Genomic DNA, 72,089 nt, shown 5'->3' on the forward strand with positions numbered 1-72,089 from the left:
TTTAACATGGTTAATTACAGCATTTCCACCATCAGGAGCTCCAGATTAGTTAGAGTAAGTAATGCAGAGAAGAATAATAACAAAGTTAGGAGATTTTGTTAACAAGCTGTTTTATGTTGTGCTTTTATTTTGTAGCTAGGAGAGCTAAACTTTCTGTTCTGATAAAAGCTGCTTTTATTTTGAAAGAAAATAAGGAGTTTAAGGAGAACTCTAGTTTGTTGTGACATTAGCTTAACCATAAGAAAAAGTGACGTGCAATGGATCTAAAAAAAATGAAAAAAGCTGAAAGGAATAGTAAAAAGTGAAATGTTTTACATCACAGGATGCAGATGACTTGACCACTGAGCTATCTATGCTTTCCTAAGTGAAATGGGACATTAAGGAGCAGCAAAAGCCTAATTTACAGCAGTATTGAAAGAAAGATGGAAAGGTGAAAAGTATCCAGCTCCTACAGTGTGCCTATAGGGACAAAACGTGATTAATGCAATTAAAAAACTTGAATTTGATCATTTTGGACCTTATCAAAGCATACAATTCTTCTTGTACATATGTATGTTTATTTAAAGACCAGTCAAAAGAGTCAGAAAAGATGTTTTCCTGGGATATTTAAAAATTTGGGAAATTTTGCCCTTTTGTGAATTAGAGCCCCCTTAAATCTTCTGCATGTCCCTAGTCAGTTTGTTGACTTGGACTTTTATATCACACTCAGACATGTTAATTTAACTGAAATCGTGCTACATTTAGATAATATGGTTGAGATCAGATTCATCCTGCATGTCTACACCTACAGCTGACCTAAACTGGACAGGGCATTCTGCATGTGAAACACAGTTCCTGAGCCAGGCTTAATCCCAGTGGAAAAGCATAAATACACAGAAGAACTCAAGGAAGCAAACAAGACAAATGTGTTGACATCCTAAGACAGGTTGTGAGACAAAATGTACGGAGGTGCCAATCAAACACCAGATTGTCAGCACCTGGGGTACCAGAAGCTCAACAGCAACAGCAGAATAAGCTGTTCGCCACTGGAATGGAAGATTTGGCATATCTTTCAGTCTTTCACATCCTCAGCTCTGCTGCTCATCCCACAAATGCAAATGGGAACCTGTTTAAGAGGTAAATTAAAAGGCTTTTCAGCGGTATAAGATTAATGGCCAAGAAGCATTGTTACAACAGAGAAACAATCCACCAAACTAAAATTTCCTTACTTTTTGTGCTAGGTTTGCATTTGAAATGAATATTTCAGAGTCATATATTAATTGTAAAAAGCCCAAATAAATAAAGAAAAAAATATTTAATATATCGTATTAAAACAGTTTTAATCAATGTGATAACATTACCAAATTACATATTTTGCACTTATTAAACTACAACAGAAGATGGTATTTAACAGGACAAATCCTAAAACAACCAGTTAGTTTACAAGAGGGATGGAATCAACATGCTGTGTGTTTGTCTGTCTGTGAAGGGAGCACACATAACACTGATTTTAATGTCTCTGTGTTTGTTTTAGAATTGATTTTAAGATTCTTTTATTGGTTTTTAAAGCTCTTGCCGCCTCTTATCTATCTGATTTGCTTTTACCTTATGAGCCCCCAGGTCTTCATAGCACTGTTAATAGTACCCAAAGTCAGAACTAAAATATACTGTGAGGCATCTTTTATCACTACTACCCCCATCTGTGGAAGACCTGAGGGCCACGCCTAATCTGAATGAGACCGACCTTTTCAGTCTGGCTCTGTTTTAGTACTTTAGGTTTTATCTGAGTCCATCTTAATTTCTGAAAATCTTGTAGTATTTTATCCTCTTATTTAATTAAACTTTACAGAGTTCTCCTCAAGTATTTTATTTTCTTAATTTAGCATGTTTCACTGAGTTACCTTTTAGTGTTTTATTCTTGTTTCAGCACATTTTTATTCTTTTTTATTTCATTTTTATTAATTTTCATTAATTTGATATTTAATTCTGAACTTTAACCTAATCTCCAATGATTCCTCATTATAAACCTTTAATAAGGTGTTTCCTCAGTACATACTCAGTATGTAAGTTCCTGTTCATATAGTGTTTTTTATTTATGATGTATTTTGCAAACACTGAGTATGGATTGGGGGGTTGGGTGGAGGGGTGGAGGTGTACAGGGTTGGGTGGGGTGGGTTAGGGTCATATTTCCTTTTATTTACTTGTCTGTTTGTAAAGCACTTTGTGCTACATTGTTTTGTATGAAAAGTGCTATATAAATAAAGTTTGATTGACTGATTGATTGACTGAAAGTGTGCGAGTCACAGCAAGCATACAGTGTTTGATTATTAATTGCTCACGGGTCGCGTTATTTCTCCAATAATACATCAATTAATCAAATACTCATAGCCTTCCTGGGAGTGATGCCTCAGAAACACAGAGACATGTGTCCCTCTGGAGAGGTTAGAGCCATGACAGGATGAGACCTTCATCCCCACAGATAGTCTGTGTGTGCTTCTGTCAGCATGTGAGGCAAAGGGGGCAGAATGAGCAGAGTAAAAAGTTCCTTAACTGATCTTGGATCATGTTATTTATCCAGTACACCAATAAAAATTAATCAGGTAAAGGTTATGTGATGGAAACGATTGATTATTATCATTATGAGAGGAATAAAATAACACTTGTGCAAGTGTTTCTGAAGCTCCTTCAAGTCTGTCTGTGGGTTTTAACACATATTCCTCTGGCTACGGTGGCTGATTTGATCCAAAAAAAACCAATGAAAACGGTCCAGGACCCACCTTTTCAAGCAGTCTTGGTTGTTGTTTGGTTTGCACCAGAGTTCAGTGGTTGAACCCTAAAACTAAGGCCTCTAATTTGATTCTATTTTAGTTTGTTTTGTAAGCACACAATACAGTTTTATTTATTTATTTATTTATTTTGGTAAAGCTTTGTTTTTATCTGGCTCAGTTAATTAAAAAAAATGCACATTTTTAGTCTGTTAGTTTTCGGTAACTATTATAGCGTTGCTGTAAATGAAAATGTACTGAATGCCTGAGCTATACACCACCAAGTCATAAAGTAAATAAATCTGGACACGCTTTGGCATTCAAGTCAACCATAAGAACCTAACAAAGCTTGAAATAAAAAGATGAGCCAAGTTTTCACTGTACAAGAAAACTTTAGTCTAACAGCGTGACCACAAATAGATTCAGAGACAGATGCTCTGCTCCACACCAGAGCCCATGACCTTCTTCTTTTTCAGTCTTTGATCCATCACGTCTGTCCCGTGATAAGAGCTCTGTTCTTTACTCAGCTGTCTAGCAGCTCTCTCCGTCTGCGGTGTCTCTGTGAGAGCACCTTGTCTGGATTTCAGAGTTAAAGTGCAGTTGGTGTTCTGTTAACAGCATATAGGGTTCAGGAAGAAACATCCTTGATGTGTCGATGAACTCGTTACATTAAATATTTGCTCAAAGGGCAACACTGAGTGATTAATAACTTACTTCTGTTTAGTTTACATGTCTGCTGCTACAGGAATATGAAACCTTAGACTTTCTTTTCCAGGTTTCAATTAGCATCTACAGTCACCATTAACTATTTCAAAGGACTGAATCAATACCTTCCCAGAAAGCATCGAAAAGAGCTTGAGATAAAGTCATCAGCTCCGTTTTCAGTTCTCTGCCCTTGGTTACGGTGAAAACTGGTGAACTTAAATTCTACAGAGCATGACACGATCATAATCACACGACAATTAAAAGATTAGGGACCATCATATCAATTAACACAATTTCATTAAAGTTGAATTACCAGTTGAAATGGTTGCAATACAACCAAAAAAAAAACATCAGCATTTGTATAACGTGACGTAATGCTCCTTTTCCCCCAAAGATAAACTGCAGAACCTCTGAATGTCCTCCTTCTTTCCTGAGTGCATACAGCATTGAGGAACAGAAACAAAACTTTGCATTTTAAAGTTAGTTTAACCTTGCTGTGACACCTATTGCAAATGCTTTGAAATGGTTGAGAAAGATCGTTTCCGCATGGGGGAATCTGCAATTAGGCGGCACATCTGCACCAGTGGCAGCACTCCGGCATCCCCCTCCCCTTAAAAACTCCAAAATCTGGCAAGCACAGGGGCTTGGTGTTGGTTGTCGGCCAACACAAACATTTCCCCTGCTGCATAACTGAGAATAATGTTGTGAGATGAATTTCAACTGCTCAATTAGATGTGAATATTTCAAGACATGGGAGCAGGAGAGGCTCGAGATACAAGTCACGGAACAGGACGAGCAAAGCGAAGAGACGAAGAAGAGCAAACAAGAGGGGATGATGAAAGAAAAGGAGGAGAGATAGTGACAGCCGTGAGAGTGAAATTTACAAGCAGATCATCAATTAAGCACTCCAATCACAATGGATCAAGCCATTAAATGGGCATTTCACTGACCGACAGGGACCGCAGATCATGATCTCGTATTGATGGAGTGCTGAACATGATGCAGTCCCAAAGTCAGAGAAGTTTATCATTTAATTCAGCACATCCGGGCAGAAACAAAACAAACGTCTGCCTCCACTCACTCCCCCTCAACTTACATATGTCTCATTAAATGCAATTCAGTTATTTCAAGCTGTAAGACTAATGCCTCATGCTCTCTGCCTGGCATGTTTACCTTGCTCTCGTTTTTCTTGTGCTGAATAAGCACAGAAAGTGACCATTAAATATATTGCTGATGGGGAGACAAGGGGAGGGGAACATCAATATGAAAGTGACCTGGAGTTACTGCCGAGTGCTTTGCATGGTAGGCTTCCCCTGTTTGACGTCATGAGGAGGTTAGATAAAGAATATGGGATGAATTAACACATGCAGGTTCAAGACACTAAACATGGGATTTATGTTGTTTTTATGTTTTCTAAGACAAAATGCTGACCGATCGAACATAAAAAAACTATAACCACACCTGAGAATACATTTACCTGCACAACAAAAACCCTCACACCCACAACTTTGTCTGCTCTCACTTAAAAATTATCTGATTGGATTATGGAGGTCAAAGGTCAAGACTATTTGGCCAACTGCCAATCCCATCCCAACCCTCCTGAGTTCATCTGCATTTGGCACAGGGTCTTGCCAACGATACCCAAAAAATTGCGCTGAAGAGAGTTGGACACAAAGGAATCCAGCTGGTGCCTCCAGGCATCAGTCAACATCCAGGCCTCACCAGTGTACAGTAACCCCTAAATTCCACCACGTACGTGTTTGGTTCATCTCTAATCTGTCATGGCAATGGAGCAGATAAGGTTCAGTTTTAGTCATTGAGAGTGCTTCCACCAGCTCTGCTGCAGTACGTCACTGCGGTTCAGAGGCCTTCCCAGCGGATACGCAGGACTTCTATTTTTTTCACCAGTTTCACCAAAACCACATTTAAATATCTAGCTAAATTTCAGGATAAAATACTCTGTGTTGATGCCAGACAAATGCCAGATCGTATCTCACTTTAGTATACCAACAAAACTCAACTCAACTTTATTTATAAAGCACTTTAAAACAACCACAGCTGAAAAAAAGTGCTGTACATAAATAGACAAAACAACGCAAGGATAAAACAATTAAAACAATGAATAGGTATAAACACTAAAACGCTGGTAAAAACATCATAATGGGGTCAAGCTGAGCATGGAGTCAACAGGTCAGAGGGACAAAAGGGAAGTTTTTTATAAATAGGTTACTTAACCATGGTAGAAGCACAAATATTCAAATGAAAAGACAAGAAAAAAGCAGTCAAAGTCAAAGTCTGCAGTTGATCTCAGCCTCACAGTCAGCAGATAGATGGATTACACTGCCAAGCTAGGTAAACTGCTCTTAGACTTCCTCGCTCTCACAACTCACAGAGACAGATTTGATGGCAGCATCCAATAACCTGACACACTAGATGGATTTGTTTCACACATCCATCTGGTAAACCTCCCATAGACAGCGTTTGGGAAAGGGCAGAGCCTTTGAAAAAAACTCAGGGGGACTCTATGAACGTTCTGGCTGTCACATCTTTACGGGCCAATCAGAGCAACAAAACACGTGACGCAGCCGCCAGCGAGCTGCACCCCTACCGAGGGAGTAAACGCCATAGAGAACTGCATAATGAGAACCATGGTGACTGTAGACATGTCAGTACACGACTTTTCTCTTTTTTGAAAAGAAGACAAATCACTGCTGTTCTTTGTTCTCCTTTAAACAAAGAAATGTCGTCAAGTTCTGATAAAACTGGTGCTTTAGTAGCATCCACGCTAATCTCTTCCACCATAATTATACAGGCGTCTTGTTGCTGTTGGCTTACATAACAACTCCGCTGCACCTGAAAGTACTGCCCCTCGATGCTGACTGGTTCTGTCACTTTCTAACCGGGCCAAAACTGTTCAGATGGGAGCTTTGCAAGATGGATTCACCAGTGAGAAACACACAAATAGGCGAATACATCTGCTTTGCAAGGTTAAGCATCCAAGGCATCCCCAAATGTCTGGATCTTTGTTTTTTGTTTTTTTTTCCCAGGAGACATGCGTTTCATCCTCCTCACTTAGCAAGTTCAGAGTCCCCACAAGGACATCTACAGTCTCTGAAAGGATCACAGCATCATCAGAAAAGTCCAGATCCATGATCTTTTTGGCTTCTTGCTTGTTGATCATGAATTGCTTTGCAGCTTCAGTTGTTTTTTATTGTATAAACTGTCTGAAAATATGTGTCATGTTGATTGTAGTATGTTGTAAGATAAACTCAGTGGTTAAGGAGGTTGTTTGACTGAAGGCTATGTTATAAGGGATGGAATATGAAGTTAAAGCTCTGGTTTACACATTTTCTTTAACTTTTCCCTCTTTCCATTTGCAATTTTTTATCAGCCTACTTTTTTGTTCATTCACTATTTTTGTGAGGTAGAAATTTTAAATGCTGTTCCTTTTTAAACAGCCTGTACGTAATGAGAAAACAGTAACACAAAAGGATCATAGGTGACTGCATACTCCATAAACTCCTCCTTTCAGCACATCTGAAATTAGTCCTAAAGTTCCCCCAGAGGGCCTATTAGGTGATAAATCCCTGCCACTGACCATGTCCTGCCCTCCGCTCCACTCACGACTGACGTCCCAAACTCTTTGAAGATACTCGCCACAACAACAGCAGCAACACTTCCTCTCCTCTAGACGAATAGGCTCGGCCCCTGTACGGAAACCAAAAACAACACAAGAAAGTTTAGTAAGGAGGAAAGGTGACCCTTGATATCCACAACAAGCCAGATGTTTGCATCCCATGCTAACATGTGGAGAAGTGTGCTCGCCGTGGGCCTGCATTAATGAAGGCAGAGATCCATCAGAGGGGTGAACAGGCCGGGGGATGCTGCACACACACACTCAAGCTCACCCGGTCACATGTGCTAACAATAAGTTAGCCTCACAGCCACTCTGGTTGGACAAACAGATGAGGCTGGACTTCCCCATTTCAGCAACAAAAACTGTTAAGAAGAACGATACTATAATGTAGCTGTTGTGTTGCGCAGGTTTTATACACTGGTAAAACAAATACTGTTATACACTTGAAAAGGTAATGCAACACTTCACTTTAATCCTATAACAACATTTTTATGCCACTGTTTCTCTGTGAACATTTTATCTGTGTATTATGTTTTTACATTCTGTTGTTAGACTTCTATTGTGAATGATTGTAAAATAAATGCACTCTCTTATTCCAATAGAGAAACACAACAAAACAACATTAAAGTAAGCTCTTTCACAATAAAATGTTCTGAACAACAGAAGAAAGATTTTAAAGCGTTGTATAATTGTACAGTAGTATTAAACTTGATATAGTTAAGAGACTACAATGCATTTCATAGTTGCTGTGTGGCAGCGCTCTCTGTCAAGATCCACTTCAACTTCAATGGGTTCTTCAAGGTTAATATTTAACTTACTTTTGTATCTATAAAAAGGGCTGGCTTTAAAATCATAATGGTTTTATTATGGACATTAATTATGCTAGTTTAAAATTCATTATGCTTTTTGACCATAAATTGTGCCATTTTAGCAGAGAAAGTGTTCCACTTTAGCCAAAAGGAGGATTCTGTCTCACGCCAGTCTCCTATTTTATGTTTCAGTATACCATTAATGTACTTTACTGCTCTCTGTATTGTCCGAACTAAGAACTAAGAATCAAAAGTTGTACAAAAGTATTCAACTGCCTGACCATTACACCAACAGGGACTGTTATATACTTGTATTCAAATTTACTCTAATAGGGAGTCTTCTTGTGGGAATTTGTGTCCATTCATTCTGTAAAGCATTATGATGCATGTAAAATAAGTGACTGCATAAATATTCAACCCCTTACAGTCAGTATTTAGTAGATGCACCTTTGCCTTCAATCATAGCACTGAGTCTGTGTGGACAGGTCTCAATCAGGTTTGCACATCTAGACACAGCAATTTAACTCTAGTCTTCTTTGCAAAACTGCTCAAGCCATTTTCAAGTCCAGGCACAAATTCTTTATTGGACTGAGGTCTGGGCTTGTCCTTCAACCATTTCTGTGTAGCTTTGCTGTATGCTTCAGGTCATTGTCTTGCCGGCACCTAAATCTTCTCAAGAGTTGTAGTTCTCTTGCAGACTGAATAAGATTGTCCTCCAGGATTTTCCTATATTTTGCTGCATTCATTTTACCCTCCACCTTCACAAGCTGTCTAGGGCTGGCTGCCAAAAAGCATCCCCACAGCATGATGCTGCCACCACTGTGCTTCACAGTGGGGATGGTGTGTTTGTGGTGTGCAGTGTTTGGTGTCCACAAAACACAAAGAACTTTCTCCTACTTGACCACAGAGTCTCCCACATGCCTTTTGGTAAACTCTAGTCACCAGTCTCTTTGTTGCAATGTACATTTGTGAGGGTAGGTCTGTGTGTAGGCAGATTTACATGTGCCATAATTATTCAATTTCTTGATGATGGATTTAACTGAACTCTGGGGGTTGTTCAGTGCACTGGAAATTTTTCATATCCATCCCTCGACTTAGACTTTTCAATAGGCTTTTCTGTGAGTTTCTTCTTTTGTCTTCATGGTATAATGTTAGCCAGGAATACCAATTAACCAGTGGCTGGATCTTCCAGATACAGATTTCTTTATACAACAATCACTTGAGACACATGTACTGCATTCAGGTGATTCCCATTTCACTAATTGTGAGACTAGTAGCACCAATTGGCTGAATCTCTACTGAATTAGAGAGTCACTGATTTTACCTTACTTTTGATTGTCATTACTTTTTTAGAAATTTGTTTCACTTTGGCATTAAGGAGTTTTTTCTGCAATATTTTTGTCAAAAAGCCAGATTATATTGACCACGATTGATTTATAAAATCAATAAAAGGGTAAAACTTCCAAGAGGCTGAATCCTTTTTTATAGGCACTGTATGTTAAGTTACAACAGATACTGTATATATAAACTTGTCTGACAAAGAAAGTCTCCCGCTGTGAGGTGCAGGTGTGAACAGGGAAACAGTGTTGGGAAAAGCTTACATAAACTTAGAAATAAAACTCTCTCATCTATTTGTTTATCCCTCTGATTCTCCGCGCTCCATGCTGGCCTTGTTTATAAAATATCTTAAGGTTTTAAACAGGAAGTTAAACAAACCGACGTGTTAAGACGGGGATTAGCGAGCTGCTCTGGTATTGCATCGGCTATAAGACGTTGTGTGTTTGGCTGGATGTTGTGATTAGCAGTGCATTTCACAGACACTTAAGCGTAATTAGGGATCAGAACATACGTTTTAGTGTGACTCACATCTCTGACATGGCTGCATAACGTTCCTATGCAGCCATACAGGCGTGATCAGGAGAGTGTGCAGAATATATGTCACGATGGTATTCGCAAGCATTTTGAAATAGAAGAGACAAACTGTAAAATAAGAGGGGAAGGGGGGGGGGGGGTGTAAAGAGTGCATGGAATGCTCTTACTTGAACTGTAAATGAACTCTGTACACCTCAATCCCCACCTAAAAAAAAAGCTGTTATTTGCGCTGACATACAGGCAGGAATGGTTACCTTCCCTGATTTCCAAATAAATGTCTCCATATCTTGACATTTTGGTGAAATATGATACATTCAAGGTTTTTTATGTGCTCCAAGTTTTTGTTTTTTTTTTTTAATTCAAAAACAGGATAAGGAACACAAATATCCCTCAAGACAAAAAGATAATGGGACATCCTTCACAGTTACGTATTTTTCTTCCTTCCTCTTCTAACTTGGTCTCAAAAAATTTCCAAACTTTGACCATCTAACCTCATTCTAACACCTCTGACCACATCACTGGCTGTCTGCTCTGCCCCAAGCTGTCATCTGTGACACACACGTCCCAACTGTGACTGAGCCGAGCTAATGATAACCACAGTTGCACGTTTAGAACGGTATTTAAGCAGCCTAATGCTCTGTTTGTTTTCCTACGTGCTCTCCCAGTGGTGCTCTCAATCCAGCCTGAGTGTGCTGAGTGCTGTGATTGGTGTGTTTTTGTGCGTGTGTGTGACACTCCCTCTCCTATAAGCTGGGCAGGTCTTTTCTCTGCATCTGTCACTCACTTCCCCACTCACTCGCTCTTTTTTCTTCCTCTTTTTTACTTCCCCACTTAATGTCTTGCTTGTTTCCTCCTCCTCCTTTCTTCTTCTCCTTGGTCTCTCCTCCCACAGGGGCTGTGTGCATTCCTGCCAGGAGGGGCGGAGGTGTCTGTGATCCGGGGCTCGATAAGGACCAGGCCTCCTCTCCCCTCCCTTCGTGTTCACCCTCACCCCCTCCCTGGGAAAATGGGTGCACCCTCCTCTCCTGGCAGGGCACCGGCTCCCCCTTTGAGTGCGCTGCCAGCCATGGCAGCAGAGACTTAACATGATTTGTTTGTCTGCTGCTGCTGCGTGTTTGCACCAAACCCCCCTAGCGCCAACCCCCATTTACTGCTGCCGGAGATCCAGAGGAGAGGTCTGGTTAGTGGGTACAGATCTGGAGTCAGGAGGCGGGTAAGGGGGGAGTGGATAGAAGGTTAAAGGGGTGTTAAAGAGGGTGAGGCAGGGGGGAGAAATCAGGGTGAAACTGAGTTTAGAGGCTGGAAAGATCTAAAGTTTTTAAAAATTGCCATTCTTAGGTCAATCAGAGGCACGCACGTTTATTAAACTACTCATCCAGTTGCTCATTTTACATTAACATAGACCGATTTTCTTCCTTTTTGGTACATTTTTGCTGTAATTGGCCCGTTTCCTGGTGCAGCGGTGAACAGCAGGCATAGCAGCGGCTCGGCCCGGTCGGCCCATTGATCTTTCATCAGCCCATAGAGTTAAAGTCGAAGGCATGAGAGGGGGAGAGGCTGGAGAGAGGCGGCCCGCTCTTTTTTATGGCAGCCCGCTGGAGCCTGCCGAGGATTGTTCCCTGCTTCCTCAGATTGTTTTTCATTTAGCCAGGGTGCAGCGCTGTGCCGCTCTGAGGAGGTGAGGTGAAGTGTCGCAGACATTTAGAGGAGCACGTAACAGCCACAGTCTGGGTAGGTGGATACAATGGTACAGCAGGGTTTATTCACTGATAACATTTTAGTTTTGGTGTGTGAAGGTGTGTATGTGTTTGGTTCTTATTTAAGTGTATTTCTTCAGTATAGTTCTCTGTTCTCCTAAAGCACACACTGTTAAATGTGCTTTTAAATGAACTTTTATTATTTTAACATATTATTTATGTTAAGATAACATGGATTTATCAGTTCACAGTCTCAACTACAACAAAAAAACACCACTAAAAAACTTTTAGTTTTTTTTTTAGTAATTGAACCTCCAAATAATTTGTTTGCCAACTTGACAATGAGGCCAGTTGTGATGGATGAAGCTGCTTGTGTCATTAGATTGCGACAGCTGATGAGGAGCACCATGGGTAACTGCTGGTTTTGGACATGCCCAGACTGGCTTAACAACACTAGCACTAGTCAGAGTTGCAGGTAAGTTAAATTTGCATTAAATGTTAAAATGTAATGGGTTTTCTTTTTTCAAAATGTCTAAAAGCGTTAAAATATGCTTTTTTTTCCTCTGTATTCAGATTTTAGAAAAGTTTGCAATATTTAATGCTAAGCTAGCCAACCAGCTCTAGTTTGTATTTCATGCTGAAACTTAAGCTTATTAACAGACATGCCTGTCTATATGAATACAGGATACTGAAATGATTAATAATTACAATGCTGTAACATGAGCAGTAAAACGGTGATTTATTTTTGTATAAATATGTTTATTATTCCAGATAAAGTATTTATATGGATTGAAATTGTATTAATATACAAAGGTTCAGGTAAAGGGGATTGTCTGTGAAAGTTGGCCAGTTTTAGTAAAAAATCTATGCCACCAATATTATCAAAGTGCACTGCATTCGGAAAGTATTCAGATCCCCCTTCACTTTTTTTCAAATTTGTAATGTTGCAGCCTGATGCTATAGTTGAAAAAAATCATTTTTATTCTCATTAATCTACACTCAGTACCCCATCGTGACAAACTGAAAACCAAAATTTTAGAAATGTTTGCAAATTTATGAAAAATATAAAACTGAAATATCACATTGACAGAAGTATTCAGACCCTTTGCAAAAACACTTCAACTTTAGCTCAGGTTCCTTCCAATTCTCTCATCTTTGCTGAGATATATCTACACCTTGACAAGAGTCCACCTGTGGTAAATGAAACTGATTGGGCATGATTTGGAAAGGCACACACCTCTCTATAGAAGGCCTCACAGTTGACAATGAATATCAGAGCAAAACCCAAGCCACAAGCCATTGCCAGCAAACCTCAGAGACAGGATTGTTGCAAGGCACAGATTTGGGTAGGGCTACAAAAAACTCTGCTGCTCTGAAGGTTTCCAAGAGCACAGTAGCCTCCATGATTCTCAAATGGAAGAAGTTTGGAGCAACCAGGACTCCTTTAAGTGCTGGTCGTCAGGTCAAACTGAGCGATCAAAGGAGAAGGGCTTTAGTAAGAGAGATGACCAAGAACCTGATGGTCTCTCTGACTGAGCTCTAGAGATCCTGACTGGAGATGGGACAAAGTTCCAGAAGGACAACCATCACTGCAGCCCTCCTCCAATCTGAGCTGATGACAGGGTGGCTAGACGGAAGCCTCTCCTCAGTGCAAAACACATAAAAGCCATGCTAGGAGTCTGCAAAAAATTCCATGTGAAAGCAAAAAGGGGTTTCATATATATACTGTACACTTGGAAAGCATTACAAGTGTTCTTTGTGTTCTTTTAAAATTCTATGATCCATGTGACCTTTAGAGTGTTATTTAAAAATCCAATTAATCCAATCTAATCCCTCTGATAACATCTATCTTAAGATAACATGTTCTTTCCTCCAAATATAATCAAAACAATATCTTGTTTCTTGCCAATGTAATGACTCACTATTGTATCTTTGCCACGTACTGAAAAAAAACAAGGGACACTATGATAAAGAAATAATGAGCAGACTTTTTAAAATGGAAGATGTATTCAGTAGCCTTCACTAAACTTACTGCAGAGACAGAAGCAGAAACAGAAGGAGAGAAAAGTAAGAAAAAAAAAAAAAAAACGATTTGGGTGAGACACGCTGCCCTGACTATAAGAGGGGGGGGTGCGTGTGTGAGAAGGAAAATTAGGAATGGCAATCTGAGAGATTAAATGTAAAGAAACAGAAATAAGCATGTTATTTTAGATATATTTCTCAATAGACAAATATGAACGAAAGGTCAGTTTTGATAAAAATCTGTAGTGATGAGGGCATCTCACTGTACTGATGCTAATCTTAGAATCTTATTCTGCAACAGCCCCTGAAATAGTCTCGCTGATTTGTTCCTCAATTTTGCTTTACTGATCAACCTTTGCTGTCAATTAAATAAATAAATAATTGTCATGTGGGTGCTCAAAATTCCATTCATAAGTTCAGTGTTAATTATGCATGGTTAAAACTTGATTCTAACTGTAAATTTGTTCCTGTTTAGGTCTATGCAGTCAAATTTGGTCCTTGACACATTTTTAAATCATTTTTGCCACTAAGAGGTAAGTCATCTTTAAATATATTTGAGCTTACATGGAGATTAAATGAATTAAAACATTAAAACACGCAGAGGGAATGGTTGTCTCATCTGGAAACACCAGTGGACCTCCTGCTTCCTGCTTATGTGCAACAAGCCATTCTTCATCATGGAACCTTTCTCAGATTGGTACATCGATGCAGCTTTTCCCAAACATCCTAGTTCTATTTTGAATGCTTACATTATTTTACTTTGTACACAGAAACAAAATTATTTCACAAAAACTACCTGGGTCTAAATTATTAGTCCCTTTTAGAACTGACCTTTTTGTTAAGCCATAGCACAAACTACTGTCGTGCGATGATGTGCTTTCACTTTGTAACGCTCAGAGCTTGTAAAATCAAGTTAAAACTAAGGGTCCTCTCCCAATATACACACAGTATAACTTCAGGAAGGGTTTGAGCTGTCACAAAGCTATCATCATGGCAAAAACAAAATAAATCAGCTCAGACTGGAGAAAGAGAATTGATGTTGATGTTCACAAAGCAGGAGAATGATCTACAAAGTTAACACAGTGTTTCTAAGTGTCAAGAACTGGAGTGAAGAGTATCATCAAGCCTGGCAGATACAGGAAGAGGAAGATTTCAAAGACTATGGAAGGAAAACTAGTGAGAGATTTTTCAAAAGACCCCAGAACAACTGCCAAGACACTAGTGAAGGACTTAGCAAAGACATCTTCAAGCCAGACTGAAGTCTGCTAAGGACAACCTGGAGAAAGATTATGAATACTGGAAGCGTGTCCTTTGGTCAGATGAGACCAAACTAGAGCTCTCTGGCAGAGATGCTGCTTATGTTTGGAGAAAGAAGGAAGAGGCATAACACCCAAAGAACACTGTCTCCACAGAGAAACACAATGGTGCAGTGGGGATGCTTTTGTGTGTCTGGGAATTTCATAAAGATGGAAGGAATCATGTAGAAAGAAGGACATGTAAGATTGAAGGATAACCTCAAGCAGCAAGGAGCAAGACTGAGTCTGGATCGGCACTCTTCTAATATGACAACAACCCAAAACATACGTGGATCCTGATGAAGAAGTACTTCCAGAGGACCAACGTGATCGTTAATGTCTGGCCTGTTAAAAGCCCTCCCTTGAATCCCATTGGATTCTGTGGGGGGAACTGAAGACCAAGGTTCATGCCAGAAGACCATCAAATCTGGCGGAGCTTGAGGGATTGACCAAGAAGAATGGGCTGGGATTCCTCAGGAAATGTCTGAGACCTGATGAAAACTACAACAAACAACTGCAGGCTGTTACCCAGCAAAAAGGAGAAACAAATGACAATTAGCTTCAGGGAGCTCATCATTTTGGCCCTGGTAGGTTTTGGTTTTTGTGAAATAATTTAGTTTCTGTGTGCAAAGTAAAATAAAATTTGAGTAGAAAGCATTGTGGTTAAATGTGGATGGTTGATAATCATTTTGTTCAGCCTTTCTGGTGAATGTTCACCTCAAATATTGTTTGTGTTCTTTGTTTTTCTCCATTTCATTTTAAAGAGATTCACATGCTCATCATCCTGAGTAAGAAAGACATCAGAGAGGTCACCACTGGCAGCTTTCTTGAGACTCAAACACCTTCTCACACTTCTGAAGACAAAGCTTGGACTGGAGGGAGAACTTGTGGTTCACTAACAAGATTCTGACTTTGATAGCACACTATGCAATTTCAATAACATATCAGAACCTCAGAAAGATGAAGCCACTTTGAAAGTGTGGGCCTATGCATCACACCACAAAGACTCCACTCTGGACACAGCAAGCCTGTCATCGTGGTCACTTGATGACAGCCCCAGTGGTTGCCAAACTTGTCATCTGCACCAGCCATTCATCATTCCTGCTTTCTCTGTGGATGTTAGGTTAAAACTGAAACAAGGAAACGAAGCCTACCACAAAGATTGGAGCTTACTCGACATATCCAAGGACATGAAATCAGACATCTTGGATAAGGTAGCACAAGCTATTTATGTCTACAACCTATACCTAACACATGAAGAGTACAACTGTGTCGCTGAAGCTCTTATTAGCACACATCCTAATCTCATGAACTTGGATCTGTTAGTGGATGGTATTGCTGAAGGATTAGTCTAAAGTTCAAAATGGAAAATTTCCAATGGAAGTTGCAGTTGGCTGGATGTACTGAGTTTATAGTCAATGTACGCACCTCTAGCTCAGCTACTTTCAAAAACAAAGGAAGGAGGCCAAAAAGTCAGCAGTGAATTTTCTGCCAAGCTTCCCAGATGTGACAACCCAAAGTGATCTTGAGACTGAGAGCTTGGTCATTTTCAGCAAGATGAGGAAAAGAAAGGATGACTGGAGGCTGATAGGTGAAATGAACATTCATGAAGAGAATGAACAAAACATTCTCTTTACAGAGAAAATAGCTGTCAAAGATGAACCACTGGTAGCACAAGTCCAAGCCCAAGAAAGATGACCAGGATTGTTCTCTGAACGTCAGGTAAAGTGTGTGTTTTTGTTTGTACTCAATAATGTTCTTTCGACTGTGCTTCAAGTTAGGATTCGCTGACCAAAATGATCAACCAAAGAACAGATTGAAGCATTTTTGTCCCTCTTTCTTCTCACTCCCTCTTCCTCAACCTCTCAGATGGACTTGCATGACTTTCATCTACTGACCTCAAACACTCCCTCTTCACTGGTCTAGACCAGCATCCGTCATGGTTCCTCAAACTGTACAAAGCCACCAGTTTTCATCAGAGGCCTTACCAGGCTCAGAAGACTGCTTCATGTTATAGAGGGGTCTAGCTTCAGATTGCAGATCTCAGACACCCTCCTCTTGCAGACCACTACTGTGAGACGTTGCCTTTGTCAGAATGGAAGCGACGTAATTTTCTGATACAATGTATTTCCAGTTTTAGACTTCTTTTAAAATTAGATTTCATTCATAAATAAAGCCTGGTTGTTGCATTCATTAAATAACCACATTGCAAACAGACTAAGCAGAATTTCATAAATAAAACAGAAAAGAAGGTCAGAAGTCTTATCCAGGATTGAATTAAGTATAGCTTCATTAGTTTTGGGTAAAGCTTATACAGCTGCATTAGCATTCTCATTATTTTGTAAGACAATACAGCTATGTTAGCTTTAGCTTTAGCAATGAGAGCTTTAGCAAATGTAGCTAAAGCTGACACAGCTACATAGCTAACCTAGCTAAAGCTAATGTAGGAAGAGTTAGCTATGTAGCTTTAGTCTTAACTATGTTAGCTGTGTTAGAATGTTTTCATGGAGGACAAGCTTTTTCCCTAGGGTATTAGTTCCCAACCTGGGATCCAGGACCCCCCATCTGGGGCACCAAAGATCTAAGGGGGGTGCGAGGAGGCTTTTAGTTTAGTAGTTTATAAAAAGGTTTTTGGGTGAAATTTTGTGTGCATTTTTGGTGTTTGTTGCGGTTTTTGAGAGTATATTAATGAAGGTTCAAAAGGGCTTATAAAGTGATCTACATGTTTACTGTTAGGAAGGTTTTTTGGCATTTGAGGTGTTCTGATAGTTTTCGTAAAATTTTCATTCAGCTCTGCTAAAAGCAGGGATTCAAAATGTGTTCAAATAAAGTCAGGGGAATATCAGCATATAAATGTTCCTTTTCTGCAATGACTGTATGATATACGGGGAGATTTTGATGTCGTTTTTGTTGTAGCTTAAACTGTGTTTTTAAAAATATCCATTCAGCTAACAAAGGCAAAGTTTCATTAGGTATAATCTAAATTCTGGTATCATCTACGTATAAATGTATAGTCTTTTTATGGACAGTGTACTGTGGAAATCTGCCTTTTCCTTCCTTTCCTCCTGAAAAAAACTGGAACTAAACTCCCATGACAAACAGCAGCACTGCTAATTCAGTGGATGAGATACATTAGACTGCTGCACTTGATAATATTTCTCCCTGGACTCCCACACTATTAATCAAAACCGATTTACATTAAAGAAAAAAGCAGCAAGAGCTCTTAACGCAAATCAAATTTCACTTAAGAGGCTCAAATTACCGTCATCAATTTGCATGAAAGCCGTGGCAGTGGTCAAGACATCCACGTGAGATCCAATCAGAGGGTCCAATCAGCGTGTGGGTGTGGTCCTTTGTATCCTCCAGCAGCGCTCTATTGATCTGTGCTTCAGTAAGGCCCTGAACTTGGTCATCTCACTGATATGTGATATTAGGATTGTTCTTGGAGGCTGCTCCATGGGGATCTGGATGAAGGGAGAAAGAGAGAGAGGGAAAACAGACTTCAGAACGGCAGATCAATTTTCACTGGACTTTCTGAATATTTCATGGAAGGAGTCTTGCAAGAGACACACCAATGAGCTAGAACAATGTCCAGTCTCACACAAACATCTGAAATACTTGGAAAGACAAATGACGTTGTAAAAACTGGTCTGTAAAAATAAATACAATGCTTGTTTAAGTCTTGAGATCTCAAGAAATGTCTTCATTATCATGGGAAAACCTGTGTTTTTTTGCAGGTAAAAATGAAGATCCTGGGAAAATGCACTTTCTTATCATACAAAATGGAGTAAAAAAAAAAAAAAAAACTTCACTCATGGTGCATTTGCACCATGAGTGAAGTTATCCACTAGGTTGGGATTCCTGCCTGTGACTTCATGTGCACAGAGGGATTCTTCATCAGTATGTTTGCTATGAGGTTGGCTCTCTGCTTTATTCTTGCCACAGATTTTCAAGAGCTGCTGCAGTTCTCATATTGCAAAATATTAAACACGTTCAAATGTGTAGTTTAACTTCATATAGTGTGAACCAACAGACACTTTTAAGTGTTAAATTTAACTCTATATTAGTTTAATTAACACTGGCAAATTTGTGTACTTTTCTTTATGAAAGGGGTGAACAACCTGATTGGAGATCTATTCTGTAGTTGCAAATAAGGAAAGATTATATCTTCCTTACTACTCCTCAGTAGCTAGTGCATACTCAGTACTTTAAGCAAACTTTGTATCAAATACCTTTACTTGAGTAGATTTAAAGACCTGTACTTTTACTTTTACTTCAGTAAATTCTCTTGTGAGTTAAACATGGACTCTTCTTAACACTTATCAGTGTTACTTTAGCTCAAGCCTTCTTTGTAGTGTTAGAAATTCCCTCTCTCTCATTTTCAACTACTTAAGTGTTATCCCCATATTATCTCTGTAAGGTGTAAATATTTATGTAACTAATAACTAAAAACAAGGATATTGCTAAAATGATTATTTCAAACAACAATGTGTTTTTCTCTTACTTTGGATTTAAAATTGATTATTTCATTTTAATTATTGATAACTGCAGTGTGCTATTAAGAATTACTAAAGGGCGGCATTTTGTATTGGACACCTGTGGCAGTGGCCAGTGGTGTTTCCTGGCAAGGATGCAGCTAAGAGATGGATGCAGAGTTGGGTAACATCTTTTGATGAGAATCAACTCACCACAGATGGGAAGTCAGTAACTCGGGGGATAAATTCATTCATGGTGCAGGAGGGTCTTACATCGAGAACAACAGTAAAGGAACCACAACAGTGATCAATGAACAACAGGGAACATTTAAACACGTATAAACATGTATAAATTAATCTAAAAACACATCTATAAGCTTTGCACAAGGGCATGATGGGAAAATTCCACCCCAAGATTTGAAATGGCAGTTGGTGGAGCTATATTAGTGACTCTCTACAGAGTTGGAATAAATGCATTAACACTGTCAAGTAATTTCACTCAGATTTGAGTTAAAATTACACCTTGGCAGTAAAATAAACTCTGACACGTTTAACACTGAGATTTCAACAATCCAGATTTTTCTGTGTACTTGTGTTTTGCTACAGTAATTTGAAGAGGGTGACTGTGGAGGTTTAGCTCTCAACTAACAGTTGTGTGAAGAACAGATTTTTAATTCCACATTTATTCCAAAATGTGACTTTTTGCTTACATATCCTGATTATTGTAAACTCCACCAGACACACTAAATTTATTACATATTTATTTATTTCTTCAAGATGAATTTTACGTTTTCAGTTATTTAAAACCGGTATTCAGTAATATTTAGTTATAAAATGCATTATTTTCACCTATTTTTTCACTCATCTCAAGTATCTTGTCTCTGAATTTCATTACTTTTTTGTCTTTAATATTAACCATACTAAACTAATCTTTTAAATGAATTAGTTATCATTGCACATGGTTTAGCTGGCATTTTAACAAATAAGCAGAATAAAATGAACAGAAGATAAGGCTTTTTTGTAACATTAACAAAATCATCATCTGACAGTATCTGATAGAGTTGATAAAAAGTGATGGCTTAAACTAGTATTTTAACCCAAAGAATTATATTCATTGACTATAGATCAAGAAAAATTATGAAAATGAAAGGTGAAAACAAGCTCTCTGCATGCTCTAATTAATACACAAATATATTTTAGTAATTATTGCATTTACACCACCAGGTGCAAAGGTATTTTTTCAGCAGTTTGGCTCTTTGGTTGAGCAACACTGCTCTAAAAGGAATCAAAGAAAGTCAAGCTTCCGGATTGCCTGTGCCAAAAAAGCCTTAATCGTGGCCAAAATATTATTAATAGAAAAGACAAATTCACTGTAATGCTACCATAAAAATACAGAGCTAACAGTTTGTTGTACCTGACATGAACATTTCCGTGAGGCGATGTTGCACAGGCACAAACACACACGCACACACACCCAAAGGGGAATCATGTCTGGATCAGGTTTCTAGTCTGAGCGAACATGTGGTCGATGCAAGGCTGTGATACTGACTCAGACTCGCTCTTGGACATGGACACAAAAGAAGAGCAGTCTTAAAAACTCAACCTTTGATTATGCATCAAATTCTATGTATATTTTATGGATTCTGCTGATCCTGTGACATTTTATTCCTCCTTAAAGTCAGCACAGTTATGAAATGTTGAAAGATAAAATGCCACATATTTCTGCAGAAAAACTAACATTATGCCCGGTGTAAAACGGACAGTAAATCTATCCGGCGCATCAGCAGTGACAGCGCAATAACCCACACCTGACCCCTAAACCTCCACCCACAGAAAGGATGTCGTTTCACCGGCCCGTCTTCAAATACTTTCCTTTCGCAGAGACATCAGTGAAACCAGAGCCCGTCAGCCCTCTGTATTTGTTTATTAAGTATGCTCTCGGACTGGCTTACTCCCAGGACGGCTGTAACTGAGAGATTTGTTCATGTAGGCATCAGGGCAGGCTATCAGTGGTGAATTATTTATTGAAAAAAATCTCCCCCTTCCTTGACGGATGAAGGAATATGTAGGGCTGTTCACTGGCTCTGCTAGTGTGTTAGAAGAGCAATGAAAACATGGTTAACCGCTGCTCTGTGACACTGAATTTAGAGAAAAAAAAGTGCATTTAATCTGGAACAGAAGCCCAAAAATATTGATAGTGAGAGTGAAGTTGCAGGAATTAGAAGGCATGAGGTGTATGTAAGCAGGCAGGACTTAAGCAAAATTTTTCAGTTAAAACACTGATATTTTCAGTATGAACCCCCGCAAAACTGTGTAAAAGAATACAAAATGTCTTACTGTTTTTGTCGCATGCAAGAGAATTTTGTTGTCGGTTTTGACATGCAAATATATATACATTTTGAAAAGATGAGATCACAAACGGCGACACTGAAATTCTTGCACAGCCTCCCCTTAATGTTTGGATGGTGTTCCTTTTATCAATGTTTTTTTTTTTTTTAAACAACAGAAATTTTAAGCATTGCACAGCAAAGAGGCAGCAGTAGCAAGCATTAGCTAATCTGCAGGACTTCCAACCTTTGCTTTGTGCAGCAAAAACCAGAATCAAAAAGGTCACGTCTCTTAAATTCAGACAACTAGTTACCATGGTTATCCTCTCCTGCAAGATTTAAATCACAAATGATTAGTTTAAAATCACATTTGCTCCATTTTCTCTGCCTCCGCTTCATTATGTCAGTTTTCTCTTTTCTGCTGCAGTGAAAGAAGGAGAGACGAGCAGAAGGGGCCTGCCTATTGTCATGCAATAGCCGAGCCATTTTGGAAAAATCAGCACTCTGAATTCTGCTCCTGCCGCCTCCTGGTCTGTATACCCTTATGGCTGCACTCTGGATGGAAGGCTTCCTTTTATAATTTCCAAGTTGCGCGCACACCCCCTCCTCGCCTCTTCTCCTCCCCCTCTGTCAGACAAACATACACATGTCAGAGGCTGAGCTCGATGATTGAATGAGTCAATGATGCGAGTGAAAAACAATGAGGGATGGACTGTTTGGATTTGGTCATTAACTTTCTGTGGAATCTGCAGCAACAGGATGCATCAGTATTGAGAAATCTATGACTTGTTTTTAAAATTAAAAAAGTACAGGATCTCTTAGGATGATTTACAGCTGGAAACATCTATATATTGGTGTTTAAGCTAAAAGCTGCTCCATTAGCAGAAGGAGCTAATAATTGTGATCTATGCCTGCTCACTCAGCAAATAATCAATCATGCTTATTTAGTGTGTTCAAATGGGGATTTTGCAAAGGATTTAAAGACAAATCACAGCATGACATTGTCTGAAAATATGGAGGTGCTTGTTGAGACAGTATCCAGCGTACGCTGTTTTGTGGGGCTGTGCTGCCGATGTGATGTGACTAAAATCGCTCAGGCCCTGTGATGCAGGCTCAACTGAACACTCACCCACTGTCACACAAAGAGCCAGTTAAAAGGGGGCCTGTGACCCATTTTGTCTCGGCCCATATTTCAAGAATAACGTATGAGGCAAACGGAGCTATCAGTGAGTCAGCATCCTCATGGAAAAAACACAGTAGAGTACAGAGGAAAGGAGCGCTTTGCACGACAGGTTTGCAACACAAGACAAACTGCAGGAAACTTTGCAAAAAATCTAACATCCCTGCATGTTAGGAATACGATCAGCAGAAATCTGCAGGATCTGAAGATAGATCTAGATAGATCTTTTATCATCATTAATATGAAACAACAAAAAAGCAGCAAATCAGCTTATTTCTAGTGGAAGCAGTTAAAACTACAGAATTGTGAAACAACACTGCACCAGTACACTGGAAAATGCAGCATATAAAAAGCAGTGAAAGTCACTGTAGAATAGAATAGAGATAAAGAAGTGTAAATGCTTTAATTGATTCAGTCTTGTCCTTTCGTTAGTCAAATTTCTCTAAAAGATAAAAAAAAAAACTCTCATACCACAAAGTGAGATGGTCAAGTCGGCTAACTGGTGAGTGAGTCACAGCTCTATCCAGCATCCCTGAATACGAGACAGTTATAGCGGATGGCTTACTCGGTTTTAAATGATGGTTCCCACCTTGTGCAGTGAATTTCTGCTTCTCCCTTCTGGTTGGAGAATTCTAGTCCCAAGGTGTGGAGCTAAATTTACAAAAAACAGCTTTTTCCCTGCTGCTTTCACTGAACTGAACAAGCAGTAGCCATAATCTGCACACATTTAATTCTACATTTAAGTCTTAATTTAAGAGGTTTGTGATTTTATGTTGACTTTATTTGTTGGTACTTCTCTCTCTTTTTTGCCCTTTTAGAGTAAAACTGAGCACATTTATCCTTCAATCATTAAAGTTGTTTTGATCATTTTGTGTCACTTTTTAGGAGTATGATGTTTATGCAGATTTATATCATTTCCATTCTCTCTCCTGTTTGTTTCATGTCGTCTCTGCTTTGTGACCTGTGTGCCATAATGGATGTTACTTCCTCACAGGCTGCAAAACAAATTTACCTACAGGTACAAATAAATAAATAAGGTTATCTGAACCTAAAATGGTTTCAAAAACAGATTTCTGAATTGAAAGTTCCTCCACAGAAATAAACATATGTGCAGAATCAAACAAAAACAAACTCAACAGGCTCACAAAGACATGCAATATCTACTTTATGTCCAGGGCTACAATTATTAACGTAGATTAGAAGAGTACTTACACATAGTGTATTGTTTATTGTGGACATTGAAGTAGAATGGAAAAGAAGCTCTAATAAATAAAGTAAAGGTCATTTAAAGGCTGGCTTTGTATATGAAGGGTAGTGTGGATCGATAATAGAGCTGCATTGAGGAGCTTTTAATTGACTGAAATTAAAACTGAGGCATGGGCAGGGGGTGCTCTCCGAAAAAAGTTTTGCTCATCAGGCAGTTGTATGCACTATTTGAACACAATTTGAAGCACAAATTTTTACACTCAAATGCCAAAAAATCTAGGTATAATTTGGACAAAAATGATGCAGTTCAACCTAAAAAAACCCCACAGTGCTTAAATACATTTTTTCTCTATCGAATTGCACTAAAAGAGTCAGTATCATTCTAAAATAATGAAACGCCTTGTTACAGTTTCAGCATTTTTCACTTCTGCTTCCTAAAAATGTCTGATATTTGATTTTTAAGCTACTTTGCATGTACAGCAAAACCTGCATAGTCAAATCAACACTGTCAGAGTTAATACTGACACTTTTACAGTGTATATTTGGGTCCACGGCAGAAAGTTGTCTAGGCTCTTTAACCAGTGTTATTTTAGCTCACACTTCTTTGTAGTGTTAGAAATTCCCTCTTTCAGCACATCATTTTCAACTACAAAAGTCTTATCCTCATACTGTCACTGTTAGGTGTAAATATTTACGGAGTTATTTACAAAAGCTGGGAGTACTGCTAGAATACAGATTTTCTTTCACTTTTTGTGCAAATTTGAAGTTTTTACAATATTTAATTAATGACATTTTGAAATGCACTTTTCATCATCACTAAAGAGTGCCATTTTATTTTGGACACCTGTGGCAATGTCAGGTGTTTGTTTGTTTTTTTTTGTTTTTTTTTTTGTGAAGTTGGAGCAAAAAGACAAACGCAGAGTTGGGAAAAATCCTTTGATGAAAATCAGCTCACAAGCCTTTCCTATAAACCATCCTTCACCACAGGCGGAAAGTGGGTAGCTCAGTGGATGACTTCACTCACGGTGCAGAGGTATCTTACATCAAAAAGCAATAATCTGACAGAAGCAAGAGTAAAGGAGTCCCAGCAGTGATCATTTTACAACACAATGAAACAAATATAAATGCATCTGAAAACACTTTGCAAAAAGGCATGATGGGAAAACTCTGCCTCCACATTTCTGTCAGTGGATGTAGATTAGATCAACGGACTTACTACAGAGCTGAACTTAAAACTGTCAACTCATCCCAACACTGAAGACCATCCAACACAGAATGGACTTAGAATTTCACTTTGAGGCTTTAAATCAACAAACAAAGAACATACAAAGCAACTCATGGGGCTCAAATATTGATTTTTTTTAAACAAAAATTATGAAAATTGTATTTTTAGAACAATGGTAAAACGATCTGATCTTTTTTTTTTTTTAATTAAATTTGTTTTAAGAATTAATTTTCCATGTTTTTTCCAAACTATTTTTTCACTTATTCTTTTTGCATTTATCCATATACAAGCAAAATGCTTTTCCCAACCTGAAATATTCGGGACTTTTAAGAAAACAATCAGAGCTTAAGCCCCATAAGCCACCTCAGGGCCGCCCCTGGCCAAAACAAGGCCCCATGCAAAATCTGGCATGTGGGTTTTAACTAATTTTAAAGGATACAAGTGTTAAAAAGATGCTGCCTATGACCATTCTGTGTTGAATTATTCAAAACATACAATGTTTTCTTTTGTTTTCCATTCCCTGAAAAGTGGAATAATAGGAGGTTTTGGCGACGGGCACCTTTACCGTACTGCAAGGGTTGGTCGCAAAGGGCCTCAGAATATAATCCACAAAGGTGAGCATTAATATGATGAACACATCTAAATATAAGGCACAGATTTAAGATTATTTTCAATGTAAATAAGGGGCCAACAATGAGTAAAATACCATCAAAATAGAGCCTTGCTGGGGGATACCTGGTCTCAACAAAGGTCCAAGCCCCTCAAAAAGCCCCAAAATGTCTTCATATCAAATTATAATTAGGTGGATCCCTATGGATAGAATGGAACAATGAATTGGTGGATTATTGTGGGGCAAGCTGGTGCACAATAAATAGAAATGTTTATTGCATCAATAATGAGCACATATTTTTTTTCTGTAATGGGTTAAAGCTGGCCGAGGGACATGTTAGATACTAAAATGCCGTGAGTTTGAATTATGATGTTCTTCAGAGAGATGATCAGAAAGCATGTTGGCTATCTGAGTACCTGTTTTCCAGATTTGGGTGTGTCCTGTAGTTCTCTGACTTTGCTACCAGAAAGAAAATACTTCAAGATCCTTTGTTCCCTTGCTATGACTGCCTTCAGCTAAATGGGGAAGAGTCTCACATTGGTCTCTGCCTGGGGCCTCCAAGTCACCAAAACCGCCTCTGCACATGTACAGACAAAATTAGCAAAGATGAGAGGCATTACTTTGTCCACAGGAGGGAGGGGAAAGCCAAAAATCAACACAAACACAAAGTTCCTCGCAGGAGCTTCAAATCTCCACACCACACGTCAGAAAGAGAGAGAAACAGAGAGAGAGACAGAGAGAGAGAGGATGTTCTCATCAATAGGGCATGAAATTCTCTGGACACACTGTTTGTCTCCTTGCTAACAAAGTGACCACTGAAGCTCTTTGCCAAAGTCTCTGAGCGTGGATGTAGATTGTGAATGAATGTGTGTGAGAGACAGAGAGAAGACAAATGTGTGTGGTTAGAAAATGTGTGTGAAATTTCTATCATTCCGCTTATGTCTACCCTTGATTCTGTGAAACTCTAACAAAAATTTGCAGAATTATCAAGACAAAATCATGTTTCCTGCTGTCTCAGATTAATTCTTTTATGTTAAACACCAGAGTTGAGGCAGAAAAAGTCTGAATTTTCACAGTTATTCTGATCTGACTCCAGGCAGAGGGGGCTGCTTTAAAGCGCCTGTGAGTAACTTTCGGTTTGTGTTGATTCTAGCGCCCCCTGTGGACATGACAGTGTCTCTAATGTCTTTACCATTTTTGTCCTGTGCATTTCCTTTCACAAAAAAGCTCACCCTCTTGTTCTCTTGCAGGTGAGTGCAGCATTGATAGTAAATCTTTTTCTTTAAAGTTAATTAAGGCTGTGTTCATCACTGTGTGTGACACCTACCCCCCACCACTCTGGATTTAAGATTTAAGAACATATTCATAGAAACTATCTATAGTGTCCCTGATTATTTTTTTTGCTTTTGTAGCTCATAAAGAGGCAGCAATATCAATTTTGGACTGATTCATGACAAGTTAAAAACCACTCACGGGAGCTTTAACCTCTCCATTTTAATAATAAACCCAAAGTGTAACCTGTTTCCCATCAATAACTTGCATGTGAGGAACAGCCATGTGATGATGTGCCACATGTGACGACATGACAGGGAGCGCCGGAGGACACCAGGCTGAAAACTCCAGATCTGTATGCTGATTAGCACAAAGTAACGCACTAATGATGACACTGTGTGCACTCTAATGTGATGAATTGATTTCAACAGGTTATAGGAGCAGACCTGTGCATGCACCCTACTGCAGGCAAAGGAGAGAAAACACTGTGTAAGGATGCTTCAACATGTTGTAACAGACATGCTTTAAAGTTTTATCATGACGAGAGGGGAGAGGGAGCACCACACAGAGGGTAAAAGAGGAGTCAGAAAGTCGTGTGTACGCTTTTTTATACTGTAGGGCAGGGGTCATCAACAACATTTCTACATGGGCCAGACCACAGAGGTGGTCATCCAATAAATTTGGTCTAATTAATGTATAATTGTATAAGCATTTCCTTTACATTTTATGCATTAACAATGAGATCAGTCCCTACCACCAGGGGTGGAAAATAACTAATTACATTTACTCAAATTACTGGATTTGAGTGTTTTTTTCATGTGTTTGTACTTTTTGAGTACATTTTGAAATCAGTACTTTAAAATCTTTTTAAGCAAGTTTTAACCAGAGTAACTGTACTTTTACCTGAGTGCAATTCCCTTATATTTCCACCTCTGTTCACTACACAGTTTCCCATCATGCCCTTGGGTAGAGTGTTTAGATTAGGGATGCACAATATTATCAGTCTGGTATCGGTATCTGCAGATATCAAAATGTCTGCTGATATTTACATCCAATATGTTGCCTGTGTATTTCAGCATATATTGACTGTAAATTTTGTCCATATAAATTATAAATACTGATAAATCAGTGGAATTTTAGGCTGAACCAACAGACCCATGTCAGTTGAAGTCTTTATCTTTAAAGGTCTTTATCCTCATTCTTTAAATTTTAAAGTGTTTTTAAGGACTAAAGTTAGTTTCCTTTGGTCATCCTCTCACCTTAAAGTGCATCCAAAAGGACTAAAATTTCTTTTCCAAAAAGCATATTTAGTATCGTATCAGCTAAAATAAATCAGTAAATATCGGCATATTGGATATCAGCAAAAATCCAATATGGTGCTTCCCTAGTTTAGATGTGTTAAGTTGTGTTTGATGTGTCCTGTCGTACAGGGATCCCTGTGAGGTTCTTTTGCTAATTTTTCTGGTGGAAACTATTTGTTTGTTTTTTTTAATACGTGAGACACATTTGCACCATGAGTGAATGTATCCACTGAGTTAGAGGTCCTGCCTGTGAATTTAGGTGTTTCTACAAGACGCATTGTGCATATTATTAATCAGTATGCATTTCCATACAATGAGGTTGAGTGCTTTCCTCTTGCCGTAGATTTTCTAGAGTTGCTGCAGCTCTGTCATATTGTAAAATTTTTAACACTTTCAAAAGTGTAGTTTAACTATATATAGTGCAGACTAATAGAGACACTTTTAAAGTCTTATATTTAACTATAAGAGATTAATTAACAATGTCCATTTCGCTGTGAATTTTACTTTATCATAGAAGTGTGGTTTAACATGAAATTCTGGTTGGAGATATGTTCTCTTGATGCTCTTGCCAATAAGGAAATTGTTTTTATGTAAAACTCCTTGGTAGCCATTCAGCACTTACAGTAAACTTCACATTCAATTATTTTTACTTTTACTTGAGTGGATTTAGAGACCAGCACTGTACTTTTACTTAAGTAAATTTTAACCAGAGTAACTGTACTTTTACTTGACTACAATAGTCATGTCCTTTCTCCTCTCTGTCTACCACCTTCACTGCGGCAAGCCACAAGGAAGTGACTGAGGTTTTTTAGCTCCATGTTTCTGGGGTTTTTCTGTTGTCCCTCACTGGGTTTGACACTACTATGCTGTGTCCTGATTGGGGAGAAACACATGCAGGAAAGAAGTATTTTCTGTTAAATCTCAGGTGGGGGACATTTCACCCTTCAGGAGCCTGAAGTGGGAAGTTGACACAAAAGACTGCAGATTTAACCAGGACTTGAATGATGTGTATGTGTTTTTAATGATCATATCTACTAATGATGGCTGACCGGTGGATTTCTGTAAAAACTGATCAAACGTGAGTCATTTCTGATAAAACTGGTTGAATAGTGATTATTTTTAGGCTTGATTCAATAGCTATAGGACATTAGGACAAAAGATAAAGGTAATTCTGTTGTCTTTTGGAGGCTGGACAGAAAGCTTTGGGGGCCTGATACGCCCCCCAGCCACCAGTTTCTGATCACTGCTGTAGGGAATTAGGTTTAATATTGTGAGATGTTTTCTAGTTCAGCTGCTTTTTTTTTTTTGCTTTTTTTTACATTTTTTAAATGAATTCTTTCCTCGAACATGTTTGAATGAGTGTTTTGAAGAAATCTGAGTCTTGCTCTTATAATAAATGTTCCTCATAAGCCTCCCCAGAGTCTCAAAAACCTACAGCAGCCAAGGCTCCTGGGTATTTACATGAGCTTGGATGTGTCCACAGAAGTGGATGTTTAAAAAAGAAAAAAAGGATGACCAAGCAAAGCAGCAACACGTGGCTGCAGGACGAGTCTTTTGCCTCTAGCGCGCAGTTTTATGCGCCAGGCGCCGAGCAGAATAATCTGTTTACAGTGTGCGCGTTGATGGTCATTTTTTATGATGTTGTTTAATCCAGGGTGGATGGTGGATGGAGGATGAGGAAGAGGGGGGGTCGGGCTGTCTAGCAGAAAAGAAAAAGCCCAGACAAGCTGGCTCCAGCGGCCATCTCTGTAGGCTATAGGCTTCTCTATTTGAGCAGAGAGACAGGTGTAAATCTCTTCCTGCGATCTTTACTCTGCACTCTGCGCGACACTCACCTGGAGGTAAATAAATGGTTTATGGCCGAGTAAATGAACCACTTCTCTGGGCTCGTGCACGGAAAGAAAACAGCCCGGGGGATATAGTTGCCAGTGTCATGCTCTCATTTCTAGCCTTTCAATGTGCAGCATTTTTGACAGTTTAAAGCTCATGAAAAGGGGAAATTAAGCATTTATTCTGTATAGAAGAGTTTTTGGCCACGTGCTTTAAAAGGACAAAAAAAAAAATGCATGAAGTGGCAGTTAAAAAATCACAGCCTTTTCCTTAAATTAATAAATGCAATTACGCACTCATGCGCAAAGCTGGGGCATATGTAAAATTCTTTATATTTGGCTTTTAATATAAATAAAGATAAGTTTAATAAAGTTATTATGACTTTTAACTTTAAACATAATTCGGTGCAGACTATCTGGTGGACATAAGTGTGAAAACACGCGTAATTCCCGTTTTAAACACCAAAACAGGAGGTCAATTATCCAGGATCATTTCGCCACATTTGTCACCCCACGTCACGCAAAGTGTGTATGTGCGGGTTCATATATGAATGAATGCGTGTCTGTGCGTGTGTGTATGTGTTTGCGGCGAGAGAGTAAAGAGAGAGAGAGGGGCTGAGGGGGGTTGGTGGGGGTGGTGGGGAGGCTATTATACCAAAGTTCTGCAAAGTAGGTCTGTGCCACTCCTGATTAGGGATTGTTCCCAAAAGATGGTTGCAGACATGAGATAATGAGGTCCTGTGATAACGCGGGTCTCCTTTAAGTTTTTCCCATGAATCGAGACTGTCGCCAGTCCACAAAACGACACTGTGCATCGGCACCACGCTACTCACTTCTCATTTGGCGAGCACAAAAGCTGATCCAGCCCAAATCCGCACTAACAAACCGGGGCCCGGGAGCAAATCATATAATGTTCAATCGCGTTCACTTCGCCACTAATTAACTGGAATCCCACCTTATTCTTAAATACAGTGACCAATTAAAGCGCCATGTATGCCAAAGGTCTCTGGGGCCACCGTCGGTCGCCAGGAGCATTTGTGAAGGTCTGCGGCTTCACTATAGGCAATGGATCTTATTAGGTGGGTGACCCCGGCGAGGAGAGGTTACAGACTTTTTCACTGCCCTCGGTTGGAAAACTAAGATGTTTCCTAATCGGATTTTAATTGGTTGGTTGGTGCTTGTGTCTTGTCGGTGTGTGCAGAGGGATGGATGTTTGGATTTAAGCGTGGAGCCTCAAAAACAAAAACCTTAATGCATGGGATTTACACTTTTACGCAAATAAAAAGGCATTTGAGCTGAGGGAGGCGCAACAGTTTCTGTTTTTGCTGTAGATTTTTGCACATTATTTAATATCCTCTTCTTATTTTAAAATATACCTACATTGCGTTACCAAAGTGGCCATAACCGCAAATGTTCATCATCTCAACAAACAGGCCACAGACCTATTTTTCCTACGCGTCTTTACGCACCAGCTGCCCAGATTCCCTCTCTTCCGTGCCTTTTTTAAGTCACTGTAAAATCCTTTACGTTATCCAAGCAGGTTCAGCTCACGTTCAGATACTCCCCTCTCATTACCCCAAAAACTTCTTTATGCAAAACATGTGTAAGGGCTTCGAAAAATGAAAGCACAGAGACCTAACCGCATCCTATACTTATTCCGAAGTTTCATGTGGTTTTCGTGTATTGTCTAACTCAGTAAATACGGCCATGCAGGCTCATATTTCAAATGTCACAAGTCCTCTGACGACTTGCAATTTGAACATGAAAAAGCAGCCAAGGCAAACAGCTTGTAAAAAAAACTAAAGGAGAAAAGGTGGATCTCAAGCTGTCTGACTTGAGTCACATTTAATAGATCTGAAGAACTATTTTTTATCCAGAGTCGGCGGATGTAGTTCAGTGCGGACTATTTAAAATGAGAAACCGATCGTTTTATGTCAAACACGATCAAGTATGAGACTGACTGATAGATACAGCAGGCTTTCAGCAGCACGCGCTCATATCAGTGTGCGTAAAGCCAGATAAACCTGTTGACGCAGAGCATCAGTGGCAACATTACGCGCAAAGAGACAACTTAATCTGTTTGCAGTGCAAACACAGAGGATATAATTTGACACACATTATTAAAATGAGCCTTCTCAAATTCAGAGTGTAATCCAGGAGGGACAAATCTAAGGATTAGCAGGGGCGATCTGACAATTTGGAGGTTCCAATTAAATCAGTTTACATGACGAGAAAAGAAAATTCTGAGAGTATTTTTTTTGAAAAAAAAAAAAAAAAAAATCGGTCTTGTTTGTGACGTTTAGCTGCAGAAAAATGCTCCACAAACTTTACGCACGTCTCCAAATCCAAAGGCGCTTTTACGCACACATTCACAGACTCTCACAGTGAACACAGGGATCCATCCAGCGCCAGGAGAAGCATGTGGGAGATTCAATTGACCGCACTCAACTTTGCCGCCGCTTGAGCTCGCCGCATACACTTCGAATTGTTGTTCTCGCTACTGACAAAACCGTTAATTCACCCAGAAACGGGAGGTCAAGTTTCAGCAGGAGCAGGAGGGGGGAGAGAAAGTAGCCGCCGAGCTCACAGTAAACGTTTGCGTCAGGCCTCATGCACAGAGAGCCATACAGATCTATAATATGTGTGCCACTAGAAACCTTTGGTTTCCACCTTTAAAGCTCAAAAATAAAAGCAGCAAGTGCTTAATCTGAGTGACAAGAAACATGGGAAACAGTTTAGAGTTTTATTTTATGTGTGCCCTCAGAAAGTGTTGGAAACAGGATTTACAGTTAGAGAAGAAGCACTAAAAACAAAAGGCACCATGAAAATTACAGTTTTTATGGAGCTCATCTTTTGCCTTATTAAAGACTTTCTTTTAGAGTTTTGTGTATTACAATAAACTGTTATGTTTATATTAATTTGCATGAAATCTAACTTTACTCTGCCCTTTTAAAACCAACAACACATAAAGGAAGAAAACTTAGGTTTATAATTTATGCTTTTCCCTCACAGTAACAACAAATCCAAGTGGGACGAGAAGAGCAAGGAGTGAAATCTGTAGTGAAAAGCCTGGATTATGGGCTCAGGCCTGAACACGGCACCTGTAGGGAGTGGCAGCAGAATTCTTCCAGACATACCCCCCCTTAAAAAAAAAAAACTCATCCAAGCAAGGTTGAAAAGGAAAAAGACAGACCACCCGAGGCATAAATCTGGGAAGATCTGACTTCTACCTGCAGGGGAACTGACACCTCACTGAGTTTTTACAAGGTCATTTTGGGATGAGGTATACTGCTGTTTATGTAGCAGAATTCCTTTAAGGAGCTCTCTTAAAGACACAGTGGCAGCACATGATGTGGTGTATCTGTCAGCATAACCTCCTTATTTCCTATTGAATACCTCTCATAGTGCTTATGATGGATTTACTCTAAAGATTGCTCTTGATCCATTTACCAAAATCGCCCCTTCTGTCTGATTTTAAGGGGGCAAAGACATGAAAGACACGTATCCAACCATCCCATCAGCTGAAATCACCGCTGGTTTCTTTTACCCGGCCTTTCAGACTGCGTGCCACTTGCTTTTCCGCCTATGGTTTTCCATTTCAAAGCCCTATGTCTCCATATAAATACCAAAACACAGTAATCCAATCTGACCCCATTGCAAATTTTCCAGAAACTATAGGGGGGTAGTGGGGTTGACATGAGCCACACACTTATCCCACTTAACCTCCAGAGAGAGAAGCCACCCTAGAACCCTTTAGCCCAAGATTCCCTCGCTTTGAGGAATGTGCTTCTTTAGACCGCTCTGCTCTTAAAAGCTCTAGGTCTTGAGGTTGAAGTCACTGACAAAAAAAAACCTTCGTACTTTTCTTTCGTGCGAGTTAAAACTCAAAGCAGCACAAAGCCTGTGCCAACAGTGGCGGTGGGATAAATAGACAGCAGATACCCACATTAAGGGCACCCAACCTTTCCCACTGCAAACTGCAAATCCAAATACTTTTTGATTCATAGCCTCCAACTGAAGCCTCTCATGAACAAAATGGGAACATATTTACACTGTGTTAACTTGATGACAAATAACCCGAGGAGTTTCTCTGCTTCTCATTTGCAATTGTTTGTTTTTTTAGCATGCAAATTCCCCAATGTTGGGAAGATGTAATAGGAAAGATGCTTATCTATGACGCAGTATAGGCAAGCTAAAGACTTTTGACACATGGTCCACATCTGAGGTGTTTAGCATCTCGATCACACAGCTTGTAGCTTGCAGAGGGAACGCCTGATGGCTGTTTATGGGGCTGAGCAGACAAATCCACGGCATTATACTCTACAGGTGATGCATGCCACTGGACTGGTTTTGTTCTAAAGCAGCTCAACGGTTCACCATCTATTGTGCAGCAACAGGTGATAATGAGCAGAGCTTGTTTTACGTGAAAAGGAACCATTAAGTAAGCGTTTGGTGGATTTACAGCAGGATAACGCAACGCTAACTTCTTTAGAAACAGATATGAACTTCAGTGGTTTCCTGGTAATACTGAGTTTATACTCACTGAGAGAAGTTTTGTTTGTTTCTGTTTTGATGCATGCAGACAAAGTCGTCTTTGCTCTTTCCTGATCTTTTCATGCCCATGCATGAGTAGTGGGTGCCGGTGAAAAATTCTGCTTTCTTTTAACAGTCATCAATGTAAATGTTTGCTTTAGAAAATGCAAAACAACATCTTTTTCATCTTGCATCTTCTTGTCTGACACCTACCCTATGATGGCAGCAACAAGCAGTACAATAATGGAACTGCTGAGAAAGCAGATCTTGTCCCTGATGTTCTAGTTTGTGTTTTTAGATCATAAAGAGGAATCTCTATTCATTTCAATCAGTTTCATACCCAGCTAAAAACTCACAACAGGAGCTTTAAGCATCCTTATGTTTAATATTTGATTTGCTTTGTGGCACTGATGTGACTGATTTGAAACCATTTTTGAACACTTTGTATTGTTCCTTAAAATCATCGTGGGCATCTTTTGTATGATGTATCAAAATGTGCTGTATTTAGATTAAAGCTCCAATGATGAACTTTCAGTTTGTGTGGATTTTGCATCCCTTACAAATAAAGCAGTATCTTACATCTTTATTCAATATCTTGTACATGTAAAGACAATCTGCGCTCTCTTGATGGCCAAATGTCACAGTCAAGGTGCAATTTTGCTGTATAAAATTGAATAAAGCCTTTTTCTTTTCCCTCAACCTCCTGTTTGATTCCTACCCTGTGACGGCAGTAACAGGAACTATCCATGAAGCCAATCTTGTCCCTGATGTTCTAGGTTGTGTTTTTAGGTCATAAACACGCATCTCTGTTAATTTCAGCCTGTTTCATAACCAGCAACACTCATGACAGGAGCTTTAAGCATCATTATGTCTAATATTTTACATGCTTTGTGGCATTGATGTTATTGGTTTTAATCAAATTGTAAACACATCAAAATGTTCCTTAAAATTTACGTAGGCATCTTTACTTTTCATGTATCAAATTTGCAGTAGATTAAAGCTCCAATGATGAACTTTGAGTTTGTCCATATTTTGCATCACTTCAAGAAAGGCAGCATCTAAATTATATGTTAGTTTCAGCTTGTACATGTAAAGAGATTCTGCTGTATCTCTATAGCCAGATGTCTCAGTCACAGTGCATTTTTGCTGTGCAATATATAATATATAGAATAAAGCATTTTTCTTAATCTTCAACCTCCTGTTTGACACCTACCCCATGACAAAATTTAACAGCATTTGACAGTTACAATACCAAAACAGTCTTTTTGCTTATGATGATTTTTGCTTTTCTTGTGTCACAAAGAAGCATCAGCAACAATTGTGGCTTGTTTCATAAGCAGTTAAAGACTCATGACAGGAGCTTTAAGGATAATGCTAAAAAATGGCTTTTTATGTCTTCAGTTAATACTCTCCTTAACCAGCACATTTGGGTAAACAAAATTAGTCCTTCCAACGAATGCTGTCCAAAAAATGTAAAATATTCGTATTTTTAAAGCACATTAAAGGTACAGTATGCAAGATTCCTTGGTTTAAATTTGAGTTGAAATGACAAATTTTGATCAATGTCTGTCAATAACAATGTTAAATCAAATGTTCCCTTGAGTTAAAGCATCTCTAATGTTTGTCTGAGTTTTTGCCTGTGCATACACTTTTTAACATTTAAATATCCAGTAGGGTTAGCTGGCTTGTAACTAGCCAATCACAGCAGCTCTGTGTGGAGAACTGCTTGGCAACAGTAAAAACTCTTATCATCCTCTTCTGTGTTTTATCATTTTTAAGAACCATGCTTCTTTAAACTCCCCAGTGATAAAATAACCAGTTAAATAAGGCCGTTTAATCTTTGCTAACTATGCACTTCATGCAGGAACTGCAATACATTTACTAATCTTAGACTTATTATAAGTGTTGCATTAAATTATATAACACAATTTAGTATATACAGTGTTAACCCTGGGCTTCCTGGGGTAAAGCTTCCTTGTCCTTAAAGCTACTCTAAGGATCCTTTGCTTTGAGTTGATTTGGGTGTCTTGTGTAGACCGTATGGTATCTCTGATCACTTTGCTGATCCTGTCCCTCTCACTTTACCTTTAACAGTCAAATATATCATTCACTGTAAATCTTTTATATAGAAAATGCTGTAATCCCTCCATCTGACACCTAACCCCTGGCAGCAGCTTTAAAGATTAAAAAAGAAACTCCATAGAAATAATCAGTCTCATTTTCTTATTTAGCTCATATAGAGACATCAGTCTTGATTTTAGTATTTTTAATAACAAAGCAAAAACTCCTCACAGGAGCTTTAACTACACTGTATTAGCTTCAAAGTTATTAGCCTGAGTCACCCTCGATAAACAAGCCTTAAGCATGAGACTATGCTGCCACTTGCCTTGTCAACCTGTAGTCAATGCTCTGCCATCAATAAGCACATCCCCTAATTAACTAAAATTGTTTTTCATCAATAGCTATAACAGAAATTGATGAGAGTAAGGTTTGACTTGACTAAAAAATGTCAGACAGAGACAAGTCATTGGCAGGTAAGGAGTTTATCATTCCCCCCTGCCAATTGACTAAAGCATGGTTCTGGGAAATGCACTTTACAATCTGCGCCCGTTTTTGGTGCAATATTGCCCCTGAATGGATCAATCTCAGCCCCACCTAAATCTTTGGAGGTAAATGGTTTGAAAGTCATTACGCTGTCAATTGAACGTCTCCCCTCCACTTTGCATCAGGATGTCTCCTAATGAAGTTTGGAGTCATTATGCTAGTTGAATATACTAATCTTGTGATGTTTCCTTTTCCCCTATCACGTCGTGTTAGGCTTGATGACTCTCGGCAAAGACAATCTCGGCCATTCAGTGGTGGTGCCACCAAGTCTGTCCTCGCTTATCATTAACAATCTGCAAATAAACAGGACAAGCATACATTACATCACTTGCAGCTCCGTGATCAATTCCAGGAATGTCTTTGAAGCTTTGCTTAATGAACCTACACAGTGTGGCTGTTGTGTGTGTAGTGTAGTCAGGGCTTCAGTGAAGCTTCATAACCCATGACCTTAATGCAGTTTTGCCTTATTGATAATATTGGAAGGTTAGCAGAGGGGGTAACAGGAATATTCAATAAGACGCAGAACGGTTGTAGCTGAAATTCAAATCTGCAGAAGCATGTGAAAGGGACTACCTTTCGTGTTAAATCTGCATTTTCAAAGCTGATTCCTGTGCACTGAATGCATGCGATTCTTTTACTCATCAGGCAAGTTTAAGAACAATTAACCCTCCGACAGTGCCAGAAATTGGCTGGCCACATGCAGCAACAGCCTTTCCAGAGAAATACATTTGATTTTGATATCTTTGAAGAAATGTATAAAGAAGAAGCGCTGACAAAGTTCTCTCCATCAATCAGCAGTGTCAGCTCAGATTTTTTACAGCCTCTTGCAGTCCCTGAGAGCCCTAACCCTGTAAAAGTTTATATAGTGTATTGACCATTCTTCTACTTGCTTAGCTAATGAAGCCAGCTTGGCCGCAGAGACTGAAAAAAAAGGCTGCTGCCGCCGCAGTGTCAACACTGCTTCCTATTTGATGACACCTTCCACTAAATTGAAATGTGCTGCTAATGGGGGTGAGTGTTTAAAGAAGAGAGAGAAGCTGCAGTCACTGACACAGAGCTGACCTCAGTTACACAAAGAGCATATAGGTTGGAAGGCTCCACGTAGGCTGCAGGAAGATAAATTTGCAGCTACAGCTTCTGCAGCAAAGTTAAAGCCATCAAGTGCTGCTGTAAAGAATAAGCAGCATTGACACTCGAGTTTTCCTGCAAATCAACACCACGCACACACAAATGCACAGGTGTTAGAGGTGGAATTTTTCACAGATAACAACCTCATCTTGCCAAACCTACACTAGAGAGGGAAATGTGACATGTACAACTCGCATCATCACAGACAACAATTGAGCTGCAAAGAACAAAACATGCCTACAGCAGAGGCTCCACACTAATACTTGCATGCATGAGCAGTGCTGAATGGAAACTGAGTTTGCTTTCAAAAAGAGCTCCCAATATGAGCCCTGAGGCGTTTACTGACTCACTATGTCAATGCTCCATATTTCAAAACTAACTAACCAGTGTGCAACAAGTACAAAAAATAACATGGACCTCAGCACATTCTATGGACTTCTGTAGAGAGACTTCGACCTATATGGGTCCTCCTTTGAGAACTTTGAGATCCAGCAGCACAGCTTTAGTCCCCCTGTGCATCCACAGAGAGACAGACAATTGACTGATAATTGATGGTCAATGTTTATCTAAGGTGGCTGAGTGGACAGGCCCCTTTAGTTTGCTTGTGAATTTGTGGTTAAATAGCATTTTGGTGAACACTAAGAGTGTGTGGGAGGATGCACAGCTCTTTAGAGGCTTTGCAATGAGGAATTACTATCTTTGCAACAAATGGTAAGCGCCTGCAAAGGTGGAAGCCTGTTTTAGTTTGGTATAAGCTTTATTTATAGCCACGCAGCAAAAAAAGTATTCTCAACTATGTTGGATTCAAAGTTATAATTGATTTAGAAAATTTAACACTGCACATGCTTACATGTACAAATGATTTTTTGTGTGTTTAAGATAGGACAAATACATCTTATAAGTTGTGCAAATATATTTTTAAAAGCGTTTGTAAAACGGTTTCCCATGAAACCATTGTGCAGAGAAAGCGTGCTAATTTTAACTCATTCAAAGAGGACGTTTTGGTGCAATAATACACAAAAAAAAATCTTATACACTCTCAGTTTAACTTTTAAAATGCAGCTTTAAGCCAAAAATAGAAAATAGGTCTATCCTATACGTTCTGCCACTTCAAGTGGCGTCAGCTCGTCATGTTTCAGCAATATTAGTTGCGACATATTTATTTACATTGCACACATGCATAACTGTTTTCACTAAAAATGACTTAAATCCAGCCTGGAGAGAGAAAAAGTGAGCTAATAACAGAGAATGTCGTCATATAAATACACATAATAACTTCAGAAACATTATAAAAATGCCTGACCTAAAATGCAAAATTTAATTAACCAATGCAAATATGTAATATAGTTTTTAGTGTAGTTATTAGATATCCACGCGCTATTTATTGCCCTGTTATCAATATTAACTTATGGTCACGCGCCTCGTCCCGCCAGCAGCTCGGATATTTCTGAGCTATGATTTCAAAGGAAGATGTTACAGGAAATGTCGTCTGCTTTCGGTGCTGTTAAATATCTCGAGACTTTGTGGATAACAATTTAAAACCGTGTAATAATGACAGAAATATATTTATAAATTCAAAAATAATCAAGCAAGAAACAATATGTGGATAAAGAATAGCTGTGTGCTACGGGAGGGAGAAGGAAGTCAACAGCGGAGAAGATCACAACATCTCGCCGACAGAGCGTGCCGCCTCCCCGGCTCCGCTCTCTCGCTCTCTCCCCTCCTCTGGCTCCACACAAGCGCAACTTCTCTAACGATGTTGGCATATTCACACAACACCGTCCACAGAAGGGTTGTGTTTCACGGCAAAGCCCTTTTTCAGTTTCCAAACACCTTTTTATAAAGTCTGAAGTCTGTCCCCTCCACCCGACCTGTTAAAACCACGCCTACGCAGCCACACAATTGGTCCGAAAGCGTCAAAGAGCCAATCAAACGGAGCGCTGCTACTCGTAACATGCAACACATCCATACAGTATGAAGCCCTATGGGTACAGAGGCGCTAGGAAAATCACGGAGCTGGGACCTTACCACCTCTCTCTCTCTCTCTTTCTCTGGCCGTCAGCGGACTCCTTTCTCTGCACACGTCTTTGCCTGAAATGTGTGTGCGCGCGGCAGAGAGAGCAGGAATAAAGTGTGTGTGTGCGCGTGAGGGTGCATGTCCGGAGCAAGTAAAGGCAGGGGGATTATTCGGCGCTATCGAAATATTTCAACACGTCGCCCTCGCTGCAGGACTGAAGCCAATAAGAAGGAACGCATTTTAACAGGAATGCCGATATTGTAAACAGCAGCAGAGGAGAAAGAATGCGCTGCAGTCAATTAAGTGACTCACCCGAGTTGCTTTAATTCGACTAATGTCCGCGAGCCAGCGAGACGCACAAAGGTGTCCGATGCGCGTCAGCCTCTGAAGAAAATCGCTCTCGCAGCACTTGTGAAGAAGAATGGAGAACTTTTTTACATTTCTCTGTGCTGGCTTTTGAACCAAACTCAGCAAACACTCTCCCCGCCACTTGTGAAAAATACTTGGATTCTTATTTCTGCAGTTTAAGGAGGAATTTCCAAAGCCTTTCCATTTTATTTTTCTCTTTTTTTGTTGTTTGTTTGCTCCTGTTGAGCGCGAGCTTCACTGTTAGAAACTCTCTAAAAAAATCAAACCAGCCGTCTCCATTTGTAGCCTGCACTTGGATGAACTTCCTGATGAGAGATCCAGTCATACAGGGATCAAGTATGGCATATCATCCGTTTATACCTCACCGGGGTCCGGAATTTGCCATGAGTGCAATGCTGGGGCACCAGCCTCCGTTCTTCCCGGCCCTGGCGCTGCCTCCCAGCGGCTCGCTCTCTCTGCCGGGCGCGCTGGGGAAGCCGATCATGGACCAGCTGATGGGAGCCGCGGAGACCGGCTTGCACTTCTCGTCGCTGGGGCACCAGGCTGCTGCTGCCCACCTCAGGCCCCTGAAGACTCTGGAGCCTGAGGAGGAGGTGGAAGACGACCCCAAAGTTCACCTGGAAGCCAAGGAGCTGTGGGAACTGTTCCACAAGAAAGGCACAGAGATGGTGATCACCAAATCCGGAAGGTAATATTTATTTTTAAATGCTTATCTAAAAGAATAATATGATCCAACAAACTCACGTCTGTTGTTTATATAAAAAAATAAATATGAAGGCATTTAGTAATTTACGCAGAAAGATACAGGCTATATTTAAAGCTCAGTGGCTTCTTGTGAGAAATGTATTTGTCATGTAACACCTTTGAGACATTTAATTGGTCTATTTGTATCAATTAAGCACAGATCTGTCTCTCCATTGGCTCATAAACGTGACATTTATTACAGATCAAATATGTCCATTACACAGAAAAAAACCTGCATCTATCTATGGAGAGATATTTTTAGCTTTATTTAATTATTGACCAAATAAACAGAACAAATATACCGAGTTCATACTGTGTGTAAACTCCATAGTCTGTGCTAAACTGCACGTGCTGAAAATATGCTACTATAATAAAACTGTGAAACGCAGAAATTGCAGACCAAGAAGAGGAGAACTTTTTTTAAATGTATAAAATATTCTGCTGTTTTAATATCCTATCATTCCTCCACTAACAGATGTCTTTATGAATTCCCTGATATAAAAATATTAGGCTGGGTTATAATCCCATTGTTAGTTTTTCACGCCCGGTTTGTCAAAACGTTGCATTGACGGATTACTTCATTGAAACGTCAACTTTGAATGTGTGGAGCTCTGACTAAATTATTTCCGTCATCATCACGGTGACAGTGAGCTACAACAAAGATGGCTGCTCTGTTTCTAGGCCTGCGAAGGCATTAAAATAAACACATTAGGAGAACAGAGTAAGCGTTTTGTCTTTAGCTTCACACCGGATAAAATTAGCAAATAATTAGCAACATTTTAGCTAGCAGGCTAAAGGCCTTTTTAAACACGCTTTTAATGTATGTAGAAGCAAGCTAGCACCTCAAACACATTTTTAAAGGGTCAAGAGGATAAAGTTACCTGCTACTTACTGCTGTCATTTTTGTTAAAAACGTTATTCCAACCGTGTTTTTATTTCTTTGTTTCCCTCCTCGCAGACGGATGTTCCCCCCTTTCAAAGTAAGGTGCACCGGTTTGGACAAAAAGGCCAAATATATTCTCTTGATGGATATTGTCGCAGCGGACGACTGCAGGTACAAGTTCCACAACTCGCGCTGGATGGTGGCCGGGAAGGCCGACCCCGAAATGCCAAAGAGGATGTACATTCACCCGGACAGTCCAGCCACCGGAGAGCAGTGGATGTCAAAAGTAGTGAATTTCCACAAACTCAAGCTGACGAACAACATCTCTGACAAGCATGGATTTGTAAGTTCAACTAATGTATGTCAATTTTCCTATTTATCAAATTACCCCCCATTTATTTAGCCACATGTCTCGATAATTTGATGTTTTTATTTGTGATTAATTTTATTCAATAGATTTGAGAATTGTGTGTGACCTAGATAGAACATGAAAACTAAATGACAGAATGTGCAAATATTATTATCTTGAGATAATATTATTTACAATGCTGACTGTGTTACTAAACAGTACGATAAAATCTATATTGAAAGAGTGCACACAATTGCTCTACTGAACTGGTTAGATACTGTTTTTGCATATGTTTTGATTTTTTCCCCCTTTTTTTCTTTTGCCATTAACTGCATAATTCACAAGCTCAAATTTAACCCTAATTTGATAACCTAATTTCAAATTAAAAGCATTTTTAAATGTCTGATTGCAAGTTTTATTCTGTAACAGCCTCCACATATATAATACAAATAGTGTTTTTTCCCTTTTTTTGTGATTGTACCTGCAGACTATACTCAACTCCATGCACAAATATCAGCCTCGCTTTCACATCGTGAGGGCCAACGATATCCTCAAACTCCCGTACAGTACCTTCAGGACGTACGTTTTCCCCGAGACGGATTTCATAGCCGTCACTGCTTATCAAAATGACAAGGTAAGCACAATTAGGCAATTGCTTATGGCCTTACAGCATCATATCCTGAATATTTTTAACATAAAAGCTTGATCCCCCCCTTCACCCTGTGCGCTTTGCTCTCCTTGTGGTTCACGCTCTGCACCATTTTGTCGTCATAAAATATGAAAGACGTCATATTTGTTTGAGCCTGAGAGAGTTTGGGGGGGGGGGCACAGTGGGGGGATATATTCACCAGCTTGTTGTAGTAAAGTAATAATTCTGAGGAATGTTATACAGGTTGTCTTCCTTACATTTAATCACGTGGAAAGGATTTGGCACAGACCCAGAGTCTCTCCCTCTCTCTCTCCCTCTCATTCTCTCTCTCCCTGCATGTGTGTTTCTACGTGTGTGTTTGTGTGTATATGTGAAAGGGGTTGGGGGTTGAGAAATGAGGAAAAAGAAGAGGGGCAACACATGCGGCTGAATGGAGAAAATGAAAGAGAAAGAAGGGGGGGGGGGGGGGGGGTTTTGTCCGACTGCGCTGCATGCAAACATTTTATTCTCTGTTAGAATTAAAAATCATCTCCTTTGAGTTTGATGGGAGATGCTGGCATCCACCCCCTCCCTCCCACCCCTCTGTGCGGTTGTAACACTGCCTGAAACTCAGAGGAAGTGGCTTGGGAGTAAAGTTTTGAAAAGTTTACGTACATTTGAAGCATATTTCAACATTGGAGAACGTGCCAAAAGGAGGACTCATGCGCTCTTTGCGCGCAAATGTGCTCGCGTGTTTTGTTTTACGCATTCTATGCCTATAAAACAAAAAGAAAGTGAACTTTTTTTGCGTGTTAGGATGATCATCGTCATGTGTTGTGCGCTGTAAAATATAAGACTCAGTCTGACTCCTTTAAACAGTCGTGATTTAAGTGTTAAATTTATTTTTTTCCAGATAACACAGCTGAAAATTGACCACAATCCATTCGCCAAAGGATTCCGTGACACTGGCAATGGAAGACGGGAAAAGAGGTAAGGCAAATAAACGGATGAAAATAATCTCTGATTTCTTTGGATTTAAAAGTTGAGATAAACCGTGATCTCTGTGGATTAATCCTGCTCCAAAGGTTCCACATAACCCGCAGGGAGTCTAGATCTTCACAGTTAATAGGCTAAAGATCACTATAACCCTTAAGTCTTCAGGAATAAAAACTGCAATGGGTCGTTTTAAGTGACGTTTTAAATCCCAAAAATAACTGCTAATTATTTTAACCCTTGACTTCTTCCCAAGGAGTTTCAGATTATATAATAAATTAAATATGTGCATGGTTCTTAAAGCAACAGCTCGACTTTTGTGTTCTCACCTGCCGCATAGGTGTGTCACCACTTTAACCTGCTTCAGTAAACTCTTATTATATCGCTGTCAGGTCTGAATAATCTTGATGTTATGCCACTGTTTCTAATGTGAGAGCTGTGATTTGACACCCACACTAAACGGGCCTATCTATACTTCGCGCGCAGGAAACAGCTGGCTCTGCAGTCCATGCGTTCGTACGAGGAGCAGCAGAAAAAGGAAAACGGCGCTTCAGACGACTCCTCCGGAGAGCAGGCTCCCTTTAAGTGCTTCGGCCAGGCCTCGTCCCCTGCAGTGTCTACCGTGGGCCCCCCACACCTTAAAGGTAGGCTGAGGGACCCCACAGTAAGTCATGCTTGGGGGGGATCACAGGAGTGGAAAGTCGTAAAGTACGCACAGTGACGCGTTTGTACAGCAGACACTGATGGAGCAGATTTTGAGAGCTGAAAGTTTGTTTTGTTTTTGTGGCATTTTAACAATAATTATTAATCAGCTATCTGCATGAAATAAAAATGCAAAGAAATGAATATGCACACCAATTAATGAGGTGTGTGCTCGCATAGAACTGAAAGGTCAATCTACTACAAATGATCTAAAATAAATCTGCAAGTAATGCAACATTTCTCTTTTCTGGCATGCATCCAGATCTAATTGGAGGAAGAAATGCTTCTGATACTTGACTGATAATTTCCTGGACATTTCTTCATTAACCTCTGTGCTGATTTTTCTCATTCGCATGATTCCCCAGGGTGCATGGACTGATTATCTGCTCTGTTTTTTTTTTTTTTTTAGATTTCTGCGATAGCGACGAGGACAGCGATGACGAGAGCAAAGATGGACACCTCAAAGACGGCCCTGACTCTAGCAAGATTTCCACGACCACGGAGGACGGCAAGGACCACGAGGCGAGCCCAGCCAAGGGGCACGCCTTCAGCAGTAGTGACACTGGCAGCAGGAGCAGGGACAACAGCGCGAGGACTGAGAAAAGCCAGGCGGACTCGCGGCACAGCCCCATCACGCTCATCTCCAGCACCACGCGCTCCGGAGAGGAGCTGAAGAGCCCGAGCCTGGAGCAGCCCAAAGCGGACGAGTGCAGGCCAATCGGCAAAGACAGTTTCATGCCTCTGACTGTGCAGACTGACAGCGCGCACTTAGGCCACGGACACTTGCATAATTTTGGATTTCCAACGGGCCTCACGGGACAGCAGTTTTTCAATCACCTCGGGAGCGCGCACCCGTTTCTCTTGCACCCCAGTCAGTTCAACATGGGAGGCGCGTTCTCGAACATGGCCGCGGGCATGGGGCCACTTTTGGCAGCTGTATCCACAGGAGGGGTGAGCACCATGGACACGACAAGTATGGCATCACCCCCGCAAAGCTTGACGGGAGCGCCGGGTCTGCCCTTTCATCTGCAGCAACATGTCTTGGCATCACAGGTAAAACCTGTTTTCTTTGGCCTGCACGCTCCGCGAGCACGGCACATGTTGGCTTTTGCATGAGAGCAGGCTGGAGGCCTCTGAGGCCTGCTTGCTTCATTTGATGTGTCAAAAAAATGAATTGTCTCTCATGCCTTCGTCATCATACCAATTTGGAAGTATCTGTGGGAGATAGAAAGTGAGATTATTCGTGTGCATGGCTTTGCTTGTGCGCGTTTTTACGCACGCGTGTTGATTTTGGTTTTTGTGCCAAACAGGCTGAAACTCAGGAGAGCTGGGCAACTGCATTTTGACTTACCCTGCTATAACAGACAGCATAATCCCCTCTCCTTTTCTCTTGTTAGTGAAACATATTAGCCTAACTGGCATAATTTAATTGAAATTAAGAAAGAGACCACCCTGCTGCAGCTTCAGCATTGGACACCATTTTTTATAAGAGCTAGGTTAATCTGTGTTTCGGAGCCAATATGGGGAGAATTAAAATTCCTAAACAGAGCAGGAACAGCTTTGTTTTAATAGAAAGCAATAATGACTTTCTATTTATTGTTAAAAGTGTTTTGTTGATAGCAACAGGAGACAAATTAGCTGATTTTTTATTTGCTTAGCAAATTCTTGAATTAGTACCAAAGCTGTTTACCTGCCGGGAGGAAACTGCAACATCTACTTGTTAGGACTAGATTTTAGAAATGTCAATGAAAGCACTAGACGCATGTGCACGTTTATTTCCAAAGCATTTTTTGAATTTGCAAACGTTAAAAACAAAAGTGTATAGCAGTGCACTTTCATGATAATGTGACCTATGTTGAGCCTCATCACAGTGTTCCTATTCCTCCGCAGGGCCTCGCCATGTCTCCCTTCGGCAGTCTCTTCCCCTACCCGTACACGTACATGGCAGCAGCCGCTGCAGCTTCCTCTGCAGCCTCCTCTTCGGTGCACCGGCACCCCTTCCTGAACGCCGTGCGACCCCGACTCAGGTACAGCCCTTACTCCCTCCCCATGACGGTACCGGACAGCACTCTGCTCACTACCGCCCTGCCCTCCATGGCCGGCAGCGGGAACGAGCTGAAGGAGGGAGGGATAGTCCCCGCGAGCCCCGTGTCCGGTGTCACCCTGGATTCCACGTCGGAGGTGACCAGCCACTCGTCCACCATTTCATCCGGTTCGGTTTCGTTGTCCCCAAAAACTTGCAACGCGGAGAAGGACGTCGCCAATGAGCTGCAGAGTATCCAACGCCTGGTCAGCGGACTGGACTCGAACCAGGACAGGCCTCGGAGCGGGTCCCCTTAGGATTTTTTAAAAATTTGTTGAACAGCACCACCTTCTTGTTTCGCTGTTGTCCTGAATATTGTTGACGGTGATGAAGACAGAGTAGGAGGACACACTCGTAGCTTCGTGCAGGTTTTAAAGAGGAAAAAAACTGTTTTAGTTTCTGAAATGCACTTTGGTTAATACACATCTGATATGTATATTTTTTCTTTCTTTTATGTTAAATTAAACACTTTAATCCTGTCATTTGAATACCGTACAAGTATTGAAACTAAAAAGTTGGCATGGGCGTGACTTAAACAGGTTTTTAGGAGAAGTTGCTGCTGTGTCCTGTCTCCTAAAACTTTTATTGTACACGTGGAGAAATGTGGTTTAATATGCACTCTTAGAAGATCGGAATTATTTGGATCCACTCCCCTTGAACTTACCTGAGAGAGACTGCTGTATTTTGTCATACAATTCATCTCTGATTGGCCAAAAGCTGCATGCCCCCTGAAACCCAATGGATATCATTTTGAAACAAAATTATTTTTCTTTGCTTTAACGTAACCCCAGTTAGTTTTTTAAAGTATTTTACTTCATGCCTTTTGGAATCAGAAAACAGGCCTGGTGCTACGTAAAAAACGTTCTGTTCAAGCATGCGCAACTCAGCCCAAATGTCCAGCAGGCAAAGGGAAGCAAAAACTAAATACTGAAAAGAATGAAAGGTAGTATTGATTAAAAGGTGTACATAGGGATATATAAAATATTTATGTAATTATTTCATATTGTTATTGCGTGTAAATACAACGGAGTAGTTTGTTTTTAGGGATCTGTTCTTAATTTATTGTCGATATACCTGTGTAAAGATAGTTCGTGGGATATTTACCATTTTGTTGCCATCTACATTTACACCCCACCCTGAACCACCTTAAATATGAACTTTATCCCTCCCTTTCTCCCTCTAAATATCCACTGAGCTAGTTATTCACACTCATGTGCCATTCATTGTATTTTTCTTTTCTTTTTTTTACTATCCCCCGTGTGTGAAGTGCTACTGTTTCAAAAACGAATGACAAAAAGCGACAACGCACTGCACCAATGGCTTGAGAATTTTTTTTTTCCAAGAAAAGAAAACAGAAGTGTTGTTTAAGTGTGAAAAAGTGGACTATTTTTCTGTTAAAATATTTTTTTTTTTTTTTGCGAAGCTGACCGTAAAAGTGCCGCATAATCGAAAAAGATGAAGGTTTCTGATTTTTGTTTTCCATACGTTGTCAATGGGTTCTGTTGTTATTGGAGTTCTGTCTAGTTTACAACATCGACATCGTGTTCTTGAAAGTTTCAATAAAATATTTAAATGCCCTTTTTTTTTTGGAGTGTGTGTCCCTCGCTTTTCCACAAAATTTTTTAATGAGAAGAGACATCGCGAGATATTGTAGGAATGGCGACGAAGTCTCTTACTCTACTTTAGTGAACGCACGTGGAGATATGTGCCTTGAAAGAGAGTAATTAAGATAACTCAGGTCAGAGCAAAGACCCCCAAAGACCCTCTGAGCTCCAGAGATCATACCTGGGATTCCTACCTGGACTAGAGGCATGCGCACTGTCACTGTTTTTATTGGACTCATTGGCGTCAACTGCGAACATCAATCAATCCGTGTTCCTTTACCAAATCACAGCTAAAGATGACACCAAAGACAGGCCTTGAGTGTAATTTATTATCGTTACTATACAAGGACCAAGCCACAGCATTATGGGTGGGGGGGGGGGGGGGGGTGTCACATTTAGGCCTATAAAGTGTACGATAACGTCTCTATAATAAAAGATATGATATATATTTCTCAAAAGCACATTAAATACACGGACACTATTTGTTTTTATATATAACAGAGCCCAATGTGTAATTAGGAGGTCAACCAAAAGTGATAATTCCAACCTTCCCTGAACGCCTCACCCACCCTACGTGTTAAAAGTTTTGCTAAAAGGTGACATCAAAACTCCCAAAAAGCCAGCATCGCCTTCTGAAGAAGTGTCCCACTCACAGGCCAGAGGTAAAGCTCACAAAGATAATGAAATCCCCGATTGCACCTCCAGTCATAAGTTTATCAACTCCGTATCTTTATGTGTGGATCGTCTGGTTAATGTGTAGCAGGCCTGGCGCTGGTGAATAGGTGTAAACATGATACTAGCTGTCTCAATTGGTCTGTCTTATTGCTCACCTGGCGCCTTCGATGGCCCTATCTTCCACTTTATTGCACGGAAGGCGACAATGCGTCTGTAATCAAAGCCAGAGAGGACGCCCCCAAGCGGCGACACGAAGGCCGGCAACACAGCAAAACAAAGATCACAGCGAGAATGAACAAATAAAGATTGTATGACTCGGCTATGCAGCTACCAGACCAATAAAATATTATGACAGCCAGTAATACTGCTGTAATTATCCTGATCACTCCAAAACAGCCTGTTGTGTTATTTCTCATTAAAATCAGTGCGTGTAACAGCCGGACCCCATGGTCGGACCACAGATAATATCGGAAAATCCTGATCTGTTTCCATTAGATGATTTAAAAAATAAACAGTCAAGAAGACACTAAATGACGCAAAAGAAAACCACGCGATCTTTTACAAACGTGCACCATCAAACTTCAGTTAGGTGACAATCCTTCATATTAAAGACATATTTCGATAATACAAAAAATATATCTGTTTCTAAAATGCTGAAATGATTTGTTTTATCGCTGTGTTACTATCTGCCCTTCTGAATCATCCATTTTATTGCTTCTGCTTATTGCAGCTTAGATATTTTGTTCCATATCTGCTGTTTTATAATGACCCTGAATAAAACAGAAAACATTGTCATTCCAACAAGTGGGCTAAAGAAGGCAAACTTTTCAGCCCCTCAAATAGCAACGTCAAAGGGTGGGGGCGCGTAATTCTGATGCGCAGAATTACGCATACTCTTTGTTTAGGTTGCTTTCAATTCAAAATAAATCTGACCTAATGACTATGGTTCTATTTGAAATAAACTCATTTATTTATGTATTTTCCACATTAATGGGAAAATATATAGTTTGAAATCGTTTCCAATTATTTTTTAGAAGGCATCCCCCTAGGGCCCTCAAACTGGAGGTACCAGAGACCGGGGACCCCCAGTGTACCTGAAGGTGGTTGAATAAAGTAGAACACAGCCAGGAACATTCAAGAATAGTCGTGCAAACTAACATTTAAATGTGTTTTTAACGTTGTTTTGATTTCAGCATACATCTCACAGATGACTGTGTTTTATTTGACATTTAACTCATTTTATCCAGGTATTATTTTATGAAAATGGGCAAAATATACACTTTGAAATCATTAAAAAATATATTTTTATTTTCTGTTTGTTTTTTGGAAGACATCTGGAGACCACTTCTTAGTGTTTCGCGACCCCAAAGGGTTCTGACCCCAACCTTGAGAACCACTGCCCCTAGGGGACCTCGATCCCTACCTTGGGAACCACTGTAATACAGGTACTCTTTTGCGCATTGGTTATTGAGTCAAATCTACGAAAATGAAAATAAATGAGGTTCAAAACTAGAAGAGCAAAAAAAAAAAAAAAAGATAACAGCAGCAAAATAAACTTTAAGAAAGAGCTCTGCACAAAATTAAACCATAAAAGCATATAGAAAGAGGCATATCTTTAACATAATAATCATTTTAATAAATGTTTTTTCCTTGTTCTGAAAATCTTATTATCCATTTTTACGTCTGAGATTTTTCACCTTATGTTGCACATAGAAAGCGAAAGAAAGCTGTCCAGCAGAATACACTTTAAAAATCTGAAGCATTTAAAGTCCTGTGTCTGCAGCTTTGATTTATTTGTGACAATTTTCCTGTTTTTTGCAGTGAAATTCAGCGTCTCACATGGTTTTCTCCGCTAATAAAGGCTTAGATTTGTTGAGGTTGGTTCTAAAAGTTTGCCCTAACTCCTAAAGAAGATGCATTTCTCATGGGTCAATTGCACCATCTAGTGGCTAATTTATGAATGACAGGAAACCTTTCCTGCTTCATCAACTCTGTCTTTTAATCTCTCAAGTCCATGAATGTACATATGAGGACATTAAATCCGGTCTTTCCTACAAATTAGTAAGACATTATGCCGTTAAAAATAGTAAATAATTGTCCAGAATCTCCATTCACATTTAAAGAAATTGCTCAAAATTTAGGGAGAGGTTGCTAATTCATGGAAATTTTAGGGAATTTGTTTTGAAACATATCCTCCAAATTTCATATTAATTTGGGGAGATACGTTTGTATGTTCTGGAGAGTTTCATTTGAAGTTAATGGGAGCATTTGCTTTGACATTTCTGGAATTTTCATGGGATTTTCAGGAAATTTATTTGTAATTTATGGAATCTGCTTTGAATTTTGGGTGAATTGTTTGCTTTTTTAGAAGTTCCATGTAAACTTGGGAAAAAAAAGATATTTTTGTAATTTGATTGGGAATTTGGGGCGGGGATGTCTTCAGACATTTTCAAGAATTTGCTTGAAAATTTAGCAGGAATTTACATGAATTACAGGGGAAATTTCTATTGAAATGCTTAGGCATAACGATAAAAATTCACTGAAACATTTGCAGAAACTTTGATGTCCTTTCATAGCTTTAACAATTTTCACAGATGTTAACTTTTTCAGGGATTTGTGTGGATTATGGACAGGAGCATTTCAAATAGATTGAACACTTTTAATGGAAATTCTGTTGGTGCTTTGCCTTAACCAGTCTTTGTGGTCCATCATCAAAATGACTCCATCATACCTCTCTCAGTTTCCAACACCATTTCTGCCTGAATGAGGACCACGCGGCTGACAAGCAGCCAAAACATCTGCTGTTACACTGATCCAGTGTGGTATTTTCTGCAGAAACAGAACCTTCAGGAGATTTGTAGACATCATTTTTGGTCAAAACTACTTCCTGTCCAAAGACGAGGCTGAGCTTTTAAACTTATCAAGTCCTGCTGATGCCAGATGGCTGGGAGGCACTCAAATGCATTCCAAACTACAGCTCTGGTCTCAGGAGGTTAAATGGAACTCTGCATATTAAGACATAATGCATCAATATTACTGTCTTTTATTTTCATGTTGTGCAAAAAGAGACATCATAGATATCAACACTGAGAGAAACAGACTCACATAGGTCGCTACTGATGTGTCATCCTTACAGTCCTTTAAATCTCATTCTGAGTGCAGTTTTAGTAGAGAGTACAATAAAATAGACTATACTGTATGAAGATGGAGATGAGTATAATCAGTAAGATGTGGGAAGAAGACTAACAGCCATGTGACACCCAGAGTGCATTGCACAAAAACAGCAGCCAACATGTGAATCTTTGTCATACTTTCTCAGTATGCAGATTTATAGTGTGCATCTTTGTACAACATATGTATGGGAAAAAGGACTGTCAGGATTAATGCATTAACTACGATGCAATTAAGATCCATAACTGGTGCATTCATCTTTTTCTAATTACGTCAGTCGTATACTTTAATTTCCCCATCTGCACACTTGCCGTTGCAGCCAAGATCATGACTGCATAACTAGTTCCTTTTCTGTGTTTGGGTTCATGTCGCATTCTTTGATTTCCCTGAAGTTCCCAGATTTCTTATAAGATATAATCTGGTCTGAATCCAGGCAGAAAATCCACTTCCTTTAGTTTAAGACAGTATAAAACAGTTTTAAATGCAAAATGGTGGCATTTAAAAGAGTGACAAAAGAGATATTAAACACGATTAACTCTAGAAATTCAGAGATTAATTATGGTTGAAAAGTTTCCTCTTTAACAGCTCTCATAAACATTTCAGCAGGATCTATACATCTTAACTATGCAGGGTTCCCTTTAGCTGGTTGCCATGGTGACATATAGCCCACCTGCATCAGCTCTTTATTTCACACGCACCAGTCACTTCAATAAAATGTCAAAGGATGAGTATGGGTGTGGTAGAAATCTACTAATAGCCTGCATGAAAACCACTCCCCAGAAGACATAAAAGGTAATAATGCAAAAGTAAACAGATATTAGACAGTACATAAAAACTTCATGAATTTAGTTTAACAAGCAAGGAAACACATTTAGATAGAAACGAGCTCAAACACTGGCAAATGATCCATGGTAAAGGAAGGAGCTTTTTAGCACGTCACATGCCTGCAGAGTATTTCTCAAACCTGAAGATCATCTCTGGTCAGAACATTCTGGTCTAAACACATTTTTGTGGCATCAAGCATGTGTGCAGGCATATCTCTCCCTTTTTCAAACTACAAATTATCTATAAATTCCTACTCTTCTAATTTATGGTTTAATCAAAGTTTCGAGGACCTACAGTGACTATAAAAAGTACTTACATCCTTGCATATTTTACCCTTTTATTAATTTTATGAAAATAAATCTTCCCTCTACCCTCTACCTTTACAAGCCTTCCAGGGTCGGCTGCTGAGAAGCATCCCTGCAGCATGATGCTGCCACCACCGTGCTTCACAGTGGGTATAGTGTGTTTGTGGTGATGTGCAGTGCTTGGTGTCTGCCACACATAACGTCCTGAAACTTTGTTATTTTTTCAGTTATACAAAGGAGTAAATCTAAGTTGTGATGTAAAACTTTAAAGACAAATGTACAGGCTTGATCAATGTTGATGCCAAAAATAGCCAACAGCTGCAGCCAGGAGAAAGTTGAGCACTTATTGCAACACAAAGAAAAGTCTCTTTTCTAAAAAACTATGTCTGAAGCTGTAGTACTCATGGAGACAAGTTGAGAAAAGTGCTTTCCCCTGACATTGAAATCTGAAAAATAGGAATAACACAGTGATATTGTGTCAGTTAACAAGGGTTGTTTAAGAAAAACATTCATTTTCTTAAAACCTCAACGGATTTCATGACCTCGCTGCTGACAAAACCAGCCTTCTCTCTCCAGCTGAGATCATGATCGATCTGACAAACATGCTGATAACACTTTGATAATTTCAGCACTGTCAGTGTAACTTTTTATAGTCATATTTCTTGTTACCTGCAATAAAATGAATTTTGAGCAAAAAAGGAGAGATGTACTGTGTGCTCTCGATGTGTGGTAAACTCCAGATTGAAGCCAGGTGCTCTTGAAGAGTGACGCATATAGTTGAAAAAAGGGAGAATGTCTGTATATGTGTAGGTGTGCATGTGTACATGCATATACATATGTATATATTTATGTCCTGCATCTTTTGATTTATCTAGCTTATATTCTTCATTTGGAGATATTTTCCATATACAGCATGTTTTGCTTTTCATTACTTTCTCCTATAATTCATCATGGATATTATCTTTATCCTTTTGTCTCACAATTATAAGGGGTTATATATATTCATTCTGGGAATACCTTTAGCATTGTACCTTCAAGCTGGTGTGGATTCAGCCCTCAGATCACATGATTCTTTGAAATGAACATCACCTTTGTCAGTGTTTTGTTCACGCCTTGATGAAGACCCTGTGTGGTCGAAACCAGTCGGCTTTCCAAGTGATTTTTAATTCTTATTAGATACGAAATAATAAAGGCTTTTTACCCAAATCCTGGACTCGAGCGATGGTGCCTGAAGATTGCCCTGGTGGCGTCTCCCTTTTTTGAAAATGAATTTTGACTTTGACTTTGCGATTTTTGCATCACCTGCAAAAAGCATCTAGACATCACTGGCTACCACTGGTTCCTAATCCCTGGTCAGAATAAGAACAACGCCTTATGAAACTCTTCTAGGTCCCAGAGTCTGGAGGAAGAGTGGAGAGGCACAGAATCCACATTGCTTGAAGTCCATTGTGAAGTTTCCACAGTCAGTGATGATTTGGGCTGCCATGGCATCTGCTGGTGTTGGTCCATTGTGTTTTCTGAAGTCCACAGTCAACGCAGCCATCTACCAGGACATTTTAGAGCACTTCATGCTTCCTCCTGCTGACAAGCTTTATAGAGATGCTGATTTCATTTTCCAGCAGGACTTGGCACCTGCCCACACTGCCAAATTACCAAAAGCTGGTTCAATGACCATGGTGTTACTGTGCTTGACTGGCCAGCAAACTGGCCTGACCTGAACCCCATAGAGAATCTATGGGGTATTGTCAAGAGGAAGATGAGAGACACCAGACCCAACAATGCAGATAACCTGAAGGCCGCTATCAAAGCAACCTGGGCTTCCGTTAGACCTGAGCAGTGCCACAGGCTGATCGGCTCCATGCCACGGCGCATTGATGCAGTAATTCATGCAAAAGGAGGCCCAACCAAATATTGAGTGCATAAAAATCAACCTCCCTTTCAGAAACCTGACATTTCTGTGTAAAACATCCTTTTGTTGTTGATCCTATCTAATATTCTAATTTTCTGAGACACTGAATTTTGGGTTTTCTTATCTGTGAGTCATAATCATCAACATTTCAAGAAATAAAGGCCTGAAATATTTCACTCTATGTGTAACAAGTCTTTATAATACATGGGTTTCATTTTCAGAAAAGAGTGACAAAAATATTGAACTTTTTCATGATATTCTAATTTTTTGAGATGCGCCTGTAAAGTAAGGGTGTACAAACTATGGCCCAGGGGCCAAATGCAGCCTGCGAGCCATTTTTGACTGGCCCTCAACAAATTCTTGAAATTAAATGATATGTGGTCCACATTAGAGCATGCAGCTTGTACTAGACTGTATAATTCATTTAATTACTTCACATGGAAGTGCAACCATGCTAAATCTGTAAACAAACATTTTTACAAGATGAAATTATGCAAGTTTGATTTTTTCCAGGACTAAACGGAGACAATGCTGTAATTGGGAAATATATTGGCAACCAAAATAATAACAATATCTTGATTTATAACACCCCGATAGATCACAACAGCAAAAAGAATCATCATTGATGTTCCAGGGACTGAGCCAGTGGTGTCAGTGGCTCACCAGAGCCCCCTGAAATGTGACTGGCCACCTCAAACTCCTTAAAATTATTGTCTATTTGCCTTGTCAGATATTAAATAGCCATTTTAGCATGACAAATCCCTAAGCACATCATAAGATTCATTAGACGGGTTTGACTCACTTTAATATCCTCAAAGTGAGGTGTATAAAAGTGGCCCCACCATCCTTATATATTTCAAGGTGTGGCCCCAAATGGAAAACATTTGGACACTCCTGATGTGAAGATTTCAGGGTGGAATCATGGAGTGGAAAATCAGATTTCTAGGGTGGCCATATTATCAGATGCTTTGGTAAATTATTCTGTTTCAATGCCCTGATAGAAGAGAGCGGCCTGTAATAGTAAAGTGGTGAAAATGGGTTAAAGTGGCAATAAAATTAAGTCAGTGGTGGAAAAAATGGTCAAAAAGAAGCAAAACTGGGTGAAAATAGATGAAAATGGGGAGAAAAAGTGGAAAAGGGTCAGAAAGCAACAAAAATGGGTAAAAAGTGACAAAAAATTAGCTACAGGTGGCAAAAAATGGTCCAAGTGTGGCAAAAACGTGGTGGAAAAATGAGTGAAAAGTGGAAAAAACTGGGATTAAAGCTGCAAAAAATTTGGAAAATTGTCAAAAAAAATTGGAAAAAGGCAGGAAAAAAGTGGTATTTAATGGCAAAAGGTAGCTTTAATGGGCTAAAAATTGATAAGAGGCTAAAAGAAGAGGTAAAAAATGGGGATACAGTAGAAAGAAAGTGATATCTAAGTGCAAAAGGTAGCTTTAATGGGCAAAAAATAAATAAGAGGCTAAAAGAAGAGGCAAAAAAAGATGGGGAAAAAGTAGAAAAAAGTGGTATTTAGTGGTAAAAGGTTGCTTAAATGGTTGGAAAGTAGCAAAAAATGGTGAATGGGGCAACAGAATGGGATTAAAGTGGCAAAAAATGTGGAAAATTGGCAAAAGGAAGTGGCAAAAAATGGGAAAAAGTTGGAAACAAGTGGTATTTAATGGCAAAGGGTAGCTTTGATGGGCAAAAAATGGATAAGAGGCTAGAAGAAGTGGCAAAAAATGTGAAAAAGTAGGGAAAAAAGTGGTATTTGGTGGCAAAAAGTAGCTTAAATTGGTGAAAAGTAGCAAAAAGTGGTAAATAGGGGCAAAAATTGGATTCAAGTGGCAAAAAAAATTGGGAAATTGGCAATAGGATGTGGCAAAAAATGGGAAAACGTAAGGAAATTGTGGTATTTAGTGGCAAAAGGTAGCTTTAATTGGTGAAAATAGCAAAAAGGTTTTCCTTTAAGGTTTTCTGGGGGAATGAGATTTGAAATGAAGACATAAAAGAGCCACAAGTCATCACAAAAGAGCCACATGTGGCTCCAGAGCCACACGCTGAGTATCACTGCTGTCATATATGAGTGTGTCCACAGCTAAATATGCGTTTAAGATAACTCTGTCTTCTTTTAATTGAAAAATAATGTGTAATGTAATGTAATGTGTGTAGTCAGATTATATCTGATGTTGATGTTTTAATGCATCAGCTGCATTCCATGAATGTGTTTCAACACGACTTGATTGGAAAGTTCTGCAGAATCATAAATTACTTTGGGAATAAGAGGCATGTCTGTGCGTGTGCGTGTGAGGAGACGGGAAGTTCAGCTCTCTGCTTGCATGCATTTATCTATTTATAGTGATTTAACCGTTGATGTTTAACACTTTAACGACCGGTAATTATGGATGTGGACAGATAAAGTTGATGACAATACTGTTGGTACACACACACACACAAAAACAGAATTAACGTTCATTTTTACACACCTGTCGTAGGATTTTTGTTCATCATAGAGATGATCACAAAGAAAGAGTTGAACAGCGATTTGTACCGACCATCTTTGCCATAAGTCACAGCTTCTAAATCTTCCCATTGTTGTTGGATAATTGTAGCCATAAAGTTTTCTGTTTCATGAGTGATTCATCTGTAGGTGTGTCAGTGTGTAACATTAATCTGTTAGCATGCTATTGTCAAAGACATTACAGTAGTTAAAGTTTAAACACAGAAGAGAGAAACACCCTGGTGCATGTATAACCTGCTCATCCTTGTGAGTTTAAGTTTTAAAAGAAATAAAATCTCGTCTGAATTAAAGAAAAATGGCAACATCAATATGTCATTTCATCTTTTTGTCACTCTACAAAAATCTACATGAAGTCTTATTGGGTATTTTATTTACAGCTGTCAGCATTAATGCATCAATAGCAAAGGTTCATCATTACTGCATTCATTTTGGCTTATCCTATTAATTGGTCACTACATTTATGTTAAACCTCTGCAGTTTCTCTCTGCAGCTACCAGCATGTAAAATGATCCACCACTGCTCCTTCATGCTTCATTTCTTTAAATAAGAAAAAGTCACAGAAAGCTCAGTAAGCAAGTCAGAAGTCATCTGCACCTTATGTTATCAAATGTTTACCTTTTTACTGCCCCCTTATTTCCTTGTCAATCTTAAGCAAGGTCCTTTTCCCCTTGTTTACTTAATATCATAATCATCATCTACCCAGATTTCCTCCTTTTTTCAAAATAAAAGCAGGTTTAGATCTAAACAGGAAGTCAAAAATACAGTTCAAAAGTCCATAATGAAACAAAAACTGTTTAAAATGCAAAACAGTGGAACAAGAACACAGCAAAAAAAGGAGATTAACTGTGATCAACTGTAGAAATCCTGACACAAATGCAAACAGACTCCTAATACTGGGAGCTTCATTAATTGCAACTATCACAAATTACACGCCAACTATTACTCGCCATCTAAAATGCTCAAATACTGTGGTAATGCTCTGGCACTAAAAGGCTGCCACTATATTTGTCCACTGGTCTCAAGGAGATCTCTTGTAATTTTTGTTGAATTTATTCACACTTAGGGGCTTAAAATTAACTCTGAAATGTTTAACACTGAGATTCAACACTTCAGGAGTTGCTCAGGCCTTGAAAGTGCTGCTTAAAACAAGGCCAAAGACTATCTGTTGTTACCATTTAGGAATTCAAAAATCTTCATGTTTATAATGAAAAAGAGAATGAATGCAGTCAGGGTTCATATGTGGTAACAGGCAGCCTCTCATATACTGTACTGCAGCACCCCCTAGTGCCCAAACCAAACTACTGCAAAGATCATGTGAACATGATTGGTACAATAAATATGTCTTTGTTGAATGAGAGGAGGATGCATTGCTGTAGCAATGCTGATGTTTGTTTATTTCTGTTTTCAGTGCCATTTAGGAAATCAGGATATTTTGAAAACGCATGCTGCCATTACCGAGGAAAAAATAATAATATGGATTTTTTTAGCTTGCAAAGCTCTGCACTGCATATTACCACAAACACACCACCCCAACTGTGAAAGTGGTGGTGGCAGCGTCATGCTTTGGGGATGCATCGTGCTTCACGCAGGACATTAAAATACATGACAAAGGGAAAAAGAAACACAATGTAAACATTTTAAAACAAAAATGTAAAAGGTGATAAAAAAAAACAGAAAATAAAGCCCACAAAAGATAAGAACAAAGATATTTAAGTAAAAGTTACAGTGCAGAGTTGGAGTGAAAATAGAAAATTTGAAAAGTGATAAAGTTTTTAGTCACAGGCAGCAGTGAACAGCTGAGTCTTTAACCTTGATTTAAGAGAGCTCAGATTTTCTGCACACCTGATGTTTTCTGGGAGTTTGTTCCAGATATATGGAGCATAGAAACTGAACGCTGATTCTCCATGTTTAGTTCTGACTCTAGGGACACAGACCAGACCTGCACCAGATGATCTGAGCAGTCTGTTCATACTGGACTAGAAGGTCTCTGATGTATTTTGGGCCTAAACCATTCAGTGCTTTATAAGCTAACAGGAGGATCTTAAAGTCTATTCTCTGAGAGACAGGGAGCCAGTGTAAAGACCTCAGAACAGGACTGATGTGGTCCACTCTCTTGGTCTTAGTGAGGACTCGAGCAGGAGCGTTCTGGATCAGCTGCAGCTGTCTGATTGACTTTTTAGGCAGACCAGTAAAGATACTGTTACAGTTGTCAGATCGACTAAAGATAAATGCATGAACAAGTTTTTCAAGGTCCTGTTGCAACATTAGTCCTTTTATCCTAGGAATATTATTGAGGTGATAATAAGCTGACTTTTTAATTGTTTTATGTGGTTTTTAAAATTCAGGTCAGAATCCATGACAACACCCAGATTTCTGGCCTGGTCTGAGGTTTTTAACTGAAGTGACTGGAGCTGCATGTTGATTTTTAGAGATTCCTCCTTGAGTCCAAAAACAACTACCTCAGTTTTCTCTCTGTTTAACTGAAGAAAATTATGGCACATCCATTCGGTAATTTGTTCCATGCATTTACCCAGTGCTTGTATGGGGCCATGGTCACCTGGGGACATTGAAATGTAGAGCTGTGTGTCATCTGCAAAGTTAAAGTAATTTATTTTGTTGTTTTCTATGATCTGAGCAAGTGGAAGCATGTAGATGTTAAACAGAAGAGGCCCCAAGATGGAGCCTTGGGGGACTCCACATGTATTTTTGATCTGCTCAGATTAAAAGTTACCTATTGACACAAAATGATCCCTGTCCCTTAAGTAGGATGCAACCAATCAAGAACTGTGCCAGACAGTCCCACCCAGTTTTCCTGTCAGTCAAGTAATATATTGTGGTCGACTATGTTGAATGCAGCACTGAGGTCCAATAAAACTAAAACTGAAGTTCTGCCATGATCTGTGTTTAAGCAAATGTCTTTAAACACTTTGACCAGAACGGTCTCAGTGCTGTGATGTGATCTAAAACCTGACTGGAAGATGTTAAAGCAGCTGTTCACTGTTAGAAAAAAATTTAGCTGTTGACACACAGGAAGATCTGATATCGGCCTGTAATTGTTCATCAAGGTCTTTTCTAGATTGTTCTTTTTTTAAGAGCAGCTTAATAACAGCTGTTCTCAGGGTCTGTGGGAAGACAGAATCATTGGTTAAAAAGGTTTTTTCCAGCCAGAGATCTGATGTTCAATAAAGCAAGTCTTAGTGTCGTAGGAACATCCTCTATAATTTTTGGGACGGACTGTGATTCATAGGGAATGAATTTCAAGTTTGACAATCTTGTGCCGTCACTTTTGTGCCCCTAGTTTCTTAGCACACTCACCTTTGTTTTTCTATGACCAATCAAGACAGGAATTTTGCAACCTGATAGTATACAGGGCCCGGCTTGGCCTGGGAAGACTCATGACTGCTGATAATCTTGCAGCCTGGACCCAGAACACATCAGTTTGTACTTGTAACATTTCGAACACAAGCAGCCTTATCATCCTTGTCAGGCTGAGGAGACAGCACATGATGCTTCCTCGGAGGGACAGTGGGGCTGGGCAATGGGGCTTTGGGGTCTGTGTTGGAGGTGGTGGAAGTGGTCGACGTGGGTTGTTAAGAGGAGAGAAGATGGGAGAGGGACGGGGGGTGCATCTCAGTCCAGCACTGACCAGCTCCTTCATCTGGTCAGTGAACTCCAAGTGGGGTGAGGAGGGAGAAAGGGAGAGCAAGAAAGAGAGGGACCTGGTTGGGGTTTGAGGGGGTGAGGCAGGTGGACTGTCATAAGTGCTGTGGTTGTTGAGGGGGATGGAGGCCTATGGAGACCCCTCTTGACTCTGATGCCTCTCTAGCTCAGAGCTCTCCTTAGGTGGGGGTGAATGTTGTTCCTCTTCAAGGTTTTTATTCTGCCGTGTTTTGTCTTTCTCCCAGGCTGATTCCTTTTGTTTAAAGTCCTTGGCAGAGGGGACTGATGGGTGATATGTCTCCGCTGATCCAAGTGATGGTGAAGTAAATCAACACTTTGCTGGAGAAGCACAGTTAAATTTGAAAGAGTGAGAAGCACGAACGGTACCGTCTTTGTTTTGTTTTGGGCTTCCCATCCATGCATGCGTTATAAGCCTACTCGCGCATGGATATTTACTGCAGCCGCAGTGTGCATGTCCGTTTTCAGAAAGTGCTGGTTTCCCTGTTTACACGGACTCTGAGACAGGGGCGCTTTGAAAAACTTCCACTCTGGAGCCCGTTTCCAACAAGTTCCGTATTCAGGCGCCAAAATGCCATTGCCGTGTAAACGGACAGCCAAAACGCTACAAAACTTTGCGTTTTCACTTGTCTTGTAAAGGGGGCCTTAGTCTCCAGCACAGCAATTTTCTGAAGAAGTTTGTGGTAGTCGTCTGTAGACAGAGGAGGCAGCTTGAAGCCAATTAGCTTAGCTGAGCACTGTGATTCCAAGTGCTGTGGTACAAGCTTGTGCTGTTGACAGGCCACAGTCAAGTAGCTCTGAAGAGGTCATAAAACATTGAAAAATGGCAAAAAAAAACAAAACTCCTTTGTCTTTCAAAAAGTATTTCTCCTGTGATTAAAGAATGTCAGAGACCTTCTGTCCTCAACTTTAAGTCCAAATTAAGAAATTTATCGAAAAAATGTAAGCAAAGGAGGGAGCAAGCAGCAAAGCGTCTGCACTGTAAGAAAGCAGGAAGGAATCTGCAATCAGCAAGACAATGACCTGCAGCATACAGTGAAAGCTACACAGAAATGGTTCAAAGACAACAAGGTGAATGTTCAGGAGTGGCCGAGTCAAAGTCCAGACCTCAATCAGATTACAGTTTCTGGCTGGACTTGAAAAGGGCTGTTCACACCTGATCCCCATGCAACCTGACAGAGCTTGAGCAGTTTCGCAAAGAGTAAAATTGCAGTGTCCAGATATGCAAGCCTGATTGCGACTTTTCTACATAGACTCAGTGCTGTGATTGCAGCCAAAGGTGCATCTACTAAATACTGACTTGAAAGGGGGTGAATATTTATGCAGCCACTTATTTTACATTACATATCTTTACTTTATAGCCACATGTGAAAGCTTCTGGTTTAATGCAGTGGTTCTCAACACATCTATCCTCAGGACCCACCACCTGCATAATGAGAAGTTATGAACCAAATATCTGAAAATTTCCGACCTCTCAAGGAGAGTTTCCCCCTGATAAAATGAAGATTTTGGTTGTTTTTTAGACACTAAAAACAGCTCTTTGACCCGCTTTTGGGCCCCAACCCACCAGTTGAGAACGACAGGTTTAATGTACATGGAATTAGTCTCAAGTTCTTCAGGAATTTAAACTGAACCAAAGTCTTCCCCTGAAAACATGAAAAAGTGTCAGTAACATCTAATGGTGAAAATCTGAGGAGTAAAAATGTTGAGTAAGTGTTATGTAAAGCATTAACAGACTAAAAATAGCATCAAACAGAGTAATAATGAAACCCGAGAGCCTGATTTCTGCCTGTGTGACCGTTTGTTTGCAGGAAAAAGCCCCGCAGCAGTAAACCTGGCTTTGGTGTTGTGAGAAGTTGCAGCTCAAAGTATCACCATTGAGGATTAAGTTACGTTGTTCTGCAGCCCTCAGACAAGCCGACCTGTCACTCAGTAAAAACGCTCCGTTTCTGTAGCTGTCAGCTTTACATCTCCTCAGTCATGATGGGCTGCCTCGGAGCTGTTGAGGTGTGTTATGGCTTGCACAGAGACATAAAGACAGTCTGTATCGCTTACTGAAATTAAGAGGGAAATGTTTTCTGCAGCAGAGTTTAATCATAACATTTCTACTGAAAACTGGAATAAGTTGCCTGTAGTTTATCCATTTATCTGCTTTGGCTAAATTTACCCTGCTAAGTTTTTATTGCATCTGTGTTTGAGCTCTGTAGCTACAGGTCTCTTTGAGAGGGGTCTGGCTGCAGACAGCAGATCTCAGACGCCCCCCTTGCAGACCACTATGCTGAGATGCTGTCTCAGTCAGTACAACATTTTACACATTTTTCCAAATTCAAACTTTTTCATGCACAAAGTCAGGCTATTACAGTCATGAAATATCAACTAAGCATTACAGACTGAGCAACATTTCATTAAAAAAAGAGAAAAAGGTCAGAGGTCTAATGCAGGATTAAATCTAAGCCTGTTTTAGAAGTAGTAATGCGAAAGTATGCTTGCTTTCACTTACATTGTTAACATAGCTTCATAAGCCAGTGTAGCTATGCTAGCTTTAGCCAGAGCTAATGTAGCTGAAGCATGTCAACATTCACAAAACTACTTCTAAAATGGGTCTAGCTTCAGAAAACGTAGCATTATCTGACATAGCTTCATTTGCTTTAGCTAAGTTAGTTATGTAGCTATGTTACCCCCGGAGCTAACGTAACTACATTAGCTTTAGATTTAGCTACGTAACAAAGTAACCGACGTAGCCTCATTAGCTTCACTAGCTTTATGTTTAGCTTTGATAGCTATGTAGATAATTTAGATACTGTAGATAATGTAGTTATGTTATCTATGTAGCTTTGTTAGCTTAAGCCTTAGCTATATTAGCTACATGCTTTCGTGGAGGACAAGCTTTTTCCTGTAAACAAACTTTTTACTCAAATGTATTAAATGTATTGTGTAATCAAGTTTTGCAGGTCAGGTTTTTACCATTTAACTTTTGGTTTCCTCACCCTTACCTTAATTCTTAACCTGACAAAAAGTTTAATCCAGTTTTATTTTGAACATTTTACTGTGTATTCCTGTTGGGACACATGCGGCATCTCACTGTAGTGCTCTACAAGAACACTACAGTGCTCTGAGATCTGTAGCCAGACTGTCTTACAGTCTCTTTGACAGCTTGGCTTAATTTTTTCTTGGAAAATTATCTTATTCAAGCCATTGCTAGTCCAGCAAGCAACCAAGAAAGCAAAATATAAGCTTGAGAATACAGACAGCTTGTTTCATACCTACCAGCTGATCAGTATGACTTCTTCTTGTGAATGTTTTTAAATGCTTTGTGTGCTCAATATTTTTGAATATTGGAAATTTCAGTGAAAACAATGCATGTCATTTTGCACTGCTCGCAAATCACAGCAAATTTTGTAATGCAAATTCTAAGTAAAGATGGCACTGGCAATGCATCTTCACCAGATGTCATGACTAGAAATCCAAAGACAAAAAGACTGAAGATGAAAAATTCGAGACCATCCCTCTTGTTCAAACCAACACCAACCAACAGCTAGATGACTTAAAACTTTACAGACCTATGAAAAATCAGAGATACGTTATACAAACAACATACAATACAATTGCTAAAGTCGAAGATATATGCTGAGAGTTAAAGCTCAAGGAGCTAAAACATGATACAGATCATTCATCGATCCACAGAGCTACATCTAGCTGTCTGACAACAGTGTTTCAGATGGAATATTCCAGTTTTTAGGACAGTTTATATAATAAATAATGCAACAATCAAACTAGTATAAAAGGCACTCCAGAGTCAGCACATTGTTACCCATGCCAAAGTCAACAGTGTGTTTTAAAATGAATATATTTGCACAATTCTCCCCATAAGCAAATAAAGTTTTTTTGTTGTTCCTCTTCTTTGGCTTCCTCATTGAGTTTGTTGCAAACTCCAAACAGGATTTCATGTGTTTTGCACTGAGGAGAGTCTTCCATCTAGCCAACCTGCCATAGCGCCCAGACTGGAGGAGGGCTGCAGTGATGGCTGTCCTTCTGGAACTCCACAGGATCTCTGGAGCTCAGTTAGAGTTACCATCAGGTTCTTGGTCACCTCTCTTATTAAGGCCATTCTGCCCCCAAGTTTGGCTGAGCAACCAGGTCTTGGAAGAGTCCTTGTTGCTCCAAACTTCTTTTATTTGATAATTATTGAGGCCACTTTGCTCTTGGGAACCTTCAGTGCAGCTGATTTTTTTGTAGCCATCTCTAGATCTGAGCCTTTCATCAATCCTCTCTCTGAGCTTTGCAGGCCGTTTCTTTGACCTCATGACTTGCTTTTTGCTCTCATATGCATCATCAGTTGCAAGGCCTTCTATAGAGGTGTGTGGCTTTCCAAATCATGTCCAATCAGTTTATTTTACCACAGGTGGACTCCACTCAAAGTGTAGAAACATCCCTGCATTGATCCAGAGAAGCGCTTGAGCTAAAGGGAGGTCAAATGTTGGGTAAAAACAACCAAACAAGCCAGTTTTCTTTCTATTCAACTGTCAGTGTTTACAACAAGACAAATAAAAATATTACAAACTAATTCCCCATTATCTATTTTTTATTAACCTTTATTTAACCTGGACGTCCAACTGAGATTAGAAATCTCTTTTACAAGAGAGATCTGGCCAAGGTAGCAGCCATACAAAATCAAAAGTGAAGTTCTTTAAATAAAAAATACACAACGGTAAATGCACCTTTGTAAACTCTAAAATGTTGGCAGATATTAGAGAGAAGCGTGCCACATGTGCAGTATGCCGTGTGAGGCCTGATACATTGTTTGCACACACAAACCCTCTGCCACACTGTTGTCTTACACTAAATGGCTTCTTTACATGCCTCTCACTCATTCAACTTTCTTAAATAGCCGCCCAAATGTAGCCGCAGAATCCTTCCTTCTGAGAGACGACGTTTAATCTCCACCATGGGCTGGAAGTTTAAACGAGCTGTGGGGAAAAGGAGAGGACAGCCAGCCCTGCCTTCACAGGCCTAATCGTCTCCACCGTCAGCAGCACTTCATACACAACCAGCGGCTGGCAGATTAGAAGGAAGGCTCACCACAAATACAGGCAGACGCACGCACCACCATGCTAGAGGAATCAAGATGCATGCATGTGCTTCTATTCAAAGTGGGTATTGAGGAAATGTACAAACCATACTGTATACAAATACATTAGCATGTGATGATCCTGTGACAGGCTGTTTATCAGACAACTGCTTTGAAATACCCAACAGCCACTCTGGCTACACCTTGGGACCTTTGTTTGGATATTTATAAGACATTCATCTTACTTCAAAAAGAGCACATTAGTCCACCAGAGATTTAGAAAGTCTTAGAGAAGCATCTGACTCATCCCACATCCACTGATCTGAGTATGAGCTTTTACCTTTTCACAGTTTACAAAAAAATATCTATGTATCTCTTCATTTTTGAGGTTGTTGGGCCTGTGCAACAGCTTTAAAGTGTTCTTATATTTTGATTAACCTGTGTTGTGTATTATGCAGAACATGAAATACTGGTAGTCTGAAAGAGATTTTTTATTTTGGTCATTTCTTCTCTGTATGCATGTAGACAGCCATTTTCTCTTCAATTATTAATTCTGTTGGGGTGGCTAAATTTGTGTAAGACTACAGAACAAGACACATTATCCTTAAGGTACCATAAAATCAATTGTATTGTGTCGTGTCCTTTAACGTTGTGTCATGTTATATTGTAAGGTATGGTGTCAAATTGTGTAGCATTGTATCATCTAACATGGTATTGTATAGCGTCGTATTGCATCATCATGTCATGCTGTGTCAAATTGTGTAGAATCATACTGTATAGCATCATATCATTTAGTACAGTGGGTCTCAGCTGGTTGCGTCACGGGACCCACTATCAACTCCTCAAGGAGAATTGTGACCCAAATATGGGGAATTTTTTGTCAGTCAGATGTATTTAATAAAAATAATACAATTTGGGCCCAAGACAGTACAAGAGGTGTAAAAAAAAAGCAATAAAATAGCAATAATTGTCTATAAGACTCTGTTTTACAGAATCTTATAAACAATTTGGCACAATTTTTTTCCCAGGCACAGATTTGCAACCCACTGAAAAGGGCTTTGCAACCATAGACTGCAGAAAGAATTGGACAAAGCCTGTGTGATATCAGCTGTCTGCTTACAATAGACGGACTCAAACTGCTTTTGAAGCCAATCTGTGGTGGGCTCCATATTGAAATCACTGTCTCAACCGAACTTTGGATCAACCTAATGGCCCGCCCACTAAGCTTGACTTCCTGTCAGCTGGCTAGCTAGTATTCTGGTTGACAGAAACGTAGCTTCTGTGTAGCTTCAATCAGTGCACAGTGAAGTTTTTCCTGAATATAATCAAAATAACTGTGGTACAAAAAATTAACCCCCGCCATAACTGCAGCAGCCTATTGCTTCTGCTTGCTTAGGTCACGACTCCGCCACACCTGAAAGTACTGCCCCTGGTTGCTGATTGGTCCTATCACTTTCTAACCGGGCCCAAACGGTTCAGACGGGAGCGTTGCAAGATGGATTTGCCAGTGAGACACATGTTAACGGGCGTATCCATCTGCTCTGCAAGGTTAGTAAACTATAGCATCCTATCTTTGAAGGTGTACTTGGACCAGTCCTAAAAAAAAAAAAAATCCATTAATGATATATTAATTTTTAGAAGACAAAAACTTTGACAATGAAAATGACTTTATTAAGGTCATACATTTATGAAAAACATAACTCTGTTTAAAGTTGTAAATTCATATACATTTTATTCAGTTCATAAAGTCATAAATTATCCCTTTATAAACTCTAAAATTTCAAGTTTACAGATGTCATGAAGTCATGACATTCTGAAAAAGGTAAATTTATGAGTCTTCTCCCATATGCTGTCAGTCTGTTGTTGTCTTCTAGTTTACAGCAATGTCTCTTCAAAGCCTTCTCAGACTCTCTGCCTCCAGATGGCCTGCTCTAATTTGCAAATAAGGCCTCCAGGTGAGAATTATCATCTTCGATCCAGCAGAGTTATTGAGGGGATTAAAAAAATCAATAGGAGGGTTTTACAGGGCACCCTGGGTCTAAAGCTGTTTAAGCCTGAGAAAGCTACAGGGTGTTCTTGGCTGAATACAAATGTTTGAAGCAACTCAATGAGCTCACTGGTCACTCTTGGCATTTTGCACATCGTCTAATTATTACTGAACACATGATCAGTTCCTGCAATGAGAAAAGCCAGGACTGGCAGTGCTGAACACAATAACACTACAACCTGAGTCCTGAGGAACGGACATTTTAGTGCAGATTTCTTGTAATCAGTCTGATCTTTATACTTTTCACCCATACTCATCATCTAATTTTTTTTTGTCCACTTTATAGCCACATGACTTTATAACAGGCTCTCCTTACAGACTTGTGGTTGTCCAGATGCCTTTGAAAGTACTCTGGTAAACACTTGTCTGATAAAAACAGTCTCAATGTCAAGGGCCTAAAAAGCAACCAACTTCTAAACTGATGTTTTTGCAAAAATCAGGATTGACTACTAATAGTTACTACATGATTATGATGTCACCCACAGTGCCTATAAAAAGTATTAACCCCTTGGATGTTTAACCCTTTTATTGATTAATAAGCTTCTGCACAGCTGTACATGCAGCACAAGTTCACACACCACCCTTCAGCTAAAAAGAAGCCAGCTAGCTCATCTTGGTACCGTCAGATACAATGGCCAAGGCTAAAGACAAGAGAAGAAGATAACAGAGGAAGCTAAGACAAAAAGAAAGACAGGGTAAGAAGCCAGACATGAGGCAGCAATCAAATGGCATGTACACGCCTGCAGATATCATTTATGTTAGGTTGTATTGTCATTATTGTCATCATTATTTGCAGCTTTATCAGGTGCAGCGACTCATTTAATCCTGTTATGTCTGGTTTGCATATAAATTAATTAATAAATCCACCTTACATCAAGTTTTGCTTAACAATTTTGGAACATTACAAACTTATCTAAACTAGTATGTAATAAATCACCCTTTCCAGGGTTGCCATTGAGCCACAAGCAATGGACGATGCAGCAGTTGAATACACATACTTCACATGCGAACAGTTTGAAAACAACACGTTGTAGACACTAGTAGAGTCATATTTGCACAAAATCCAGTAAAATTATGTCTTTGGCACTAACTAATTGAGAGCAAATGCACATTGTCCATGAGTGGAGGCAAAACAGAGCTATGTGTTTAACAACAGTGAAGATTAACTCAGATCAAAAACCTGAAACCAAATTCCTACATATTGTAGCTGTAATGCCTAAAACTGCAGCTGTGAGTTAGGATAAAACACTTTAGATCAAGCTGAAGAAAAAGCCTTTTTTGGAATTTTCTACAGCCAGTTGGGAAGTCAGAATGAGTTTATGTCAGAAAACATGACTTAGACATGTATGGGGAAAAATCAACAGAGATAAGAAGTACAGTTTTCCCAAAGTGAGCATAAAATGACCATAAATCAGAAGTTTGAAGCAAGAACAGCAGATTTCTAAAGACAAGCAACCATGTTTTATTCCAGTTTTTAGGGGAATGAAGCATTTTTCTGTCACTACTTCATTGTTCAAGTTCAGTGAATGCACACATTCACATGACGTCATTGGCCTACTGCACACTTTATCGCTGTTTCAGTCCTCATACAATCCTCCATTCAAAATTATTTGCCTTTAAAATGTCCCTCCTTCGCATCTGTGCCTCTCAAATTTGAACCCAGTAAGTAGGAAAGGGTTTTAAACCTTCTTTAAAGGGGATTTCATTTGGTGCAGGTTACCTGTAGTAGTGTGGCTGCTCAGCAGGCAAAGGTACATGAAGGTCTTCATCCATTTCTGATGATGTACAGTCCACTGGTGAGACAGACTGTTGGTATTTCTAACTGGTGACAATCCCTCGAAAAGTTTTCCAGTCCTGTTTTGAAACCTCATGGCTCCTCCCATTACAGGAAACACCATTTCAGAATGGGTTCAATTCGAAAGCGATGTTTGTTTCTCCATCCAAACATGTCACACTTCAACAGCAAAAGATTCCATAAACATTTTAAACCAGATAAGTGAGAAAGTCCCCCTTAAAAAGTTCTGAATCAACCGTTTCCCTGAATAAATCACAACACCCCTCTACCTTTCCCACACTTGGCGCATTCCACCAGGTTCACCTCCATATAAGGAAGTTAAATTCAGGTGGACAGGTTTGCCTGTTTGGGTCTGACCAGCATAGGGAAAGATAAGGTAAGAGACTCATGCAAGCTGATTAAAAAAAGTTAAAGCCCAGAAATGTGTCATATGTTTCAATATGAAACCATCTGTGGTACTCTGCACACAATTCTTTTCTATGTGGTTAACAGGCTTGAGAAAATGCATAAAATCCAACACAAAAGGTGTGGTGAATCAGCAGGAGTGTGTGGGTGTATTTCTCAAACTGCAGAAATGTGTTCAAAAAGGCTAGTCACTTTCTAATCTGTGATTTTCCCTCCTTTTTACTGTTTGAATTTAGAGCCTCTCTTCTTCTACAAAGATGACAGCAGCTGTTTTCCCTGTAGTTGCTTTACTGCCACCTGCTGGTCATATCCACAGTATCCTGTTTGTAATTCTGGCATCAAATCTATATCACTGGTTTTTGCATTATTAGGTAAAAATGTGTAATTTTGTTTAAGCTGGTTTATATTATTAATCAATCTCAATTTTTTTTTAGAGCACCAGCTCTTGACCACTGTTATCTCAGGACACTTTGCAAAGAGGGCAGGTCTACACAGTCATTTTATTATTTTTTGTTATATTATTATTGTTAAAGACTATTCATTCACCATGAGCTCAGCACTGAGCAACATTTAGAAGTTTCAGGAAAACTTTAACAGGCAGAAACCTGAGCAGAGCTCGTGCTGCAGCTGTGTTTGGTGTAAGTGAGATTTAAGACTGATGTTGACAAAGTTGTAGGCGGATGTAGGCGGGTCCACAGTACCACACCGCCGATGTGTAAAACAATGATAACAGTATATTTGCAAGGATGACCATGAAGCTTAACATTGCAATATTATCATAAGCAACAATAATGAGTGAAAACAGGAGGTCATGATAGCAATTCACACTGAGCAGGCCCTCCCCTCTATTATACTGTATCTGCTTATA

General features: G+C 39.6%; 1 protein-coding gene and 1 long non-coding RNA gene across 3 annotated transcripts; one reads left to right on the forward strand and one right to left on the reverse strand.

Annotated features, from left to right (window-relative positions):
• Positions 1 to 7,053: 7,053 nt before the first annotated feature.
• On the reverse strand, positions 7,054 to 41,289 carry LOC121524636. Its single transcript, XR_005993158.1, has 3 exons — positions 41,218 to 41,289; positions 18,044 to 18,245; positions 7,054 to 7,157 (listed from the first exon to the last, which is right to left on the reverse strand). It is a non-coding gene; the product is annotated as an uncharacterized LOC121524636 (long non-coding RNA).
• tbx3a (T-box transcription factor 3a) lies at positions 40,387 to 49,138 on the forward strand. Of its 2 annotated transcripts, none has more exons than XM_041810059.1 (7): positions 40,387 to 41,545; positions 42,560 to 42,842; positions 43,321 to 43,467; positions 44,375 to 44,451; positions 44,941 to 45,098; positions 45,566 to 46,209; positions 47,047 to 49,138. In XM_041810059.1, exons 1-7 carry the CDS (start codon positions 41,154 to 41,156, stop codon positions 47,494 to 47,496), a joined length of 2,151 nt encoding a protein of 716 aa, XP_041665993.1. In that variant the 5' UTR covers positions 40,387 to 41,153; the 3' UTR covers positions 47,497 to 49,138. The 2 variants fall into 2 exon arrangements, with proteins under 2 accessions (XP_041665993.1, XP_041665994.1); XM_041810060.1 differs by having other exon boundaries at positions 42,560 to 42,827.
• Positions 49,139 to 72,089: the final 22,951 nt, after the last annotated feature.

Source organism: Cheilinus undulatus, linkage group 17 (assembly GCF_018320785.1).
Source record: "Cheilinus undulatus linkage group 17, ASM1832078v1, whole genome shotgun sequence".
Lineage (NCBI taxonomy): Eukaryota > Metazoa > Chordata > Actinopteri > Labriformes > Labridae > Cheilinus > Cheilinus undulatus.

Coding starts and splice junctions, on each gene's coding strand:
- tbx3a (XM_041810059.1), top strand. CDS start 41,154: ATGAACTTCCTGATGAGAGATCCAGTCATACAGGGATCAAGTATGGCA. Junction 43,468..44,374: donor CTGCTTATCAAAATGACAAG/GTAAGCACAATT, acceptor ATTTTTTTCCAG/ATAACACAGCTGAAAATTGA. Junction 46,210..47,046: donor AACATGTCTTGGCATCACAG/GTAAAACCTGTT, acceptor ATTCCTCCGCAG/GGCCTCGCCATGTCTCCCTT.